General features: G+C 35.5%; 1 protein-coding gene, 1 non-coding gene and 3 pseudogenes across 2 annotated transcripts; 4 read left to right on the top strand and 1 right to left on the bottom strand.

The window, feature by feature from the left end:
* Positions 1-3,381: 3,381 nt before the first annotated feature.
* LOC120144749 lies at positions 3,382-6,550 on the top strand (annotated as a pseudogene).
* Positions 6,551-9,153: 2,603 nt separating this feature from the next.
* LOC120144748 lies at positions 9,154-26,415 on the top strand (annotated as a pseudogene).
* On the bottom strand, positions 16,563-17,581 carry LOC120144896 (annotated as a pseudogene).
* On the top strand, positions 23,729-23,809 carry LOC120144939. The gene has a single exon (XR_005518088.1). It is a non-coding gene; the product is annotated as a small nucleolar RNA J33 (small nucleolar RNA).
* Positions 26,416-58,847: 32,432 nt separating the features above from the next.
* Positions 58,848-59,891, top strand: LOC120144645. The gene is made up of 2 exons (XM_039158674.1): positions 58,848-59,114; positions 59,191-59,891. The coding sequence occupies exons 1-2, from the start codon at positions 58,890-58,892 to the stop codon at positions 59,824-59,826; spliced, it is 861 nt and encodes a 286-aa protein (XP_039014605.1). The 5' UTR covers positions 58,848-58,889; the 3' UTR covers positions 59,827-59,891.
* Positions 59,892-62,935: the final 3,044 nt, after the last annotated feature.

The raw sequence follows: 62,935 nt of genomic DNA, 5'->3' as shown, positions 1-62,935 counted from the left end.
AAGCGGTTGCATCAACAATGCTAGGAGATGTCATAAATGTCAGATTTATGGAGACAAGATAAATGTTCCACCCCATCCGCTTCATGTAATGACGTCACCATGGCCTTTCTCTGTGTGGGGCATGGACGTTATCGGGCAAATCCATCTGAAGGCTTCGAATGGTCACCATTTTATTCTCGTAGTAATTGACTATTTCACGAAATGGGTAGAGGCTGCGTCATATGCCAGTGTCACTCAATCCACTATTTGCAAGTTTCTGAAGAAAGAAATTATATGTCGGTATGGTCTACCTGAAAGGATTATCACCGATAACGCAACAAACTTGAACAACAAGATGATGAGTGCTGCTTGCGAACAGTTCAACATAAAACATCACAATTCCACTGCTTACAGACCAAAGATGAACGGAGCAGTAGAAGCAGCAAACAAAAACATTAAGAAGATAGTGGAGAAAATGACTGAAACTTACAAAGATTGGCATGAGAAGTTACCTTTTGCTTTGTTCGCTTATAGAACCTCGGTACGAACCTCAACTGGGGTAACTCCGTTTTCACTAGCCTATGGAATGGAAGCAGTCCTACCCATTGAAGTCGAGATTCCGTCTCTTCGGGTCTTGACAGAAGTCAAACTAGACAATGTAGAGTGGGTACAATCTAGATATGATCAGCTTAATCTGATAGAGGAAAAAAGACTGAAAGCCATTCATTATGGTCAAATCTATCAGAAACGAATGATTCCGGCACATGACAAAAAGGTGCGCCCGAGAATATTCCGCGAAGGGGATCTAGTGCTAAAAAGAATTTGGCCAGTCCAGAAAGATTTCCGAGGAAAATGGACGCCAAATTGGGAAGGACCTTATGTCGTGAAAAAGGCTTTCTCTGGAAGAGCCCTCATCCTGGCTGAAATGGACGGACCTGAACTGCCACATCCCATTAACTCGGATGCAGTCAAGAAATACTTCGCTTAGGATGAAAACACGAAAGGGCGCCCGAAAAAAAAAATGTTTAGGGTGAAAACCCGAAAGGGCGCCCTAAATTAAAAAAAAATATAGAAAGACAAACAAAAGAAGAGAAAATAAGGTGGGTTCAAGATGAAAACCCGCAAAGGGAGTCTTGCAACCAAGGATGGGTCCAAGTTGAAAACCCGGAAAGGGCGATTTGGATATTAACGGTGGAAACATCCCGGCACATGAATCTTCTACGAACTCAACAAATCGGAGAAATGTTGTACCCTCCCAAACGTTGTCGCATTTTCAAAGATCCTTTGGCAAAGGCTGCATTCAAGGTCACCAAACGCCTTTTCAACTCAGAAATGCCCACATTATCGAGATTTAAGACATTTATTTACACATCATCGTGTATTCGTTTTCTAGAATGTTTGCCATGTATTATTTGTTCTTCTCCTCCCTCATGAATAAAGGCAATCTTTCCTCTAATTCCTTCTGAGTATCTTGAATTAGATTTAAACCTAATGATTTATTTATTTTTTGTGAAAGATAATCGCATATTACTGTACAAAGATTCATTGAAAAGTACAGGTACCCAGAAGCCGATCAAGGCTCATGCACATGCTTGAGAGGGTTGAGGAGCATCTCCCAAATCAAAAAAAAAATGTGCACATCAGATTTAAACATTTGAAGAATTCAAGATCCGAGATCGGAACTTCAAGCTTCGAGATTTCTCTCCAGAACCCAGAATAACATATGTTGTATATACATTGTAGGCATACCTAAGAGCATGACATCCATAACATCGCATATACGCATATCTTCAACAAACATTTCTCAAATTCAGGGCCAATTTCAACTTCACAACGAAGGATATTGGACTCCAGACAACGCAAGTTCAACTTCACGACGAAGGGACCGCTGGTTGTCAACAAACATTTCTCAAATTCAGAGCCAATTTCAACTTCACAACGAAGGATATTGGACTCCAGACAACGCAAGTTCAACTTCACGACGAAGGGACCGCTGGTTGTCAACAAACATTTCTCAAATTCAGAGCCATTTTCAACTTCACAACGAAGGATATTGGACTCCAGACAACGCAAGTTCAACTTCACGACGAAGGGACCGCTGGTTGTCAACAAATATTTCTCAATTTCAGAGCCAATTTCAACTTCACAACGAAGGATATTGGACTCGGAACAATACTTGGATTTCAACTTCACGACGAAGGATATCCAATTCTCAGGCTCAACTTCACGACGAATGAGCCATATATAAATTCCAACTTCACAAACAGATTGACTTAACTTCGCGACGAAAGTGTCATCTGTAACACCACAACGCCACAGTCTTCAGATCAAGGGTCACCTTCACGACGAAGTACCTTGAACCAGAAGATGATTCAGAGGCCACTTGTCAAAAGCTTTGAGCTCATCTTCAACTTCGCAACGAAGGATTTCGTGCTCAGAATTTTCCAAATTTGACTCAACCTCACAACGATGGAGTCATTTTGTGATTGATAAACCAGTCTCAACATCGGATCTCAACTCTACAACAGAGGACATTCGATATGATCGAAATTTGTGTCTTTTAATCTTTCCTCTATTTTCGTTACACGATAATGAGCAAAGAGGGGCAGCTGAAGACACTAAATTTCGTTATTTAAACGTTATCATATTATATAATATATTATATAATATATTCATACATATATAATATTTACATATTTATCCTTTTTATCTCAGGCCCAATTGGTGCTCAAACCCAAACAGGACTGGTCCAGTTAGGGTTTTGGGAACCCTAGCTTCAAACACTCCATCAATGCCGTTCTCCCCCTTTGAAAACTCAGCGCCGCGCAGCAGTCCCAACTCCCGAGTTTCACGGCCGCACGCCTCCTTTCATAGTCATTTCTCGCATGTTCAACAAGCACAACGACGTGAGTTACAAGGATACATCCATAACCAACCAAGCAGTGATTTAGTCCAAATAAAATGCTAGAAAATCGGGACTAAGACTAGTATTCTTAGACTATAAATACATGTAAATTGAATATGATTGGGGAGGGATAGGAGAAATATCAGAGAGCTTTAGGCACAAATACCAGAAAGCATACGAAACAAATAGATAGCTATTTCAAAGTACTCTTGTACGAATTTCAAAAGAAATAAAGGTATTTTTTTTTCTTCTTTTCTTTCTTTTACCTTCGATTCGTTATGTACTCGGCTTGCATGTGGTTCTCGTTGCTTGGTTTCGTTGTTTGCTCCGAAGACACCAAATAGAACCATTTTCGGGCCGATGAACGGGAAGTTCTTTTAGATCTGTCTTGTTAGATCTAGTAATCCCGAGGCCCGATCTAAAAAAACTATCCGGATTTTTGGAAAACCAGAGGAAAAGAGCTTTGAAAAACAAAAAAAAAAAGGGTTTTGCCACCGATGAACGACGGCCGTCGCCGTTCAGCGGCGGCGGCGAGGCGGCGTAAGGTGGCCATCGGCCGTTTTCTGGATTTCATGGTGATCGTGTTCTTCAATTGAAGAACACGGTTGAATGTGGAGAGGAAATGAGAGAGAGATGAGTGATTCGGCTAAGGAGAAGAAAACAAATGAATATTTTAAAACAATTTTAAGTTATATACTAAACCCAAATCCGCGTGTTTTTCTTAACAAAAGGAGAAACTACACGTTTGGTCCTCTCGTTTTGTTTAAGAGCTCGATTTGGTCCCTGATTTCAATTTTGAACTCAATTTTCATTAAGATTCAGTCTCTGTTTCTGATTTTCTTTTAATTCGGCCACCCAAGTTTGTTTTATTTTATTATGATCCTTTATATATATACATTTATATACATTGTTATAGTATACTATATTTTTTAGTTTTTTTATTTATGCTATGGTATATTATATTTTATGTATAGATATTATTTATATTTCTTTTTCGTTCTTTATATATTTTATTCTATTGCATATATTTTTCTTACATAAATTTTTATATATGTTTGTATTATTTTTCCTATTTTTATCTATTTATTTGTTCATATTCTTATTCCATTTTTTTCTCTCTTTATTTTTTTCTTTATATTTATTCATACTGCTGTGTGTACCTTGTTATTTTCTTTATTCTGTCTGGTTGCCTCATATTTTTCCTAGTACTTTTATCCTCCATGTCTTCATTTTTATTTATATATGTATATTAACCGTTTTTTTCTACTTTCCTCATTTTATTTTACCACCTTTTTTTTACGTTCTTTGACTTTTAAAGGGTTCGTTTTCAATTAATCAGAGGTAAGCAATTAGGATCGTTATTTTACCTTTTTAATTTAAACTTTCTATTTTCTTAATCTAAGACAACTGGAAATTATGTAGTACCGAAAGGGCGGTTCAAGGGTGCTAATCATTCCTTGACCGTAACCGACCCCCGAACCCGACATATCACTGGTAAGATACAGATCAGGTAAGACCTAGGGTATCCGATCAACCCTTTATTTTAAAATAAATGATCGGTGGCGACTCCAGTCCATATTTTTCAAGTCGAAGCCCAATTCCGGGGCCCAACCGAAAGACGGTTGCGACACATATAATCACATAATTGAAGAGAATATATTCTTTAGAATCACTGCATGCTTCATAGAAGCTTTAAAGAAGATAAAAACAAGTTCATTATGATCACAAGAAATACAAAATATTATCAGTAAACTTATTATTACTCCTCAAATTGTTAACTCCACTCTACTAAACTGCCCTTCTAATTTAATTACTTTGAGCTTTTTCTTATGGTGTGCTAAGCAACCCAATTATTTCCATGATACTCAAGCATTTGATTGTATGGTTAATGTTCTCTCTTAGTTAAAAGTATGCAACTGTGAGAAGAATTGTTGGGGAATTGGAAAATGTTGGTTGTGTGATAAAACCACAAACTTTCTTGCTTTTGTTGAGGATTTATTGGTGTGGTGGATTATATGAAATGGTTTTTGAGACTTTTTTCGAAATGGACGCTTTCGGGTTTACTCCTAGTACATTTGCACGTAATGTTATCATGGATGTTTTGTATAGAATTGGGCATGTTGATGGAGCTATCAAGGTTTTGAAAGAAACCCAATTCCCGAATTTCTTGACTTTCAATATTACTTTGTGTAATTTATGCAAGTTGGGTGATTTGTCTAACATGAAGCATATTAGTAGAAGAATGCTCCAGCAGGGATATTATCCTAATGTTAACACATTTAAGATGCTCTTGAATTGTTTGTGTAAAATGGGTAGGCTAGCAGAGGCATATCAAGTGCTGGGTTTGATGATTACTCTTGGAGTTTCTGTATCAATAAAGGTTTGGAGTATATTGATTGATGTGTTTTGTCAGTTGCATCAACCTTATTTAGCCTATGCTTTGTTTAATAAGATGCTCAGGACTGGTTGCTCTCCTAATCTGGTGATATACACTAATTTGATCAAGGGATTTTTGGATTCCAAAATGGTTAATACTGCTTCTAGCATTCTAAATAGAATGGAATCTGACGGATATGTTGCCGACTTGGTTCTCTGTAACATATTAATAGATTGTTTATCCAAAGGTGAGAGGTATGATGATGCATTTGGTATTTTCCTGAGTTTGCCAGACAGAAAATTGGTACCTGATTCTTATACATTTTGCTCCTTGTTATCTAACATATGTTTGTTCCGGAGGTTTTCTCTATTACCTAATATAGCTAGTGGACTTGCAATAGAAGGGGACCTAATGGTTTGCAATTCCCTACTAAACTACTTTTGTAAGGCTGGCTATCCACTGCACGCTGTAGAATTATATGATTACATGCTGGATAGAGGTTTAACACCTGATAAGTATAGCTTTGTTGGATTACTTAGTGGGCTTTGTGGAGCAGGAAAAATTAATAAAGCTGTTGGTGTTTATCAAGGATTAATAATGTCTTACTGTGGTCTCGATGCTCATGTCCATACTGCTATCATGGATAGGCTCATAAGAGTTGGTAAATATCACAGCCATCAAATTGTTTAGGAGGGCACTTGTAGAGAAATACCCACTAGATGTTGTATCATACAATGTTGCTATCCATGGACTTCTCAAGAGTGGAAGGATAGGAGAAGTTTCTACTTTGTACAGCATGATGAAGGAAATTGGAATTTTACCTAATGCACATACATATAATTTGGTCATTTCTGGTTTCTGCAAGGAAAGAGACGTCGAAATGGTCAAGCAGTTGATGCAAGAAATCAGTGTGACTAAGTTCAGTTGGACCATCACACTGTGAACAACGTAATTAAACTGTTGTTCAGATCATATCCATATCCTTCAGCCTTCAATCAATTAGTCGAAATGTGGAAGTCTGGATTGATACCTGATGAGGCAATGTATGCACACTTCTTCAAGGGGCCTGCATCTGGAATATATATCGCTCATGCTCAGCGCTTGCTTGTGAGGGATAAAGTATGGGTAGATTCATCTAGCTTTGATGACCTTCCTGATGTGGCTGCTTCTGTGGGCTGAGCTGTTGTCTGCAAATAAGGCATCTCATATATCAGTAGATGGAGCGGCTGCTTGGATTCTATGTAGCTGTGCTCTCCAATGGAATGTAGTCCCAACTATAAAGGTAAAGGTAGTAGCCCTTTCCATTTGATAAAATAGTTATCATCGTACATTACTAGTTCTTTCAACCAATTAGTCACTAACTTGATCAAGAATACATTACGAACCTTCTATAATGAGTTACTTGTTTTTTAATATTTCGCATGCAACAAGTTTGAACTTCTATTGGTTTTGGGAAAATTGCTGCAAGGTTCTGTCAGAAGAATAGAGTCTCGAATAGGTTGAGCAGAATATGGTGTGAATGGTTGGGGAAAGAAGCTACAAGAAAAGATGATACGGTAAAGGTTCCAAAGCATGAATTTGCTCCTGTTAGTTTTGCTTATAATTGTGATCTAGGCAGAAAGAAGTTACTCGACGACGGCAAGTTACTTTTAACATATGGTTCTCCCACAGAATTGGGCAATGTTGAAGCTCTGCAAGCAGGAAAAGGAAAAAGTGATTTTCTGACCCAGAGGATATAAGTGAATCTTTGAGTAATCAATGCAATTCACTTGGGGAAAACTCGTCAACTTCAAATAGTGCTTCTTCAAAACTGGCATTAGATCAATAAGATGATCAGCTTCTGTTCACAAGATTTATATCAAGTGAGGCTATAAGGCGATAGTTAAGACGGCAACAACGTATAGCTGTTGAAAGAATGTGTGATGTTTGTCAGCAAAAGATGCTTCCTGGGGAAGACGTAGCAACGCTCTTGAACTAAAATACTGGAAAACTTGTTTGTAGTCGTAGAACAGGGTATGATTCTCTACTTAGCCTGGCTCTGATCAACTTTTAAGTTATTCAGGAGGCCCTTAAATAAATTTTCATCTTGTTGGTAAATATTGCCCATTTTACTGTCTCAGCTTGAAGCATAACATGTGTATTTAAGTCTTATTTATTCTAGTAACGATGTGTTATATGTCACATGTACATAAGTGTTGACATAACATATGTCATATGTACATAATGTGATGACATGATACACGCCTTGTGTACTTAAGTAATGTTGTGTTACATATTGATGTGTATATAAGTAATGATGTGATACATGTCAAGTCATTATTTTATATTATTTTAGATATATGATTTATCATGTGAATAATTTGTATTGATGGTAGTCAATTGATCGTTTCTATTTTATCAATAATATTTTTCCTTAAAATTAAAATTAGAAATAAAAGTATTTGAAAGAAGAATAATAAGAATAAAAATAATTAGTGTAAATGTTAAAAGTGAAATAACATAAGGATAAAATATATAAATAATCTCTAAACTTTTAGAGTATTTATATTTTGGTCTTTTAAAATTTATAATACAATTATCAAACTTTTTGCTATTTTAATTTTTGTCTATGTCGTTATCTGTTAGGTTTTTTTTTTGACGTGGCACTTAAACACCTTTAAATCTTCTTTTTCATTGGGTGTTGGTTTCATCATGAATACAATAGAAATGAGCAAAGCCAAACTTGTTTCACTAACCCTGGATGCGGATAAATCATGGAATGATGAGTTCCAACAACTGGTGGAAACCATCCCTAGAGCAACAGATGAACATCCATTGCTCTCCTCTAATCCTCAACCACTTATTTGTTCCTTTGAGAGTTATTTCTTCATAAACAACCCTTGTCCCATTCTGGAAAACATCAGTGTTTACAAGCCAAGGGCTTTTGCCACGCACGTCCCTTATGCTTCTTTGCCCGCTTCCATCAACGATTCCAACTGTAAGATTGTTTACTTGTGCAAAAACCCCATGGATGTTCAACAAACGAAAATTTTCTCTTAAAACTCAAACTTTAAGAGATTATTTGTGTACTTTACCCTAAAAAATGGTATGGATTAATCGACTATCAGCTAACGGCCAATGATAATGGCTTCCCTCCATTTTCAGTTTGGATATCCGTTTGAAAGAGAATAATGAGGTGGGTGGCCAGTTAAAAGGCAAGTACCTACAACTAGGGTTGTAAATGAGACGAGACAGATCGCGAGTTACTCGAGATCGACTCGATTAAGGCTCGATAAATACTCAGATTGAATGGACTCGACTCGAGCTCGAGTTCTTAACGAGCCGAAACGAGCTACTCGAGCTCAAGTTCTTAACGAGCCGAAACGAGCTACTCGATATTTGACTCGAAAAGCTTGTGAACAGCTCGAAAATATAATATATTAAGATTTTATTTTAAAAAAAAAAATTATTAATAATATTAATATTTATGTATTGATTTTTTTTTAAAATACAATAAGATTTCATGTATTTAAGGTTCATGTTCGAGTTTGATGCTTTAATCGAGTTAAGTTTATGATTTTTTTTCTTCATTTCGAGCCTTTTCGAGGTGCTCACGAGTTTCAGTTCAGAATTTCGAATTCGAGTCGAGCTTGAAGATTTTAAGCTCACGAGTTTTCGAGTCGAGTCGAACTTTATTTCAGAGTTTTCGAGTCGAGTCGAATTCAACAATACTCGAGCTCAACTCGGTTCGTTTACACCCCTATCTACGACTTAGGAGTAGGACCCGAGAGTGTTGGCCTCAGCTCACCTAAGAAGATGACACACTCGCCTTTTCCCACTTACTATTTTTGGCATTCTTCTTGTCTAAAAACAGAAACCAACACCACCAGCTCTTTTCTTACCGTTTGTGCAAATGTCCCTCACTGACCGTCCCGATCCACTCCAAGATGAACCATTCAACATAATCCTCGTCCACAGCCTCCTTGTCGACCACCTTTCCCTCCGTTTCCCCGAAGTACGCATCTCCCAACGTACAATGGCACACTACTATGGACCACCTGGACTTGCTGGCTTTCTTATTTGGTTTCCAACGCGATCACGTCAAAAACCAGAGGTAATGTTGGAAATAAAACGCTCACACAAACAACTTTTATTGAAACTCAAACAAATATTACAAGAGTACTCTCACTCAAAAACAAGAACTACAACTCACTCTTATAAGACTTTGCTTCTTCACTCACTTAGAAGCTCTTAATTTTTCTTGATGCTTAAAACTAAAATGGGAAGGGGTATTTATACTACTCAAGAACAATCCTACACCACACAAATAAACTAATTTAAACCATTACAAATTCAACAAATATCTAACTCTCACCTAACTAAATTGATGTAAGCAATGACATCATTAATTAAATGATGTAAGCAATGACATCTTTAATTAAATGATGTAAGTAATGACATCAATTTAGTTTGGGTTTGGGTTTAGGCTCCCATAATGGATCAAGTTTATGATCCAACACCCTCCCTTAAACTTGATCTCGTGACCCCTAGTAGGTTCCTTAATCTTAAGAAGTCTTCGCTGGTCAGTGGCTTGGTAAAAATATCAGCAACTTGATCTTGTGACTTCACATATTCAACTTCCACATCTTTTCTTGCAACACACTCCCTTATATAGTGGTAGCGAATATCAATGTGCTTGCTTCGATCATGGAATACTGGATTCTTCGCTAAGGCAATGGCTGACTTGTTGTCGACACAAACCTTGGTAGGCTCTTCTTGTATCAAACCAATCTCCTTCAATAGATTTCTAAGCCAAATTGCATGACAAACACATGAGGTAGCAGCAACATATTCCGCTTCACAAGTGGATAATGTGACAATCGGTTGTTTCTTTGACATCCATGTGAATGCAATATCTCCCATGAAAAATACGAATCCAGTAGTGCTCCTTCGATTATCTATGTCTCCACCCCAATCACTGTCGCTATATCCAACAAGCTTGTAATCATTAGAAACTGAATAGAACAAGCCAAAGTCAATTGTACCTTTCAGATAGCGAAGAATTCTCTTTGCGACTTTAAAATGGGTGGTTGTTGGGGATTCCATGTAGCGACTAACCAATCCAACTGCGTGAAGAATATCGGGTCTCGTGCAAGTTAGATAGCGTAGACTTCCTACCAAACTTTTGAAGAATGTTGGATCTACACTTTCGCCTTCTTCATGTTTGGTCATCTTGATCCCGTATTCTGCCGGTGTGCTTATTGGCTTACAGTTCTCCATCTTGAACTTCTTCAGTATCTCCTTTGCATAGTTTTCCTGTGAAATGAAAATTCCATCATTTTGTTGCTTAACTTCAATGCCAAGGTAGTACGCCATGAGCCCCATGTCTGTCATCTCGAATTCTTTCATCATCACATCCTTGAATTCATTAAACATGCTTGGGTTGCTTCCAGTGAAGATCAAATCGTCCACGTAGAGGCACACGATCAAAATATCTTCATCTTTGATCTTGATATATAGAGCATGCTCGTAGGGACATTTGTTGAAGCCATTCTCTTGGAAGTACTTGTCGATTCGGCTATTCCATGCCCTTGGTGCTTGTTTTAGCCCGTAAAGAGCCTTCTTCAACTTCAACACCTTGTCTTCATGCCCTTTGACTTCATAGCCTGATGGTTGCTGAATGTAAAGTTCCTCTTCAAGAACTCCATTTAGGAAGGCAGACTTTACATCCATCTGTTGTATCTTCCACTTGTTTTGAGCTGCCAAAGAAATGATTAGTCTGATAGTCTCCAATCGAGCAACAGGAGCAAATACCTCATCATAGTCAATTCCAGCCTTTTGACTATAGCCTTTAGCAACTAGCCTCGCCTTGTGCCTTTCAATCTCTCCTTTGGCGTTTTGCTTTGTTTTGTACACCCATTTGACACCTATCACCTTATGTCCCTTGGGAAGTGAGGTAAGTTCCCATGTGTCATTCTTCTCGATGGCCTTGATTTCTTCGTCCATCGCATCTCTCCATTTCTTTTCTTGTATCGCTTCTTGAAAGCTCACTGGTTCACAATCGGCAAACAGACAAAATAATGTAAGATTATCTTGTCGTTCAATTACCTCATAGAGATCTCTAAGGCTTCTTGTGCGTTGCACAACTCTTTCACTTTGACTCCCACTTGACGATGATGAAGGTGATGAGTCTCCTTGAGTGGTTGATGTTGGTGAAGTGGGTGGAGTTGCAAGCTCTTGTTGAGATTCATCTAGTTGCTCCCTCATTGTCTGCTCATCTTCTTCAAACTGAGGAAAGAAATTGAAGTCATCTGTATGGGAGTTAAAATCCCATTCTCCTTCTTCGTTGAAGACCACATCTCGACTAATCACAAACTTCTTATTGTCTGGATTGTACAACTTGTAGCCCTTCGAATTAGCATCATAGCCGATGAAGATAAAACTCTCGCTTTTATCATCAAGCTTCGTTCTTCTCTCGTCTGGTACGTGAACATGGGCTATACTTCCAAAGGTTCTCAAGTGGGAAATGCCAGGCTTTCTTCCACTCCATGCCTCTTGCGGTGTCTTTCCCCATACACTTCTTGTTGGAGATCGATTTGACAAGTAGACTGCACACGATACTGCTTCCGCCCAAAATTCTTTGGGTAGTTTCTTGCTTTTGAGCATGCTTCGTGCCATGTCGAGGATTGTTCTATTCTTTCTTTCTGCCACACCATTTTGCTGGGGGGATCTAGGAACTGTCATTGGTCGACGAATTCCATTTGCTTCACAGAACTCTTGAAACTCCCTGGAAGTAAATTCTCCACCTCGATCGGATCTCATGGCTTTGATCTTTCTACCGCTTTCTCTCTCCACTGCTGCTTTGAACTTCTTGAATACTTCAAAAACTTCTGACTTCTGTTTCAAGAAATATACCCAGGTTTTTCTTGAAAAATCATCAATGAAGAGAAGAAATAGTTATTGTTACCGAGAGAACTTGGCTTGATCGGTCCACACACATCGGTATGGATGAGCTCAAGTGGCTTCTTAGCTCTTGTCTCTGACTCCTTTGGAAAGCTTTTCCTGAATTGTTTCCCGACTAGACACCCTTCACAGAGTTGGTCAGGATGGTTGATGTGAGGTAGTCCTTTCACCATCTCCTTCTTAGATAATAGCTCTAGACCTCCAAAATTGAGATGCCCAAATCGAAGATGCCAAAGCCATGATGCATCTTTGTAGCAAGCTTTCAGGCACTTTGCAACATCATTTTGTATGTTGATCAAGAACATTCTATTCTTTGACATCGGCACTTTAGCAATGAAGTTATTCTTATCATCTTTTATAGAAAGATTATAATTATCATATGAATATCATAACCTTTCTCTACCAGTTGCCCTAAACTTAAATGTTACTTTTCATATTGGGCACATAGTAGACATTTGAAATAAATTGATGTCTCCCATCTTTCAAACGGATAAGAATGTTACCTCTCCCTTTCACTGCTATTGTGGAATCATCTCCAAACGAAACATTTCCACTTACTGACTCGTCTAGCTCCACAAACATGTCTTTCCTTCCACACATGTGATTGCTTGCACCACTGTCAAGATACCAGGAATTTGCTTGGCCACCATCAGTTTCCTTTCGTGCTAGAAGAAGAGTTTCTTTGCCATCTGTCTTTTCCTCCACGTAATTGGCCTTCTCCTCAATTTTGTTGTTGGGAGCTCTACATTCTGAAGCATAATGCCCAAATTTTTGACAATTATAACATCGAATTTGAGATTTGTCATACTTTGAGTTTGGATTAATTCTTCCACGGCCTCGTGTTGAGCTTTCTCCTTTCTCATAGTTGTTGTTGGAATTGTTATTGTTGTAATTCCAGCCTCGTCCACGACCTCGACTTCCACCTCGTCCATGGCCTCTACCTCTGCCTTGGCCACGTTGGTTTCTATCATTGCGTTGGCTCTCATGCATATCCTTGAGTTGCAGCTTGAGGAGTTGCTCAGTAAACTCATGCTTCTTTTTATGCTTCTCTTCGTATGCTTGCAATGATCCTTGGAGCTGTTCGATCTTCATTTCTTCCAAGTCTTTAGTTTCTTCAATCGTCACGACGATGTGCTCAAATTGGGATCCAACGAACGGAGTATCTTCTCTATTATCCTCACATCGTCTAACTTTTCACCATTTCTTTTAATTGATTAGAAACAGCTACTACTCTTGAGAAATAATCTGAAATAGACTCAGATGCTTTCATGTTTAAGGATTCGAATTCACCTCTTAATGTTTGGAGACGAACCTTCTTCACTTGCTCGGATCCTTTGTAAGAGGTTTGCAGCTTCTCCCACGCTTCCTTGCTAGAGCTTGCACTTGAAATCTTTTCAAACCATCATCATCTAATGCTTGATAGATGAGGTAGAGAGCCTTCTTGTCTCTCTTTCTTGAATCCTTCAAAGTTGTCTTTTGATCTGGTGTAAGAGTAGCAAAAACATCATCATCCGCAGGCTCATTATAGCCTTTCTCTATGATATCCCACACATCTTGTGATCCAAGAAGTGCCTTCATTTGATACTCCAATTGTCGTAGTTGTTGTTGTTGAGTGTCGGAACTTGGAATGGTGCCATACCATTTGCCATATCTCTCAATATAATGAGATTTTGTAAAATCCGATTGCACGGATGAATCCGGAACGATGAAAAAAAAAACTTTGGAGGGACTTGGACACCTCGGTCAAGGGCTCCAACTCGGCTGAATCGGCTCAACTCGGTGAGTCAACTCGATTTTCTGGCAGCAGTCTTCCGGCGGTGCGTGGCGGTGCGTCAGAACTCAGATTGAGAAAATTCTGGCGGCGGCGTATTCCTCTCGTCGAGACCTTCGATCTTTCCAACTCTCTCTGATGCCACTTTGTTGGAAATAAAACGCTCACACAAACAACTTTTATTGAAACTCAAACAAATATTACAAGAGTACTCTCACTCAAAAACAAGAACTACAACTCACTCTTATAAGACTTTGCTTCTTCACTCACTTAGAAGCTCTTAATTTTTCTTGATGCTTAAAACTAAAATGGGAAGGGGTATTTATACTACTCAAGAACAATCCTACACCACACAAATAAACTAATTTAAACCATTACAAATTCAACAAATATCTAACTCTCACCTAACTAAATTGATGTAAGCAATGACATCATTAATTAAATGATGTAAGCAATGACATCTTTAATTAAATGATGTAAGTAATGACATCAATTTAGTTTGGGTTTGGGTTTAGGCTCCCATAATGGATCAAGTTTATGATCCAACAGGTAACACCTCGTCCTCCACCTGGCCAACAAGCAGATGCGCCTCTCCTCTCCACCCAACAACATCGACGTTCTCGACCCCGGTTTCCTCCGTTCTTTCATCCGAAAACTCCTTAAAAACTACACAAACTGGTGCTCTTATTTACTCAAGGAATCCAACATATGGTCCAGCAGCCAGTCTACCTCTGATCAGCGACTTGACTTACTTTACGTCGGGCTTTATTTGTTGATCTAGGGTGAAGCTGCGAATCTACGTTTTATGCCTGAATGCATCTGCTACATATTCCATAATATGGACATGGAACTAAACAAGATTCTCGAAGATTATACCGACCGGAACACAGGTCAGCCTGCTATGCCGTCGACATTAAACGGTTTCATAAATTCTGTTGTGAAGCCGATATACAAGACGGTAAAGGCGGAAGTTGAGTGTAGCAATAACAGAACGGCGCCGCATTCTGCTTGGAAAAATTACGATGATTTAAACGAGTATTTTTGGAGCCCGAGATGCTTTAACGAACTCAAGTGGGCAATAGATGTTGGGTGCAAATTTTTTGTTGATTCCAGTAAGAGAAAGCGTGCTCAAAAAATAGGGTTTGTTGAGAGAAGGTCATTTTGGAATCCTTACAGGAGTTTTGATCATCTTTGGTTGATGCATTTTTTGTTCCTTCAAGCCACGATTCTTGTGGCTTGGGAAGGGGAAGTGAATCCATGGCAAGCATTGAAAAAAAGGGATGTTCTGGTTTGGATTTTGACAGTGTTTATCACTTGGAGAATTGGAGTGGATTAAGGTTTCTTCAGGCTTTATTAGATGTATGGATGCAGCATAGTCTCGTCTCTTTTGCGAAACCAGGGCTCGTCATTAGGATGTTGTTAAAGGCGGTTGTCGCCGTGGCCTGGATCATAATTTTCATAGTTCTACATATAAATATTTGGGAGCACAGGAAGAATGATCAAACATGGAGCGCTGAGGCTAATAGGTAGGTATTCCTTTATCTACAAGTTGTGTTTGTTTTCGTGTTACCGGAGTTATTAGCCTTGGCACTGTTTGAGCTTCCATGGATTAGTAACATTTTCGAGGAGACGAACTGGAAAATATTTTATGTCATGTCTTGGTGGTTTCAGAGAAAGAGTTTTGTTGGTCGAGGACTGAGGGAAGGGCTTGTTGATAATGTTAGGTATACATTGTTCTGGGCAGTAGTGTTAGCTACAAAGTTTGCATTTAGTTATTTCCTGCAGATTCAACCGATGATTAGACCCTAAACAATTGTTGGCCCTTAAAGAGGACGAGTACGATTAGGATGAGGTATTTCGTGGCTGTAACAAAATCGCGGTCGGATTGTTGTGGTTGCCTGTGGTGCTTATTTACTTGATGGATATTCAGATATGGTATTCAATTTATTCCTCCTTTGTGGGAGTAGGAGTGGAGTTATTCCAGCACATTGGTTTGGTTAGATATGGAATGAGATAATTACCGCTTTCAGGGAAGAAGACATTATCTCTGATCTAGAAGTTGAGCTGCTCGAGTTACCTCCAAATGCTTGGAATATTAGGGTTATTCGCTGACCATGTTTCTTGCTATGTAATGAGTTGTTGCTTGCTCTCAGCCAGGCAAAAGCATTGGTGCAGGCTCCTGATAAGTGGATCTAGAATAGAATATGCAAGAATGAATACATACATTGTGCCGTGGTCGAAGCTTATGACAGTATCAAGCACATGATGCTTGTAATCCTCATTGTGAGAAAGGAGCCATCAATGCTATGTTGTGCCTGAAGAAGAGATAAGCAACAAGTATCAGTAAAGAAAGTATAACATTTGTATATTGATTGTGTAAAGAACTGTGTAGAATACAAGGTTGCTGCTACTGTTTATATACAACTTCTAATGACTAATGTAAACAGATTTCACAACTAACCATGCTAACAACCTGACAACCTTAACTGCTATTAACAATATCAAGAAGCTTCTAACTATTCAACTAATAATCCCATGCAGTCTAAGCTCATACAAACTACAGTGCTAACAACATTGTTGTTGACTCATCATGTTAACATCACGCTAACATTCCCTTTACTTCTTCTTCTGCTCTTCTGACCTTGAACATCCTTGAACTCCAATCTTCTATCGAAAAACTTCAAATGCTGCTTTAGCCAATGGTTTAGTAAAACTATCAGCCACTTGATGCGCTTCTTGATGAAAAGACGAACACTTAAAATGAAAGCTCGATACATCCTTCTGTTCAACTTGAATCGGAAGTGTCGATACTTACTTCCATTCAACTTGAATCGGAAGTGCCAATGTTTCCTTCCGTTCGACTTGAATTGGAAGTGCCGATGCCTCATTCCGTTCGACTTGAATCGGAAGTGCCGATGCTTCCTTCCGTTCGACTTGAATCGGAAGTGCCGATGCTTTCTTTCGTTCGACTTGAATCGGAAGTACTGATGCTTCCTTCTGTTCGACTTGAATCGGAAGTGCCGATGCTTCCTTCCGTTCGACTTGAATCGGAAGTGTCGATGCTTCATTCCATGGTCCAGGATGACAATTTTTTGTTGGTGTACTGAGGTATATTTTGTCCACTTCTGATTCAAATGTTAATGCATCCACTTGTTCAGTGAACCACTCCCTGTTCTGCAGGTTATCCAAATATTCCAGTGTCTCTAGTCCTTCCAATCGCACTTCACTGATATCAGAGACGGAAAAATAGGTATGATAGGCAAATGTAAATGTAAATGACTTTCCATCGGTGTTTGCATTTCGAATGCGGGAAGTCAACATCAAATCACCAGAAGGACTCAGATCAACCCTCAACCGAAACTCAAACCTGTGAGGCCAGATCTTCAACTCCTCTTCTGAGTGAGTGAGAATTAAGTCAACGAATGCCCTAGCAGAAACATGTGATGAACATGGTGGTGGATCAGGATCAACACTCCATAATCGGTTTCTTGCAAATCCATGTTGCTCAAGAGAATCCATATTCCCAAATCGAGGAAAACAGATTTGTTATACCTCCACGGATAGCCTTAGGTGGCTGAAAAATAGCCTTACTACTAAGGAACAACATGTTGGTCAAAATGCAAAGCAGCCGGCGGCTTAATTAAACAAGTGGGGGGCTGCTAAATTGTTTAATTAAAATGTAATAGGATTAATTACATTTTTTAGTCATTGAACTTTAGGGTATTTACAAAGATTAGTCCCTAAGTTTCAACTATAAATACCCTGGCTCATTTAGCTTCAAAATCATCCCAAAATCTTCTAGTTCTCTCTCAAGTGTGTTGTGTAAACACCAGTAAATTTTCTCTTAGTAAAAGATCTGCAGCAGTCCGGAGACGTAAGCAAAATTGGCTGAACTCCGTTATCAATTTTTCGGGTATTATTTTTCCGTTTTTATTTCGCGTTCTCACTAATCTGGTTATAGGGAAATTACTTGTACTGTGTTTTTTTCCTAACAACTGGTAATCAGAGCTTTTGGTTGTGAATTTTGTCAAATTTTCTGCGAGGTTACTATTCATTACTATTCACGTGAATAGTGAATTTCGTGAATAGTGAAATTCGGTCGGCGATACGAGTTTGTCGACGGAGGTGTTCTAATACACGGCGGTTCGCAGAAATTGTCAGAAACGATCCAAACGAAGCCAGATTCGAGTGGGAGCGATGGCTGCAGACGAAGGGAAGGTGAAAATTGAAAAGTTCGATGGTGCGGACTTTGGCTTTTGGAAGATGCAGATCGAAGATTTTCTGTACCAGAAAAATCTATATCAACCCCTCTCAGGAAAGCAACCAGAGGGCATGAAGGATGAAGATTGGGCTCTTCTCGACAGACAAGCCCTCGGAGTTATCCGACTGACGTTATCCCGAAATGTTGCTTTCAACATAGCAAAGGAAAAGACCACGGCAGGTCTTATGGCAGCTCTCTCCAGTATGTATGAGAAGCCATCGGCCTCAAACAAAGTTCACTTGATGAGGCGATTATTCAATTTGCGGATGACGGAAGGGGCATCAGTGGCTCAACACCTGAATGAACTCAACACAATCACAACCCAGTTGAGTTCTGTAGAAATTGAATTCGATGATGAAGTTCGAGCTTTAATTCTCTTATCATCTCTACCAGACAGTTGGAATGCTACTGTTACAGCAGTTAGCAGCTCGTCGGGAAATAGTAAATTGAAATTCGACGATGTTCGGGATCTGGTACTGAGCGAAGAAATTCGACGGAGAGAATCGGGTGAAGCATCAACCTCCTCAGCCTTGCACACGGAGTCCAGAGGGAGAACTTCAGAAAGAAATTCAAATCGTGGCAGATCCAAATCCAGACGGGAAAAATCCAGAACGGGAAAGAAAGATTTTACCTGTTATAATTGTGGCAAGAAAGGTCACTTTAAAAGAGATTGCCGAGCACTGAAGAAAGATACCGGTGCACAGGAATCTGCCAACGTGACAGAGGAGACAGGTGATGCCATGATTCTAAGCGTCAACAGTCCGATTGAATCATGGATCTTGGATTCAGGGGCATCTTTCCACTCCACCCCATGCCAAGAAATCATGGAGAACTATATCAGTGGTGATTTTGGGAAGGTTCATCTTGCTGATGATGAAACCTTGAAGATCGTCGGAAAAGGAGATATCCGACTAAAGCTGCCAAACCAGACCACCTGGAAGCTGACAGGAGTGAGACATATTCCTGGCCTCAAAAGAAATCTGATTTCTGTTGGACAGCTTGATGGAGAAGGATATAGTACAACCTTTTCAGGTTGTGAATGGAAGATTACCAAAGGAGCACTCGTCATTGCTCGTGGTAAAAGACTGGTACTCTCTATGTAACCTCAAATTTAGAGAATATCATTGCAGTAGCAGATGCTGATGGAAAATCAAACCTATGGCACCAAAGGCTTGGCCATATGAGCGAGAAAGGAATGAAGATACTTCTGTCAAAAGGGAAGCTGCCGGATCTAAAGAATGTGGATGTCGGACTATGCGAGGATTGCATCTTTGGCAAACAAAAGAAAGTCAGTTTTGCAAAGATTGGCAAGGCACCCAAGGCAGAAAGGTTAGAATTGATTCATACTGATGTATGGGGACCATCCCCAGTTCCATCTCTTGCAGGCTCACTATATTATGTCACCTTCATCGATGATTCAACAAGGAAGGTGTGGGTTTATTTTCTGAAGAAGAAATCAGAAGTCTTTGATACCTTCAGAAATTGGAAGGCCATGGTGGAAAATGAGACTGGTTTGAAAGTCAAGAGGTTGAGGTCTGACAATGGAGGAGAGTACAGAGACAGTAGATTCAGAGATTTCTGCGCAAACAATGGGATTAAGATGGAGAAAACAGTTCCCATAACACCGTAGCAGAATGGCGTAGCAGAGCGCATGAACAGAACTCTGAATGAACGTGCTAGAAGCATGAGGATACATGCCGGATTGCCCAAATTTCTATGGGCTGAAGCTATCAACACTGCAGCTTACCTGATCAACCGTGGGCCCTCTGTTCCTTTGGATGGCGGAATACCAGAGGAAGCTTGGAGCAAGAAAGAAATAAACCTTTCATACTTAAGAGTGTTTGGTTGTATTTCTTATGTACACATAGACTCTGCTGAAAGAAGTAAACTTGATGCTAAGTCCAACAAATGTGTCTTTGTTGGTTATGGCGGTGATGAGTTCGGTTACCGGTTTTGGGACTACGAAAATCGAAAGATCATCAGAAGCAGAGACGTCATTTTCAATGAAAATGTGATGTACAAAGACAGGTCAACCGCAGAATCAAGTAATACCGAGGCTGAAACAAAGGAATTTGCTGAGTTCGAGGAGATTTCTGAAAATGATGTTCAAATCAGTCCTGAAGCAGTTCAAGAGGAAGAACCAGGCACACCAGAACTGAGACGCTCCTCCAGAATTCCTAAACCAACCCAACGGTATTCACCTTCTTTGCACTACTTGTTGCTAACTGACAATGGTGAACCAGAGTGCTATGATGAAGCAATGCAAGTGGAGGATTCAGTCAAGTGGGAGTCTTCCATGAAAGATGAGATGGACTCGCTTATGTCAAATCAGACATGGGAATTAGCTGAATTACCACAAGGCAAGAAAGCGCTCCATAACAAGTGGATTTACAGGATCAAAGAAGAGCACGATGGGAGCAAACGTTACAAAGCAAGATTGGTTGTCAAAGGCTTTCAGCAAAAAGAAGGTATTGACTACAATGAAATTTTCTCTCCAGTCGTAAAACTGTCTACAATCAGACTGGTGTTGAAAATTGTAGCTGCAGAAAATTTACATCTTGAGCAGTTAGATGTAAAGACAGCTTTCCTTCATGGTGATTTGGAGGAAGAAATCTATATGAGGCAGCCAGAAGGCTTCATAGAGGCAGGCAAGAAAAACCTGGTATGCAGGTTGAAGAAGAGCTTGTATGGTTTAAAACAAGCTCCTAGACAGTGGTACAAGAAGTTCGATAGTTTCATGGGTAGTAGTGGTTTTACCAGATGCCAAGCAGATCATTGTTGTTACATCAAGAGGTTCGACAACAGCTTCATTATTTTATTATTGTACGTTGATGACATGCTCGTTGCAGGCTCAAACATGCAAGAGATTATACACTTAAAGCAAAAATTGTCGAAGCAGTTTGCTATGAAGGATCTGGGCGCTGCAAAGCAGATTCTTGGGATGAGGATCAAGAGAGACACAAAGTCGGGGACTTTGATGTTATCACAGACTGAGTACATCAACAAAGTACTCTCCAGGTTCAACATGCAAGATGCTAAACCAGTAAATACACCTTTAGGTGTTCATTTCAGACTCTCCAAAGAACAGTCACCAAAGACGGAGGAAGAACGTACACATGGTGAAGGTGCCGTATGCCTCAGCAATTGGAAGTCTGATGTATGCCATGGTTTGTACCAGACCAGATATTGCTCAAGCAGTGGGAGCTGTTAGCAGGTACATGAATAATCCAGGCAAAATACACTGGGAAGCAGTCAAATGGATCCTCAGATATCTGCGAGGTACCACAAACAAAGCACTTTGTTTCAAAGGTGGAGATACGATACTGACAGGCTATGTAGATGCTGACTTAGCCGGAAATGTTGACATCAGAAGAAGCACTACAGGGTATGTCTATACTCTAGGAGGAACCGCAGTGAGTTGGGTTTCTCAACTACAGAAGATAGTTGCTCTTTCCACAACCGAAGCAGAATATGTCGCTGTTACGGAAGCCAGCAAAGAGATGGTCTGGCTCCAAAGTTTCTTGAATGAGTTAGGCAAGAAACAAGAAAACAATGTCTTGTATTGCGACAGTCAAAGTGCTATCCATCTAGCGAAGAATCCGTCTTTTCATTCCAGGACGAAGCACATACAATTGCGATATCATTTTATCCGGTCTCTTCTGGAAGATGGGATTTTGAAACTTGAAAAGATCAGTGGAGCTCAAAATCCAGCAGACATGTTGACAAAGACGGTGACAACGGACAAACTGAAGTTGTGTTCAGCTTCAGTTGGCATGCTAGAATAAAAGACCAGAAATACTGCTGCATCGATCGAGGTGTGAAGACAAATTAAAATCCGTCTTCAAGTGGGAGATTGTTGGTCAAAATGCAAAGCAGCCGGCGGCTTAATTAAACAAGTGGGGGGCTGCTAAATTGTTTAATTAAAATGTAATAGGATTAATTACATTTTTTAGTCATTGAACTTTAGGGTATTTACAAAGATTAGTCCCTAAGTTTCAACTATAAATACCCTGGCTCATTTAGCTTCAAAATCATCCCAAAATCTTCTAGTTCTCTCTCAAGTGTGTTGTGTAAACACCAGTAAATTTTCTCTTAGTAAAAGATCTGCAGCAGTCCGGAGACGTAAGCAAAATTGGCTGAACTCCGTTATCAATTTTTCGGGTATTATTTTTCCGTTTTTATTTCGCGTTCTCACTAATCTGGTTATAGGGAAATTACTTGTACTGTGTTTTTTTCCTAACACAACAACCGTTCCCTCGGTTCATTCTTCCAAGACATGACTTGGCCTCTATTGAGATACACCTCAGCAGAGAAACCGCGATTCTCCCTCAAGATGATCTTGTCGAGGCCATCGATGCCTTTACAATGCTCGACATACATGCTCTCGGATGCCATTGATGCCTTCGAGATATTGAATCGTTCTTCCAAAGAAAAACAAAAAGAAAAATTGAGAGGAATTTTTTTGGTGGATTTTCGGAATGTGATGATACTCGTGGCAAAAACCACGGCATCAAGATCATCAAAATAAACTCTACAGTAGCTACAGCTTGAGAGAAAAGGAACTCAATCGACGGCGCAACAGCGAAAGAGTAAACGATGTCAGGATCTTTTAGTGAATGATACCATGTGAGAAAGGAGCCATCAATGCTATGTTGTGCATGAATAAGAGATGAGCAACAAGTATTCAGTAAAGAAAGTATAACACTTGTATATTGATTGTGAAAAGAACTGTGTAGAATACAAGGTTGCTGCTGCTGTTTATATACAGCTTCTAATGACTAATGTAAACATATTTCACAACTAACCATGGTAACAACCTTAACTGCTATAAACAACATCAAGAAGCTTCTAACTATTCAACTAATAATCCCATGCAATTTAAGCTCATACACGCTGCAGTACTAACAGCATTGTTGCTGACTCATCATGTTAATATCACGCTAACACTCGATGTCCAGTCCGAGGAGCACTCCATCCTCACTGCCCTATTTCTGGAAATCAATCATTCTATCAAAATCGAGCAAGACATTTAATATGAATGTAATACCTCAGATTCATATAAAGCTGATGAACTTCTTCAGATACTGAATAAACCCAAGAAAGATGCGAACCAGGTGGTCAATTCCTTGCAGACCCTTTACGAGGTTGCCATCCGTGATTTTATCAAAGGCGAGAGGACAGTTGAACAGCTGAGGGAGGATGGATTATCACCTCGTGACCCTGCTGCGATGGCAGGACTGCTGTTTGGAAATGCGGTTAAGTTGCCGGAGCCAGGTGACGAGAAGTTCTACCGGCAGGCTAGGCGTTTGCTTACAATTCTTACCTCCAGGGATTCCATCCTGTATTATTTGCAAACCATATATGATGACGAGTGGAAAAGCTTCATCGAAAGAATGCGTCGAGAGGGAATGGTAAAGGATGAAGAGATATGGACAACCAAGAAGGAAGAACTAAGGCTATGGGCATCTTATCGAGGCCAGACACTTTCACGCACTGTTAGAGGAATGATGTATTATTCTAGAGCTCTGAAGCTGCTGGCGTTCCTTGATTCTGCATCAGAGATGGACATCAAAGGGGCACAAGAACTTGGTTCTACTACGAGAGATGATTCAGATAGTTTCGACCTCGAGAAGCCTCCTTCTCCAGGTATCTTATTCCAAGGCCATGAGCAGGTAACGTCTTCAATGAAATTCACATATGTGATTGCCTGCCAGATTTATGGGGCTCAGAACGCCAAAAAGGATCCACATGCCGAGGAAATCTTATATTTGATGAAACACAATGAACCCCTTCGAGTTGCTTACGTCGATGAAGTTTCCACTGGAAAGGATGGGAAAGAGTATTACTCTGTTCTTTTGAAGTATGATCAGCAATTACAGCAGGAGGTGGAGATCTATCGTGTCAAATTGCCCGGTCCATTGAATATTGGAGAGGGCAAACCAGAGAATCAAAACCATGCCCTGATCTTTACCCTTGGTGATGCAGTTCAAACTATTGATATGAACCAAGTCAGCTATTTTGAGGAGGCATTGAAATACGCAATCTCTTAGAGGAATATGGTGTAAACTATGGAATACGAAAGCCGACTATCTTGGGTGTCAGGGAACAGATTTTTACAGGTTCTGTTTCATCACTTGCTTGGTTTATGTCAGCTCAAGAAACAAGTTTTGTCACTTTGGGACAACGTGTCTTGGCGAATCCTCTGAAAATCCGACTGCATTATGGCCATCCAGATATCTTCGACAGGTTTTGGTTTTTAACTCGGGGTGGACTCAGTAAAGCTTCCAGAGTGATTAACATTAGTGAGGACATTTTTGCTGGCTTCAATTGTACTTTGCGAGGAGGTATTGTCACACATCACGAATACATCCAGGTCGGAAAAGGAAGGGTTGTTGGATTGAATCAAATATCGATGTTTGAAGCCAAGGTTACTAGTGGGAATGGTGAGCAAGTTCTCAGCAGAGATGTCTATCGGCTGGGTCACAGACTTGACTTTTTCCGGATGTTATCATTCTTTTATACTACTGTAGGTTTCTTTTTCAATACGATGATGGTCATTCTAACCGTATATGCTTTTCTTTGGGGCCGACTTTATCTCGCTCTTATTGACATTGAGGATGCTGCCTTGGCTGACAGAAACACCAATAAAGCTCTGGGTGCCATCTTGAATCAACAGTTCATCATCCAACTCGGACTTTTCACTGCCCTTCCAATGATAGTGGAGAATTCCCTTGAACATGGATTCCTTGAAGCTATCTGGGATTACTTGACAATTGCAGCTTCAACCTTCATCTGTTTTCTACACTTTTTCCATGGGAACCCGCACTCACTTCTTTGACCGGACTGTCCTTCACGGTGGTGCCAAGTATCGGGCAACTGGCCGTGGTTTTGTCGTGCAGCATAAGAGTTCTTCAGAAAATTACATATTGTATGCTTGCAGCCATTTTATAAAGGCTATTGAGCTTGGTTTAGTCCTTACAATTTATGCATCTTATAGTCCTTTAGCCAAGGACACATTTGTTTACATAGATACGACTGTCTCAAGTTGGTTTCTGGTCCTATCATGGATTATGGCACCCTTTGTATTCAATCCTTGTGGTTTTGATTGGTTAAAGATGGTTTACGACTTTGACGAATTTATGAACTGGATATGGTACTGCGGTAGCGTGTTTGCAAAGGCTGAACAGAGTTGGGAGAGATGGTGGTATGAGGAGCAGGAACATCTGAGGACAACCAGCCCCTGGGGAAGGCGAGTGGAGATACTCTTAGAGCTTCGATTTTTCTTTTTCCAGTATGGGATGGTAAACCATCTGGGTATTGCTGATAACAGTACTAGTCTTGTTGCTTACTTCCCGTCTTGGATCTACATTTTCGTGGCATTCGGAATTTATCTGGTTATCTCATATGCTCGGGACAAATATGCAGCTAAGAAACACATATATTTCAGGCTTTTTCAGTTCTTTTTCATCATTTTCGGAATACTTCTTATAGTTATGTTGCTTGAATTTACAACCTTTAAATTTTCCAATATCTTCTCCAGTTTATTGGCTTTCCTTCCTACTGGCTGGAGACTTTTATTGATTGCTCAAGTACTTACTGCAGCCTACCTGGCTTTAGGGTTCAGTGGTGTATGCAGCTCGGGTATATGATATAATGTTTGGTGTTATTGTTATGACCCCAGTGGCAATTTTGTCGTGGATGCCCGGATTTCAATCATTGCAGACAAGGATCTTATTCAATGAAGCATTTAGCAGGGGTCTAAGGATCTTCCAGATTGTTACCGGGGTGAAATCCAGACACTCCTAGTTTGTGGTAATTTATCAGCACTTAATAATCCGGTTCATGCTTTGCTTCTTCCCTGAGATATATTGTAACCATTACGGTGCTCTATACTTCGTTTTCAAGTTGATTTACATGTTGCAGGTTTGAACTTGTGGACAAGTTGATCGGTTCAGTCAAGATTTCGAGCAATGAATTGATGTGGTCGCCATTAGTTCCATTTTGAACGAGAGATTAAGCCTTATTAATCAGCAACTTCAGCTCGAAAAGCAGTTCGTTCTGCAGTTTTGAATAGCTTTAGTGTTATGAGATGGTAGAATTTTTTTGTCAGAATAGAATTGTAGCTATTTTTTCATTCAGTTTATTCTCCAAATTTATATATCAAAAAGAAAATGAATGAGTTTCATGCCACCCACTCTTTAGTCTGTCTTGGAACTCACCTGTTTGTTGAATAAATCCTTCTATTCTGGTGTTGTGCCGTGAGAAATTACATTGATGGGGTTTTGGCACATTAATAGGTTCTATCTACGTAAAAAAGTTGGGGAGAGATTAATTATATATTAGTCTTTAATAAAGGCAGGGGTTATTATAAAAGGCTTATATCTTTACCTGAAAATTTAGTGTGTAATCCGGTTTAGTGGATTAGATAAAATCATTAGTTTGATAAGAGCTACGATAATAAACTATTTTCGATTTTAATGATCAAAATGAAAACATTGTAAAAGTTCAATGACTACCCATATAATTTACCCTTGTTATTATAACCTATAACCTTTTTTAAAAGGGAAAAAACCTTTGAAAAAGAATGTTAAGAAAGCTCTCTTCCATCATAACAAAAACTACAAAAGTGTGAATATATATAAAGCATTTTACTTTCATCAAACCAGTTGCCCAAACCACTTCTGCCCATTGTTTTGTTTGGAGCTAAATAGGTGTCCCCATTCAAATGACAATAAAGCCCTCATCAATTTTAGAATTTATTTTGTGCCCACTCTGTTCTCAAAAGTATCCAATAACATATTGGCTCTACATTGGGTAGGATTTCAATTGCATCAGATTTTATCCTCTCTCTCGTCTTCAAAATGTGCAATTTCTAGCATATTTTACAAATTAAAAGCAGAAAAACCATCCAAGTAAAAAAAAAAAAACAGAATTAGTTTGGGGGTATTTTCGTCCCAAATCATAACTTAAAAATCAGAATATTTTAAGGAATAATACCAAAATTAACCTCAATCATTTATCAAAATAGACATTTTAATATTTATTATTTTAAGCATTTCGACCACAAGTATTTATTTTAGGATAAAAGATCATTAATATTTGACTGAATAGTCACTTTGACATTTATTCGTTTTTTTCTAAAGTATTTTGATTTTAAAGTTTAATTTTAGAGTAAAAAAGATTTTATTATAAAGCATTAATCGTTTATTAACAAATATTTTTAATCCATATAAAAATTTTATGTTCTAAAATAAAATATCATAGGGTAAAATAATCTAAAGAAATCGAAATGACTATTTAATTAGTATTAAAGATATTTTTATAGATTTATATCATAAATAAATACTTAAAATATATTATTTTTTATCTTTTAGATACTTAAAATATTTTTTTAGTCAAAACAGGTATCTAAAATTTTAATCTATAAATATTTTAAATGTAAAAATAACTTCAGTTAAAAAACACATAAGCCAATAAGAAAGTGACAAATGACATGTTATATACTTATTTACATGCGCCTGGCACTTGCAATCCTTCAGGCACTCTTCTCTGCAAGTTGTTTCATCATTAACAGTAATTGATGGGTACGAATCATCCACTTTCATTCTTTTCAAGCTCACAAAGTCATTGTTTTTGGATTAAAATTTATAATTATAGGCACACATTTATTATGTATATTGTTGTTATAAAATATAATATAAATTAAATGATTAATTATGTTATAAAGTCATAAGATATTAAAAATATCATAGAAATTAAAGTGTAAATGCTATTAAAGTTATATTTATAATTTGATGAGAAACGGAGTTATACGAACAGATAATGAATGATTCTTAAATCAACTATATAAAGGGGTTATGGTCCTCAAGAAATAGATAATCTCGTATTTTGTGACAACTAAGTTGCAGTCTTTTATTCTATATATAACAGAAACACCTTAAGTCTAAGCACATAGACATTATGTTTATGGTTGATAAAGAAAATTCAAAGTGATTATATATTTATAGAGCATATTGGTACAAACTTATATTTGTGTGCTTACTAAGGAACTATCACCCAAGGTCTTTCATGAGCATACTACTCATATGGGTGTAATATCATTTAAGAATATTCAGTTTTAGTGGGAGTTTGTAATTTTAATGCTCGTTTATCATAAACACATTTTTTATTATTTCAATTTAAGGATGTTTATTTTAAAGTTTGTTTTGGTTTATCCACACTTTGATTTTGTTAAAATTTGATCTAACTAATGTTTAAAGAGGACCAGTTGAAAAAATACATTTGCGGTTCACATTGTATGTAATTTCCTTGCTACGCTCCATGATTGATCTATGTCATTTGACTATGTTTGTATACGTGACCATTGATGGGTCTAGTCATGATTGATATGACAAAGGCCACTTTGATTATATATGAATGTAGGTGATGGACGAGATTGTTATAGAATACATATTCCATGATAACAAGTTTTGAGCATAAGGTTATACATTTAACATATGATGCTCAAGTGAGAGATTATTGGATTAAAATCCATAATTATGGGCACATATTTATAATGTATACTGTTATCATAATATGACATAAATTAAGTGATCAAATATGTTATAAAGTCTTAAGGTATTACAAGTATCATGAAAATAAAAGTGTAGATACTATTAAAGTTGCATTTATAATTTGATGAGGTATAGAGTTATAAGTACAAACAATAATTGATTCTTAAATCAGATATATAAAGGGGTTATGATCCTCAAGATATAGACAATCTCATATTTTATCTTATCCTCGTTAGAGAGTTTATACTCAAAAAAATTATATATTCTTGGAAGATCAAAACCACAGAAAGATTCAAGGATTTCAACATATCCATTAATTTAGGTACACTTCCGTATATAATATTTTATTCTTAATAATTTAATATGATTAGTTCCGATTAATTTTTATATTTATTATGATTTAGTTCTAACAATTACCACATAAAGATGAAGAGTTTCTGATGCAAACATCTAAAAAATCATTGGCGTTCCATTTTTCCGAGAAATTAGGTACGAAATTGGGTAAACATTTGCATAACAACCAACTACTGACATTACAGGTGCCAAATTTGCCACAAAAATTGAACACACTACAATTATTGTTTGGCTCCCACCATATCAAGTTCCAACTTTTCATGTCTGCACCAAACTCTCAATACTCTAGATGTCTAGTAGAAGTTAACACCATTCTTTTATCGTAGTTGTCTTATGTTCCACTATTGCTGAAATTCCAGAATTGGAATATTATAGAAGGCCCTTCATCTTTTCTACTTGATCTCTAGTAAATGGTGTTATTTTCCATGGTGATAGGCGACGATTAAGGATCTAGTTTGAATGTGAAGTTCCCCAATGATGGATTTGTTGGGAAAATGGGATAAATCAGAAACTTTAAGGTATTTTTTAAGTGTAAAGATAGAGAATCGAATAATAAATTTACTGATTCATATTATATTCTGAGATCTTTACAAAGATATCTCATATGCTAAAAACAGTTAAGTGATAAATGAGAAATTGATACTTAAAGTATGATACATGCAAATTGTGTTGTGTAAGAAAAATGAGAAAAACTATATCCCACATTGGTGGGATATCAAGCAAGGAAATGGTTTATATACACAAACCAACTTGCTAGTTATTGAATGACTTGGGTTGAAGTTGTGCCTTGCGCTTAGGTGCAAATGGTGTAAATCAAAACTCGCCAAACCCATCACTGTTGGGGGTGTACTTGCATGATGTGGGCGACATGAATTTTTGGAATGGTTGAGCCCTTTTGGGGGCCTGATGATATTTTACCCACTACAAATTAAATATTTTCCTTAAATGTTTCATATATTTTTGAATTAAAAGGATATTATATGATTTTCTTTTAATTTAAATATTAGTATGATATGACTTGTCGTTCACGAATATATTGTAATAAAAGCGATATTAATATATTATTTTTGATTTTATTCGGATACTAATTAATAGCCCTACTTTTCAGAATATATTATTTCCAATTATTCTCCTATGTGAAACATTTTAAATACTGTGTAAACCTATTAGGTTTTATACAACTCGAAAATTCTTTTATTATTCTCTTGTTTTCGGTGATAACTTCTAGCAAGATTTCGTTCGTGATCTCGCAAATTGTGCTATGGTTCTTTGATCATGTCATTTTTATATCCTGGGAGACAGATGACCGAAACATCTCAAGCACCAAGGAGTGGCCAAAAATTTGTCTTAAGAAAATTGTGTAGTTGCATGCCTCAACTCGTTTCAAGTTTATTATTCGGGTTCTTTATTATAAACTGTATATCTTCCATTATTAATAAAATTTTTATTTTAGTTTTATTTTTGTCTCTGATTGTTATACTATAACAATCTTAAGATAAATTCTTCTTTTACCTTTCTGAAAACAAATATGAGGCTGTTTGGAAAATTTTGTGGAAATCAAAGAAAATTAATTCGTTTTCAGGATTTATTCTTTCGTTTCAACGGGTTTGCTTAGAGTTGACAAATCTATTTTAACACAAATAATCAGTGTAGAAACATTGGTTACTAATTCTGGTTTCATTTTAATATGATCTCGATTATTTGTTTCGTGTCATATATGAGAATGCCTGATCGTGATTCTAGTAAGAACTTCGCAGTGCTTTGATTGAAGACTGAAAATGTACAAACAACGTTATAAGAAGGGAAATATGTATATATATAAATATGTGTATGAAAGTAATGGAAATGATAGAATGAAGTTGAAGTGGATTGTAAATGAAAGAAGAGTGGTGGTGATAGTGGTTGAATGAATGTAACGAAAATGGTTAAGGATGTTTGTGGTTGGCGTGGAGAATGATAGTAATTCAAAGGATGGATTGTGACCCTCTAACTATATATGAATTAGGAACCAACAATATAATAAAGATGGAATCGAAGTGATAGAGGGTGGAACGCGACCCACTAGCTATAGTAGAGTTAGGAACCAACGCTATAACAAGATGAAATGGATGAAGGCTTCAAGACCGACAAGAAACCGATAGAGTTCTAATCCAAGAACTAAAATGAAAGCAACCTTTCAAAGAGTTTATTATGCAAAAAGTTCTATGTACAAATGCAATGGAGTTGCCTATTTATAGTGTTGATAGGCACCATATGAAGAGTTTTTACAATTAAAAGAAAATAATCACCTAAATGCAATTGAATTCAATTAAATGACTTGTCATTCTTCTTATCCTTTGATGAATGGCCATGTAGATTGAAAATGGATGAATTAAGCTTTAATTTGAGATAATTTCAGCCTTAAATTCGTCCAAAAAGGAGGGTGACTCTTGGACTGCCATGCTTTGCTTGCAAATGGAAGAAAAGAGGATAAATGAAGTCATAGGATGAATGTGGACATCCTACATGTCCAAATCACCTTGTCTCTTCAAATTCCTTGCTGATTTTATCACTTAATTTGATGATTAAATGAAATAAAATCAGCCTTCATTGCTTGTTCCTTGGTAGCATGTGAATAGCCTTCAAAGAATGATAAGTAAGACTTGAATAGGTGAATTATGAAGGATTGAATGCATTGTCTCTCCAAGAATATGAACAACCTTGAAAAGATGAAAAGAATTCATCCTTGAATTGCTTTGAATAGAAGCATTAAGATAGTCTTCAATTGCTTGTCTCTTGGTAGAAGATGAAAGGACTCTTCCTTGGCACAAACTCATCCAAATAATCCATGCATGAAATTCCCGTAATGAAAATTCCAGCCTGCACTATCTTCAGTAAATCGATCATATCTCAAGCTCCCGATATTGGATTGAGGTGATTCAAAAGGCATTGGAAAGCTAAGAGGAATAATGTAAAATTGATTGTTGGATCCAAACACGTCTGTATCGAATCCAGAATTGGAAGACATTCTAACTGATAATCTTGCATCTGTTGAGACTGTTCAGCTTCCCTTTTGCACCTAAACATAAAGATAAACTTTATTCAATCATAACATGTAAATATGCACGGGATAGTTAAGAGTTAGTTTGATTAATGAAATAACATTATTCAATGAACTAACTTTATTCAATGAACTAAATGCATGAATGAATTAGTTTATTAAATAACTAGATGCATAAATGAACTACTTCCCTAAATGAAATACATGCTTAAATGCAATGCATGCTTTAATGAACAACATACTTATTAAATGCAATTAATGTCATGAAACTAATAAAACTCATGCAAATTCATGCAATGAATGATATCATATGATAAACATATCCTAAGAGGTAAATACAAACATATGATAAAATATAGTGCATAAATGAGCAGGTATATGGTGAAGTCCCTTTGAATCATCCTTGGTGAACTTTAATGGTTTAATCAGATCAAGACAAAAGTTAGGGCTGATTGGGATCACATCACGTTTCTTTTATAGAACAATGAAAACAACAGATTTTAACAGGTTGCACAACTTGGATACTAAAATGATGATTCATATTCAGAATCAAAATCTGAATACGAATCAATCGATAGTGGCAATTAACTACAGTGAGAGACCATCAAAATTTTGTGGGGAAAATTTCAAGATATGGCAATAGAAGATGTAGTTCTATCTGACCATGGTGAACTATGTGAAATTCTTGAAGGAAGATCCTCTTGCTTTTAAAGAATGAGAAGGACAATGAGAGATGAATAATATCACTGCCTTTAATATGGTTGAAGGTTAGAAGCATTCTGACTTTATATGCCAGAATTATATTCTGAATTGTTTACATGATTCACTGTATCTAGTGTATTCTATGTATCAAACAACAAAGAAATTGTGGGAGGCATTGGACCACAATTATCAATTCGAAGATGATGGAGGTAAAAGGTTTTTAGTTACCAAATTCTTAAAGTATGATATGGTTGATTCCAAACCAATAGTAAAGTGGAGGATTTCCAACTGATTATTAACAGAATTCTTGTTGAGAATATGGTCATAAGTGAATCATTCTAAATGGTAGCTGTTACTGAGAAGCTACCTCCAGTTGGAATGACTTCAAGAATTACTTGAAGCATAAGAGGAAGGAAATGACCGTGGAGGAACTTATTGTTAGACTTTACATTGAAGAGGACAATAGGGTTAATGCCAAAAATCTCCACAAAGAATCCTTAAAAGAGGCTAAGGCAAACATGGTTTAAGTCAAGGACGTCAATAAAGGAAAACATCCCAATAATAGGTCAAAGTTGGGACCTAAAGGTGGAATTCCCAATAGAGGAAAGTTTAAGGGAAAGTGCTACAACTGTGGAAAATGGGGTACAAGTCTACTGAATGTAGACAACCAAAGAAAGTCAAGGCTCACGAGGCAAATATTGTGGAAGGAATTACCAATAACGGATGACATGGATTTGTGTTATAATCTCTTAAATCAACATGGTTGATTATAACCCAAGAGGATGGCGGCTTGATATGGGAGCAACGCGTCATATTATTTACAACAAAGATCATTTTCTGAGTTGATATCCTGTAAGAATGGGGAGAAGCTCTATATGGGCAATGCTGCGACTTTCGAGATCAAGGGGAAGGGTATTTGGTCTTGAAGATGACTTATGAAAAAGAACTCAAGCAGCAGAATGTATTGTATGTTCCTAACATAGGAAAAAATCTTGTATCTGGGACACTCTTAAGTGTTCATAACTTTAGGATGGTGTTTGAATCCCAAAAACCGATTCTGTCAAATGAGGGAATGTTTGTGGGTAGAGGGTTTGTATCCAATGATATGTGGAAACTAAATGCAATCTCTATAAAATCCAAAAGAATGAATAAGAGCATTGTTTCTTCTTCCTTATATATGCTTGAATCATTTAATTTATGGTATAGTAGGCTTGGACATGTTAAATATGATACCATGCATATGCTAATTAATTTGGAACACATTACTTCCTTTCACATCAATTATAAACTTAAATGTGAAACATTTGTTGAGGCCAAATTAACAAGATCATCGTTTCAAACAGTTGAACAAAATAATGAACCTCTTAATCTAATACATAGTGACGTTTGTGACTTAAAATTTGTACAAACAATGGGAGGGATAAATTCTTTAGTACCTTCATTGAAGATAGTACAAAGTATTGCTATATTTATTTGCTTAAGAGCAAAAATTAAACTATAGAGAAATTAAACTCTATAAGCATAAAGTCGAAAACCAACTTAATAAAATGGTTACGATGGTGAGAAGTGATAGTGGTGGTGAATATCTTAAACCATTTGGTGAATTTTGTTCACAACATGGTATTGTTCACGTAGTAACTCTACCATATTCTCTTCAATCTAATTGAGTAGTCGAACAGAAAAATCAAACTCTAAAAGAAATTATAAGCGCTTTGTTAGGAAGCTCTGGGTTATCACAGAACATGTGGGGGGAAACTCTTCTTTCAACAAATTACCTTTTAAATAAGGTATCCTGGAAGAAAAATGACAATACACCATATGAGTTATGAAAAGGCCAAAAACCTTAATACAAAAACTTGAAAATGTGGGGGTGTCTTGCCAAGGTAATGGACCCATTTCCAAAGTAAATGAAAATAGGTTCCTAAAACTATGGATTGCATTTTCATTGACTATGAAAAACATAACAACACATATCATTTCTTGTGTATAAATCAAAGAATTTTGAGATTTATAAAAACATGATAACAGAATCAAAGAATACATCATTCTTTGAAGATATATTCCCTTACAAGTCTAGGGTAGTCGATTATAGTTCAAAAAAACTGAACTTTAGAGATTAACAATGAAGATAGTTCAAATGATCAATAAGAGGCTGAAACTGAAATAGAGCCAAGAATGAGTAAACGAGCTAGAGTGGAAAGATCATTTGGATCAAATTTTCTAACTTTTATGCTAGAGGCTGAACCTCAAACATATAGTGATGCTATAAGATATTTGGAAGGCATCTTATGGAAGAAAGACCTTAAAGGTGAGATCGATTCCATCATGCAAAATCATACGTGAGAATTAGTGGATCTTTATCTAGGAATGAAACCACTAAGTTTGAAATAGATTTTCAAATTGAAAATGAATGAAAATGGAACAATTGATAAATATAAGGCTAGATTGGTAATAAAAGGTTACCGACAAAAGGAATGCCTCGATTATTTTGATACATACTCTCTTGTATCAAGAATAACATCCATAAGGATGATACTTGTAACTATTTGTTGAGTTAATCGATCGATGGAATTGGCCAAAAGGGGGTGAATTGGTAATTAAAATTTTGGTGGAAGCTTTTGCAGAAAATTGAAAAGATTTGCACATCAATTTAGAGTGGTTCGACTTTCTCAACCAAAGTCTACGTCCACTAGCTTAGCTATCCACACTAAGGACTTTCCATCAAATTCACTAATTTGTTCTTTCTTTTGAGGCCAAAGAGATAACCTTACAACACCCTCAAGAATATACCCCAATTCTTGAGAACACTCTTTCTCAAAGAGAAGATTACAAATTTGCAAACTCACAAAGAAATCCTCACAAGGTAGATTGTTTGCACAATTCTAGAACAGAGAAAAGAACACTAAAAAATGAATACAATTGAGTACAAGTAGTGTTCTTGAAAGCAAAATGAATATTGAATGAAAAATAGGCTTGCAATGCTCAAACTTGAGGTTTGATGCTTTCTCTTTGATTCTCTCTTAATTCTTGTTTCTTGTGTTTTCTTGTTATTGATCAATGGCTTCTAAGCTTGTTTAAATACACCTTCAAATTATTCTGAACGTTGGAGATGATTAGTGGAGTCAATAGAGCCGTTTAAGTGTGAAAATCTTAAAATTCATTTATACTTAGTTTGTTATATCGAAACATCAAATGTTTTCAAAAATCTCCCCCTTTTTGATATAACAAAACATGTGTGTAATTTTAAGATTTTCTTTAAAAATTAATTTTTTTTAAAAATTAAGTTTGAAATTACCCCCCTTACTTTAACATTTCTCCCCTTTAAAATTACCCCCCTTTACTTTAACACTTCTCCCCTTTAAAACATTTTAACACTTTAACATTTCTTCCCCTTTTTGTTAAATCAAAAAGACTTAAAAATCGATTTAAACAAGGTTTTGAAAAATATAGCCAATTGATATATATATATATATATATATAGCTTAAGCTGCTAAGATCAAAGATCAAAAGAGAGATTAGCCATTAGTTTCAAAATCAATATTCATAATCAAATGTGAAATGGCATAATTGGTCATAATGAACTAATATGATGCAAAAAGTAAGAAACATTAAGCTCAAAATAATAAAGTTAAAATCAAACCAAATATATATAAATATTATGTTCAAAAATCCATAAAACAACAAATAAGTTCAAAACATCCAACAACCATCAAATTTAAACATCTAGAAACATCAAAATCAATCCAAGTTTGAAAATCCAAGAAAACATAACAAGGAAACAAATTCACTCCATCGGAGGATCGGGAGGAGGAGGATAATGAGCTCGAACTTCAAGAGTGAGAGTGTCCATACGTTCACGCATCTTCCGCTGAAACTCAGTAATCTGAGACTCCATGGAGGCAAACCTCAGATCAAATGACTCCAAGAAAGATCAAAAATAGGGTGGCGTTTGATCTTCTTGTAGTACTGGTTCCGGTGCAGGCTCATAGTCTGATACATGATCGTCGATATCTTGCATAATTTTTTGAAACTCGGGATCATCGTCAGCAGTCGATGCCGGAGGAGGAGGAGCACAAGAAGAGCTAGGAGCAGCTCGTGAAGAATTAGCTCCCGGGGTTTGCTTACCGGGTCGAAAAACCCAAAGACCGGTTTGCTCGTCTTGTTTCCAATCCACTTTCTTTAATGAGGTGAGATTGATTTGATTTTGGAGAGGGATAGGATTGTCGAGAGAGTTGTTTAGACCGAGTTTGATAAAAAGGTTACTAAGAAGACATCCATAAATCAATGTTTCGACATGTTTTGAAGGAACAATGTTTATGATGTCCACTAGTTGACTAAATATAATGTGGGGAGATTTATTTTGATCTTATTCTTAATATAGTGCATCCACCATAAATCCCTAGTACGAAGAGTGGAGTACCTACCTCTGGATGGTCTAAACCACCAAGAGATCATCAAATGAAGAAAATGATCGTGATGAGATCGTAGAGTACTAACACTAGAGTTTGGAACATAGGGATATTCCACATTTTCATTCTTATTATATAATCCATCATCATCTAACCCAAAACGAAAAGCTATAGTCTCGGGGTCAATATTAATATATTGGCCTAAAATATAGGACCTAATGGCTATAGTCCCACATTGAGTTTGGTTTTGAATGCATACCACATTGGAGTAGAAGATGCAGACTAACTGTTGATAGACGATAGGTTTGAGGTGAAACAATTTATCAAACTTCCAAGTTTTAAGAATCAGAAGGTATTCGAAGTCAATATCAATCATGGCTTGAAGAGAAGGAATACGCTCTTCCCGGATTCTATAGGATTGGAAAGAATTTCTGTACCTAGAGTACAATTCGTATCTACGACGTTCAGGCATATCAAAATAGGATCCTATTAGACTATTAGGTGGAGGAGGAATGGGATTTGGAGGTTGGTTTGAACGAGAACGAATCGATAATGTTCTAGGGCGTTTGGGATTAGACATGGTTTAGGAATCGAAAAAAATAATATAACCTGCAAATTAAAACACATGTATGCAATTTAATCAATCCCAAAAACTCAATTGAGTCCTTAATAATTCAAGGTTCTCTAAATCAAATCCTAATGGGCAAGGTTTTGAAAACTATTTGAAAATAATTTTTGAAAAATCATAATATATAATATATATATATATATATATATATATATATGAAAACAACATAATTAAATCAAAAACATCAAATTTAAAAATTAAATTCAGATTTTCGAATAATTTTTTTATTTCAAAAATTTATTGAAAATTTGTGAGTTTTTGATGAAATTAGTTGTAAAATCTAGTTTGTAATCATCAAACAATCAATGCCCGATATAATGTTCATCCTAGAACTAATTAAAACTAGTCCTAAGATCAAGATTCAATAAAATAGGGGTTTTTAGAAATATACCTTGAAAATTTTGGATTTTGTGAGAATGAGAAGTTGTGTTGCACGATTTGATGATAAGAGCAGGATAAGGAGTTCAAAAGCTCGAAGATTTCGATAAAAAACCAAGGATTTGGAGCAATTTTGATAGTAAGGAGAGAGAGAGGAGCGACGACCAAGAGAGAGTTTTCAGAGTGTTTTGAGAAAATGAGGAAGAAATAGGGTTTTTATCCAAAAACCCGATGGATGCATCGATGCATGGCCTTATGCATCGATGCACATTCAAGGCGTGCATCGGTGCACCTTCATGGTGTATCGATGCACATTCAAAGGGATGCATCGATGCACTGTTAAGTGTATCGATGCATGAAGCACAAAAATGAAAAAAATCCATTTTAATCACTCAAAAATGCTAAATTAATTAGCTCTAGTGGTATTGGCAACTCATATATTGAAAATTAATCATGTTCAATCAATCAAATTAATCCTTAAACAACATTTGAACATAAAATTAATTTTCACCAAAGAACATAAACTCCCCCTAACTAATAGCAATAAATGCAATCAAAAATTACTATTATAAGCATTTTTCATTTATTCTTAAAAATGTTAAAATTATTTTAAACACTAAGTGATGATAGGTCAGTTAAACCTAATTCTCTCATAAGTGTCCAAAATCTTTCTTTGTCTAAAGGTTTTGTAACAAATTATAGAACTACATCTTCCTTAGCGACATGGTCTCTAATGAAGTGATGTCTAATTTCAATATGCTTAGTTCTAGAGTGTTGGATGGGATTTTTAGTGAGACAAATAGCACTAGTATTGTCACACTTGATAGGAATGGTACTTACTTCAATTCCATAATCAAAAAGTTGTTGTTTCATCCATAAAACTTGTGCACAACAACTACTGGCTGAAATGTGTTCTACTTCAGTGGTAGATAATGCAACACAATTTTGTTTCTTTGAAAACCAAGAAATCAGCATATTTTCAAGGAATTGGCAAGTACCGGAGGTGCTTTTCCTATCTAATTTACATCCTCCATAATCTGCATTAGAGAAGGCATGCAAGCTAAAGCTAGAGTCTCTAGGATACCAAAGTCCTAAACTAGGAGTGTCCTTAAGGTATCTAAAGATCCTCTTAACAGCTAGTAAATGTGATTCCTTAGGGCATGATTGAAATCTAGCACATAAGCAAACACTAAACATAATGTCCGGTCTACTTGCAGTTAGATAAAGCAAAGAACCAATCATTGACCTATATAATTTAACATCCACACATTTACCTCATTCATCTATGTCAAGCTTTGTTGATGAGCTCATTGGAGTGTCATGCGATTTCCCATTTTCCAGTCCAAACTTCTTGAGCATGTATTTGATGTACTTAGCTTGATTGATGAAGATGCCATCTTTTCTTTGCTTGATTTGGAGTCCCAAGAAAAATGAGAGCTCCCCCATCATGCTCATCTCGAATTCACTTTGCATTAGTATTGAAAATTCTTGGCAAAGAACCTCATTAGTAGAACCAAATATTATATCATCAATATAAATTTGAACTACAAATAAATCTTTACCTTTATGCTTTAAAAACGATGTAGTGTCAACCTTCCCTTTTGAAAAACCTTTTTCAATTAAAAATTTTGACAATCTTTCATACCAAGCTCTAGGAGCTTGTTTTAAACAATAAAGCGTTTTTGTCAATTTAAGAACATGATTTGGAAATTTTAAATCTTCAAAACCTGGAGGTTGTTCCACATACACTTCTTCTTTTATAAAACTATTTAAAAATGCACTTTTAACATCCATTTGGTATAATTTAAATTCATGAAAACATGCAAATGCTAATAACATTCTAATTGCTTCCATCCTAGCTATGGGAGCGTATGTTTCATCATAGTCTATGCCCTCTTATTGAGTATACCCTTGAGCAACAAGTCTAGCCTTGTTTCTCACTATATTACCACTTTCATCAAGCTTATTCCTAAATACCATCTAGTACCCACAATAGATTTATTACTAGGCCTTTCAACTAATGTCCATACTTTACTTCTCTCAAATTGATTTAATTCTTCTTGCATAGCCATAATCCAATGTTCATCGTTGAATGCTTCTTTAATATTCTTAGGCTCTATGCATGAGATAAATGCAACATAATTACAAATATTTCTAAGAGAAGATCGAGTTGTTACCCCTTTGGATGGATCACCTATAATCTCACCATCCTTGACATAGTTGTATTCCCTTGGGAAATATACTTCCCTTTCTTCAATGGTTGGATTCTCGAGAGGATCTTGAGTTTCCTCATCTTTTGTTTCTTCCTTTGATGATGGTTCTCCAACGTCATGTCTAACGTCATTTGTATTTATAACACCTACATCATCATTCAAACAAGAATCCTTCATCTGAAGGAGATTATCATCGAAAACAACATGTATATACTCTTCTACAACCAAAGATCTTTTATTAAATACTCGATAAGCTTTAGAATTTAAGGAATAACCCAGAAAAATTCCTTCATCACTTTTAGCATCAAATTTGCCAATATTGTCTTTACCATTGTTTAAAACAAAACATTTACATCCAAAAGGATGAAAATATCTAATGTTAGGCTTTTTATTTTTAAAAAGTTCATATGGAGTTTTCTTTAAAACAGGCTTAATCATTACTCAATTAATAACATAACAAGCGGTATTTGTGGCCTCTGCCCAAAAATATTTTGGCAAATTGTTTTCACAAAGCATGGTTCTAGTAATTTCTTCTAAAGTTTGATTTTTCCTCTCAACAACTCCATTTTGTTGAGGGGTTCTAGGTGCTGAAAAATTATGGCTAATGCCATTTGAATTACAAAATTCAGTAAATCCAAGATTTTCAAATTCAGTTCCATGATCACTCCTAACACTAGTTATAGAGTAACCTTTTTCGTTTTGGATTTTTTGAAAACATGATGAATTTTTCTAATGCTTCATCTTTAGTACTTAAGAATAGAACCCAAGTATATCTAGAATAGTCATTTACCAGGACAAATGCATATTGTTTTCCACCCAAGCTAGTAGTTCTAGATAGCCCAAAAAGATCTAAGTGGATCAATTGTAATACTCTACTAGTTGATACATCGTTAATGGATTTAAAAGAAACTCGCTTCTATTTTCCTTTAGCACAAGCATCACAGATTTTATTATTATCAAATTTTAGTTTAGGTAACCCTCGAACTAAATCACCTTGAATTAGCCATTGCAAAACGTTCTGTTGAAAACTTTTTTTGTATTTCGATATAACAAATTAGTTTAAATAAATTTTAAGATTTTACAAACGATTTTCTAAATATATTCGATTCAATTAATCGAATATCAAATTATTACTCCAAGTCTTTTAAGATCAATTTCAAACCTTACTAAATGTGTAAAATTGTTTTGAACCAAAAATCAAGCATAAAGTCAATTTTTTAGAGTGATGCACCGATGTACCAATCCATGCATCGATGCACCATGAATTAAATTGAACATCGAATGCATTTCATGCATTGATGCAACATACCATGCACCGATGCACTGAGGATTTTATGAAAACATCGAATGCATTTGATGCATCGATGCAACATCCATGCATCGATGCACTCTGGCTATTTTGAAATATCGAATGCACTTGATGCACTCTTAGTACACCGATGCACTAAGGGTCCAACGGTCAAAATATTTGAATTTTACACTGATGCACCATGGGTATGCATCGAGGCACTGACGCTCCCAATTATTTTTAATTAATTATTTTCACACTTAAACAACTATATTGACTCCACTAATCATCCCCAATGTTCAGAAGTGATTCAAGGTGTATTTAAGCAAGCTTAGAAGCCATTGATCAATAACAAGAAACATCAAGCAACTAGAATCAAGAGAGAATCAAAGAGAAAGCATCAAACCTCAAGTTTGAGCATTTCAAGCCTATTTTTCATTCAATATTCATTTTGCTTTCAAGAACACTTATTGTGCTCAATTGTATTCATTCTTGAGTGTTCTTTTCTTTGTTCTAGAATTGTGCAAACAATCTACCTTGTGAGGATTTCCTTGTAAGTTTGCAAATTTGTATTGTTCTCTTTATGAGAGAGTGTTCTCAAGAATTTGGGGTATAATTCTTGAGGGATTGTAAGGTTACTCTTTGTCCTCAAAAGAAAGATAAATTAGTGAATTTGTGGAAAATCCTTAGTGTGGATATCTAAGGTAGTGGACGTAGACTTTGGTTGAGAAAGTCTAACCACTCTAAATCGCTGTGCAATTTCTTTCAATTTTCTACAAAAGCTTCCACAAAAATTTTTATTGCCAATTCACCCCCTCTCTTGGTCGATTCCGTCAATCAATTAACTCAACAATTGGTATTAGAGCCTAACTCATTTGAAGGTTTAATCGCCTCTTGAGTCGATTCGGGAAGAGTTATATCGATAATCAAAGTCATCAATGGCCTCTACTTCAAACTTCGACTCTAGTCTCGATTTGATGCCCGTCAACAAGCCTCCTTTCTTCAATGGGACTAATTATGCCTATTGGAAAAATAGGATGATGTACTTCATTCAAGCAAGTGACATGGGAGAATGGAATGTCGTAGAAGAATGATACTTCAAGCCTCTCACTCATCCAAGATTATATAGTGAAGGAGAGACAAAAATGTTCCAGCTCAACTCCAAAGCCATCCATATCATATTTTGTGCTCTTGGACCAGATGAATACGGAAGAGTTTCATCTTGTACAACCGCCAAAGAAATATGGGACAAACTTCAAGTCACTCATGAAGGTACCGATGAGGTAAAGAAATCTAAAATTAGTATTCTAACACATAGCTATGAAAATTTCAGGATGAAACCAAAAGAAGATATCAAAGCTATGACGGATAGATTCTTAACGATTGTCAATGGTCTCAAATCATATGGAGAGATCATTTCAAATGAAAAGCTTGTGAGGAAGTTAGTCTACTCCCTCCTAAAATCGTGGTAATCAAAGAAGACGACAATCATCGAGTCTAAGGATCTAACATCCTTAACTCTTGAAGAGCTAATCGGTTCACTCCTCACTCATGAAATGATGCTTGAAGATGAGGTGGACCTTGATAAGATTGAAGAGACACCAAAGGAGAAGGAGAAGAAGAAAAACATTGGAGTTGCTCTCAAATCCACAAAAAATAAGAGTGATTCGGATGAAGATGACGATGACGATGACAAGGAAATGGCATTGTTTGCCAAACGGTTCAGAAAAATGATGAGACCTTACCGAGGAAGAAAATTCAAACGAAATGAAGGCCTCAAAAATGAACCAAAAGAGAAGGACCTGATCATTTGCTATGAATGCAAAAAGCCGGGGCATGTCAAATATGATTGCCCACAACTGAAGAGAAAGGGTCAATCAAAGAATAAGCACAATGCTCATGTGGCTACATGGAGCGATGAAGAAGGTTTCGATGAAGAGGAACAAGAAGTAGCAAACTTGTGCTTGATGGCATTCGGGGAAGATTCTAAAGTAACCTCTAACTCATCTGATTTTGATGATTTATCCTATGATGAATTATTAGAGGAATATAATGGGTTGGCTACGGATTATGAGAAATTGTTTGTAAAATATAAAAATGATGTTTCAAAATTGAAAAATGAAAATAAACTCATATCCAAAACCAACAACGATCTTGAAAGTAAAATCAAAGATTTGCAAATCAAACTAGAAGAGTTTGAAAAGAAAAATTTGGATTTGCAAAATTTAATTTCAAAGGTCAATGATGATCATTAAAAGAAAATTGATGATCTTAAAACTTCTTTTGATAAAGTTGGAAAAAAAGTTTTGAAAATGGAGAAAATTCAAAATCCAACTTTGTTAGAAAAAGTTTTAAAAACTACAATCATAGAGGTCCCCAAAGAACCTCTAATGGAAAAAATTGTTAGAAGTATATGGGTTCCTAAAGAGCTCATTACTACTAAAGATAAGGATATCCTACACAAATGGATACCTAAGGGGACTAGGATTTTGGAAACTAATGAATATGGACCCAAAAGATTTTGGGTACCAAAAATTAGAAATTAATCTATGTTTGTAGGAAAATGAGCATTGCTACAAGGCACGAGAAACAAATCCAAACTCATGGTACCTTGATAGTGGATGCTCAAGACACATGACCGGAGACAAAAACCGATTCAGTGAGTTTAACGCCAAAAATAGAGGAGAGGTGACTTTTGGTGATGATTCAAAAGGTCACATTGAAGGTATTGGTACTATTGGTAATACCTCTTCCATGCAAATTAAGAATGTTTTATATGTGAATGGATTAAAGCATAATCTATTGAGTATTAGTCAATTTTGTGATAAGGGATTCAATGTCATGTTTGATATTAATGGTTGTAAAGTCATTGACATTGCATCTAATCAGATTATGCTTGTTGGTCATAGAATAGGAAACATATACATGGTCCATTTAGATTCTATTGATATGACTAATTTGTGCCTAGTTGCTAAGGATGAACATGATAGTTGGTTATGGCATAGGAGACTAGGACATGCTAGTATGAGTGTTTTGCAACGACTAATTCAAGGTGATTTAGTTCGAGGGTTGCGTAAGCTTAAATTTGATAATGATAAAATATGTGATGCTTGTGCTAAAGGAAAACAAAAGTGAGTTTCTTTTAAATCCATTAATGACGTATCAACGAGTAGAGTATTACAATTGATCCATATAGATCTTTTTGGGCCAACTAGGACTACTAGCTTGGGTGGAAAACAATATGCATTTGTCTTGGTAGATGACTATTCTAGATATACTTGGGTTCTATTCTTAAGTACTAAAGATGAAGCATTAGAAAATTTCATCACATTTTCAAAACTAATCTAAAGCGAAAAAGGTTACTCTATCACTAGTGTTAGAAGTGATCATGGCACTGAATTTGAAAATCTTGGATTTAATGAGTTTTGTAATTCTAATGGTATTAGCCATAATTTTTCAGCACCTAGAACCCCTCAACAAAATGGAGTTGTTGAGAGGAAAAATTGAACTTTAGAAGAAATGGCTAGAACCATGCTTTGAGAAAATAATTTGCCAAAATATTTTTGGGCGGAAGCCACAAATACCGCTTGTTATGTTGTAAATCGAGTAATGATTAGGCCAATTTTAAAGAAAACTCCATATGAAATTTTCAAAAATAAAAAGCCTAACATTAGCTATTTTCATCTTTTTGGATGTAAATGTTTTGTTTTAAATAACGGTAAAGAAAACCTTGGAAATTTGATGCTAAAAGTGATGAAGGAATTTTTCTGGGTTATTCCTTAAATTCTAAAGCTTATCGAGTATTTAATAAAAGAACTTTAGTTGTAGAAGAGTCTATACATGTTGTTTTCGATGATAATCCCCTTCCGAGGAAGGATTCTTGTGTGAATGATGATGTAGATATTATAAATACAAATGAAGTTAGACATGACGTTGAAGAACCATCATCAAAGGAAGAAACAAAAGATGAGGTAACTCATGATCCTCTTGAGAATCCAACCATTGAAGAAAGGGAAGTAACTTATCCAAGAGAGTACAACTATGTCAAGGATGGTGAGAGCATAGGTGATCCATCCAAAGGGGTAACAACTCGATCTTCTCTTAGAAATATTTGTAATTATGTTGCATTTATTTCATGCATAGAGCCTAAGAATATTAAAGAAGCATTAAAAGATGAACATTGGATTATGTCTATGCAAGAATAATTAAATCAATTTGAGAGAAGTAAAGTATGGACATTAGTTGAAAGTCCTAGTAATAAATCTACTGTAGGTACTAGATGGGTATTTAGGAATAAGCTTGATGAGAGTGGTAATATAGTGAGAAACAAGGCTAGACTTGTTGCTCAAGGGTATACTCAAGAAGAGGGCATAGACTATGATGAAACATATGCTCCCGTAGCTAGGATGGAAGCAATTAGAATGTTATTAGCATTTGCATGTTTTCATGAATTTAAATTATATCAAATGGATTTTAAAAGTGCATTTTTAAATGGTTTTATAAAAGAAGAAGTGTATGTGGAACAACCTCCAGGTTTTGAAGATTCAAAATTTCCGGATCATGTTCTTAAATTGGCAAAAGCACTTTATGGTTTAAAACAAGCTCCAAGAGCTTGGTATGAAAGATTGTCAAACTTTTTAATTGAAAAAGGTTTTTCAAAAGGGAAGGTTGACAGAACATTGTTTTTAAAGCATAAAGGTAAAGATTTATTAGTAGTTCAAATTTATGTTGATGATATAATATTTGGTTCTACTAATGATGCTCTTTGCCAAGAATTTTCTAAGCTAATGCAAAGTGAGTTTGAGATGAGCATGATGGGGGAGCTCTCATTTTTCTTGGGACTCCAAATCAAACAAAGAAAAGATGACATCTTCATCAATCAAGCTAAGTAAGTCAAAGATATGCTTAAGAAGTTTGGACTGGAAAATGGCAAACCTCATGACACTCCAATGAGCTCTTCAACAAAGCTTGACTTAGATGAAGGAGGTAAATGTGTAGATGTTAAATTATATAGGTCAATGATTGGATCTCTACTTTATCTAACCACAAGTAGACCGGACATTATGTTTAGTGTTTGCTTATGAACTAGATTTCAATCATGCCCTAAGGAATCACATTTACTAGCTGTTAAGAGAATCTTTAGATACCTTAAGGACACTCCTAGTTTAGGACTTTGGTATCCTAGAGACTCTAGCTTTAGATTGCATGCTTTTTCTGATGCGGATTATGGAGGATGCAAATTAGATAGGAAAAACACCTCTGGTACTTGCCAATTCCTTGGAAATATGCTGATTTCTTGGTTCTCAAAGAAACAAAATTGTGTTGCATTATCTACCACTGAAGCTGAATACATTTCAGCTGGTAGTTGTTGTGCACAGGTTTTTTGGATGAAACAACAACTTTTTGATTATGGAATTGAAGTAGGTACCATTCCTATCAAGTGTGACAATACTAGTGCTATTTGTCTCACTAAAAATCCCATCCAACACTCTAGAACTAAGCACATTGAAATAAGACATCACTTCATTAGAGACCATGTCACTAAGGAAGATGTAGTTCTAGAATTTGTTGATACTTTGCACCAATTAGCGGATATCTTTACAAAACCTTTAGACAAGGAAAGATTTTGGACACTTAGGAGAGAATTAGGTTTGACCAACCTATCTTCACTTAGTGTTTAAAATAATTGTAGCACTTTTAAGACTAAATGAAAAATGCTTAATTTTTGATTGCATTCATTACTATTAGTTAGGGGGAGTTTATGATTCTTGATGAAAATTTATTTTATATTCAAAAGTTGTTTAAGGATTAATTTGATTGATTGAACATGATTAATTTTCAATATATGAGTTACCAATACCACTAGAGCTAATTAATTTAGCATTTTGAGTATTTTAAAACGGATTTTTTTTATTTTTGTGCTTAGTGCATCGATGCACTATACACTTAATAGTGCATCGATGCATCCGTTTGAATGTGCATCGATTCATCATGTTGATGCATCGATGCACGCCTTGAATGTGCATCGATGCACATGGTCATGCATCGATGCATCCGTCGGGTTTTGGGTTAAAATGACTCATTTTCTTCATTTTCTCAAAACCTAAAATCTATTCTCTCCAAGCCGTTCGTCCCTCTCACTCTAAAATCTCCATTCTTACTCAAAATCAACGAATTTTCGTCGGAATCTTCAAGCTTTTCAACTTTCAAACCTTCTTCAATCATTAAATCGTGCAAAATAACTCCCCATCCCTCTTAATCCGAATTTTCAAGGTATTTTTCTAAAAACCTCTATTTTACTAATTTTTGATTTTAGAACTAGTTTTGATTAGTTCTAGGATGAACATTATATCAGTCATTGATTGTTTGTTGGTTCTAAACTAGATTTTACTACCAATTTCGTCAAAAAACAAATAATTTTTCAAGATTTTTCTTTGAATTTCAAAATTTTAAAAAAAAATCGAAAATTAGTAATATTTTTTGATTTAATTGTATTGTTTTCATGAAAACTATATTATGATATTATTAAAAAGTTTTCGAAACATGCCCATTAGGATATGGTTTAAAGAACCTTGAATTATTGAAGACTCATTTGAGTTTTGAGATTGATTATGCATACATGTGTTTCAAATTATAGGTGACATTCCTTATTCCGATTTCCTTTAATCATGTCAAATCCTAAACGACCTAGGTCATCTTCGAGTCGATCAAACCAAAACTGTCCTCCCGTTCCTCAACCTCCTAATCATGTTCCTCCTTCACCTTCATCTCTATTAGGGTCTTGTTTTAACATGCCTGAGCGTCGTAGAGACGAATTGTACTCTAGGTACAGAAACTCTTTCCAAACTTATAGAATCCGTGAAGAGCGTATTCCTTCGCTTCAAGCTATGGTTGGCATTGAGTTCGAATACCTTCTGACTCTTAAAGCTTGGAAGTTTGATAAATTGTTTAAACTTAAACCTATCGTCTATCAACAATTGGTCCGCATTTTCTATTCCAATACGGTGTGTATTCAAAATGAAACTCAATGTGGAACTATAGCCATTAGATCCTATCTTTTAGGCCAATATATTAATATTGACCCCGAGACTATAGCTTTCCTATTTGGGTTAGATGATAATGGTGTATATAATGAAATTGAAAATGTGGAATATCCCTATGTTCCAAACTCAAGTGTTAGTACTCTACGATCTCATCACGATCGTTTTCTCCATTTGATGATCTCTTGGTGGTTTAGATCATCCGGAGGTAGGTACTCCACACTTCGTGCTAGGGATTTATGGTGGACATCATAAATCTGCCCCACATTATATTTAGTCAACTAGTGGACATCATAAACATTGTTCCTTCAAAACATGTTGAAACATTGATTTATGGATGTCTTCTTAGTAACCTCTTTATCAAACTTGGTCTAGACGTTTCTCTTGACAATCCTATCCTACTTCAAAATCAAATCAATCTCACATCCTTGAAGAAAGTGGATTGGAAACAAGATGAGGTTACCGGTCAATGGGTTTTTAGACCCAGAAAGCAAACTCCTGGAGCTAGTTCCTCACGAGCTGCTCCTAGCTCCTCTCGTGCGCCTCCTCCTCCAGCTCCGGCTGATGATGATGATCCTGAATTTCAACAACTTATGCAAGATATCGATGATCATGTACCTGATGACGAGCCTGCACCGGAACCAACTCCACAAGAAGAACAAATGCCTCCATATTTTCGTTCGTTTTTGGAGACATTTGATTTACGGTATGCGTCCATGGATTCGCGCTTCACATTCATTGAGTCCCAGCTCTCTACCTTGGGAGCTCGACAACAAGATATGAATGATCGTTTGGATGCACTCTCGCTTGAGATGAGAGCTCGTTATCCTCCTCCTCCTCCTCCCGATCCTTCAATGAATAAATAGACTTATCTTTCATTGTTTTTGGGTTGAACTTGCATTGTTAAAACATTTTGGATTAACTTTCTTTGATCGTTGGATGAGTGTTTGATATTTTATATATATTTTGGTTTATTACAACATATGCATCATTTATTTTTTAGTTGCAATATGACCAATTTACCATTTCACATTTTTATTATGAATATTGATTATGAAACTAATGGCTAACTCTCTTTTGATTGTGATCTTAGTAGCTTAAGCTATATATATATATATATATATATATATATATATATATATATATATAGATATTTAATCAATTGGCTATGTTTTACAAAACCTTGTTCAAATTGTTTTTAGGTCTTTTTGATTTAACAAAAAGGGGGAGATATGTTAAGTGTGTCAAAGTGTGTCAAAATTTCTTTCAAAGGGGAAGTGTTATAGTAAGGGGGAGTAATTTTTCTAAATTGAAATTGATTTCAAATTTTTAAATCTTAAAATAACACAAATGTTTTGTTATATCAAAAAGGGGGAGATTGTTGAAAACTTTTTTGTATTTCGATATAACAAATTAGTTTAAATAAATTTTAAGATTTTACAAACGATTTTCTAAATATATTCGATTCAATTAATCGAATATCAAATTATTACTCCAAGTCTTTTAAGATCAATTTCAAACCTTACTAAATGTGTAAAATTGTTTTGAACCAAAAATCAAGACTAAAGTCAATTTTTCAGAGTGATGCACCGATGCACCAATCCATGCATCGATGCACCATGAATTAAATTGAACATCGAATGCATTTCATGCATCGATGCACATACCATGCACCGATGCACTGAGGATTTTATGAAAACATCGAATGCATTTGATGCATCGATGCACTCTGGCTATTTTGAAACATCGAATGCACTTGATGCATCAATGCACTCTTAGTGCACCGATGCACTAAGGGTCCAACGATCAAAATATTTGAATTTTACACTGATGCACCGATGCACCATGGGTATGCATCGATGCACTGATGCTCCCAATTGTTTTTAATTAATTGTTTTCACACTTAAACGGCTATATTGACTACACTAATCATCCCCAGCGGTCAGAAGTGATTCAAGGTGTATTTAAGCAAGCTTAGAAGCCATTGATCAATAACAAGAAACATCAAGCAAATAGAATCAAGAGAGAATCAAAGAGAAAGCATCAAACCTCAAGTTTGAGCATTTCAAGCCTATTTTTCATTCAATATTCATTTTGCTTTCAAGAACACTTATTGTACTCAATTGTATTCATTCTTGAGTGTTCTTTTCTTTGTTATAGAATTGTGCAAACAATCTACCTTGTGAGGATTTCCTTGTAAGTTTGCAAATTTGTATTGTTCTCTTTAGGAGAGAGTGTTCTCAAGAATTTGGGGTATAATTCTTGAGGGATTGTAAGGTTACTCTTTATCCTCAAAAGAAAGACAAATTAGTGAATTTATGGAAAATCCTTAGTGTGGATAGCTAAGGTAGTGGACGTAGACTTTGGTTGAGAAAGTCGAACCACTCTAAATCGCTGTGCAATTTCTTTCAATTTTCTGCAAAAGCTTCCACCAAAATTTTTATTGCCAATTCACCCCCCTCTTGGCTGATTCCGTCAATCGATTAACTCAACACATTCATACTAGCATGTCCTAGTCTCATATGCCATAACCAAACTATCATGCTCATCCTTAGCAACTATGCATAAATTAGTCATATCAATAGAGTCTAAATGCACCATGTAAATGTTTCCTATTCTATGACCAACAAGCATTCTGATTAGATGCAATGTCAATGACTTTACAACCATTATTTTCAAACATGACATTGAATCCCTTATCACATAATTGACTAATACTCAAAAGATTATGCTTTAACCCATTCACATATAAAACATTTTTAATTTGTATGGAAGAGGTATTACCGATTGTACCTATACCTTTAATGTGACCTTTTGAATTATCACCAAAAGTCACTTCTCCTCCATTTTTGGCTCTATGAACCAGCTTTTGTCCCCGGTCATGTGTCTTGAGCATCCACTATCAAGGTACCATGAGTTTGAATTTGTTTCACGTGCCTTGTAGCAATGCTCCTTTTCCTACAAACATAGATTAATTTCTAATTTTTGGTACCCAAATTCTTTTGGGTCCATATTCATTAGTTTCCAAAATCCTAGTCCCCTTAGGTATCCATTTGTGTAGGATATCCTTATCTTTAGTAGCAATGAGTCCTTTAGGAACCCATATACTTCTGACGATTTTTCCATTAGAGGTTCTTTGGGGACCTCTATGATTGTTGTTTTTAAAACTTTTTCTAACAAAGTTGGATTTTGAATTTTCTCCATTTTCAAAACGTTTTGTTCCAACTTTATCAAAAAAAGCTTTAAGATCATCAATTTTCTTTTGATGACCATCATTGACCTTTGAAAGTAAATTTTGCAAATCCGAATTTTTCTTTTCAAACTCTTCTAGTTTGATTTGCAAATCTTTGATTTTACTTTCAAAATCATTGTTGGTCTTGGATATGAGCTTATTTTCATTTTTCAATTTTGAGACATCATTTTTATATTTTAAATACAATTTCTCATAATCCGAAGCCAACCCATTATATTCCTCTAATAGCTCATCATAATAAATAAATCTAATTCAGATGCTTATTTGTGGGCAATCATATTTGACATGCGCAATCATATTTGACATGCCCTGGCTTTTTGCATTCATAGCAAATGACAGGGTTCTTCTCTTTTGATTCATTTTTGAGGCCTTCATTTCGTTTGAATTTTCTTCCTCGGTAAGGTCTCATCATTTTTCTGAACCGTTTGGCAAACAATGCCATTTCCTCGTCATCGTCGTCTTCATCCGAATCACTCTCATCTTTTGTGGATTTGAGAGCAACTCCAATGTTTTTCTTATTCTCTTTCTCCTTTGGTGTCTCATCAATCTTATCGAGGTCCACCTCATCTCCAAGCATCATTTCATGAGTGAGTAGGGAATCAATTAGCTCTTCAAGAGTAAAGAATTTTAGGTTCTTAGCCTCGATGATTGATGTCTTCTTGGATTGCCATGATTTTGGAAGTGAGTAAACTAACTTCCTCACAAGCTTTTCGTTTGGAATAATTTCTCCATATGATTTGAGACCATTGAAAATCGTTGAGAATCTATCCGTCATAGCTTTGATATCTTCATTTGGTTTCATCCTGAAATTTTCATAGCTATGTGTTAGAAGACTAATTTTAGATTCTTTTACCTCGTCGGTGCCTTCATGAGTGACTTGTAGTTTATCCCATATTTCTTTGGCGGTTGTACAAGATGAAACTCTTCCATATTCATCTGGTCCAAGAGCACAAAATATGATAACCATTGAAATCGTTGAGAATCTATCCGTCATAGCTTTGATATCTTCATTTGGTTTCATCCTGAAATTTTCATAGCTATGTGTTAGAAGACTAATTTTAGATTCTTTTACCTCGTCGGTGCCTTCATGAGTGACTTGTAGTTTATCCCATATTTCTTTGGCGGTTGTACAAGATGAAACTCTTCCATATTCATCTGGTCCAAGAGCACAAAATATGATATGGATGGCTTTGGAGTTGAGCTGGAACATTATTGACTCTCATTCACTCCACAATCTTGGATGGGTGAGAGGCTTGATATATCCGTCTTCTACAATATTCCATGCTCCCATGTCACTTGCTTGAATGAAATACAACATCCTATTATTCCAATAGGCATAGTTAGCTCTATTGAAGAAAGGAGGCTTGTTGACGGGCATCGAATCGAGACCGGAGTCGACATTTGAAGTAGAGGCCATTGATGACTTGATAATCGTTGTAACTCTTCCCGAATTGACTCAAGAGGTGATTAAACCTTCAAATGAGTGAGGCTCTGATACCAATTGTTGAGTTAATCGATCGATGTAATTGGCCAAAAGGGGGGGTGAATTGGCAATTAAAATTTTGGTGGAAGCTTTTGCAAAAAATTGAAAAGATTTGTACAACGATTTAGAGTGGTTCGACTTTCTCAACCAAATTCTACATCCACTACCTTAGCTATCCACACTAAGGATTTTCCAACAAATTCACTAATTTGTTATTTCTTTTGAGGCCAAAGAGATAACCTTACAACACCCTCAAGAATATACCCCAATTCTTGAGAACACTCTTTCTCAAAGAGAAGATTACAAATTTACAAACTTAAAAAGAAATCCTCACAAGTTAGATTGTTTGCACAATTCTAGAACAGAGAGAAGAACACTAAAAAATAAATACAATTGAGAACAAGTAGTGTTCTTGAAAGCAAAATAAATATTGAATGAAGAATAAGCTTGAAATGCTCAAACTTGAGGTTTGATGCTTTCTCTTCCATTCTCTCTTGATTCTTGTTTCTTGTGTTTTCTTGTTATTGATCAATGGCTTCTGATCTTGTTTAAATACACCTTTAAATGATTCTGAACGTTCGGGATGATTAACGGAGCAATAGAGCCGTTTAAGTGTGAAAACAATTAATAAAATCAGTTGGGAGCGTCAGTGCATCGATGCATACCCAAGGTGCATCGGTGCATCAAGTGTAAAATTCAAATATTTTGACCGTTGGACCCTTAGTGCATCGGTGCACTAAGAGTGCAGCGATGCATGAAATGCATTCGATGTTTCAAAAATAGCCAGAGTGCATCGATGCATGGCTGGTGCATCGATGCATCAAATGCATTCGATGTTTTCATAAAACTCTGAGTGCATCAATGCATAGTATGTGTATCAATGCATAATATGTGCATCGATGCATGAAATACATTCGATGTTCAATTTATTCCATGGTGCATCGATGCATGGATTGGTGCATCGGTGCATCACTTTGAAAAATTGATTTTAGGCTTGATTTTGGTTCAAAATACTTTGTGAAAATTGTTTCAATAAGTATAAAACACAATTTTACACATTTAGTAAGGTTTGAAATTGATCTTGAAGACTTGGAGTAATAATTTGATATGAGGGTCATGTAGTTTCAGGGCAAGAAAGGAAAACATGTAGATTGGTAAAGTCTTTATATGGACTTAAACAATCACCAAAATAATGGCATGAGAAGTTCGATAATGTCATGATGACACATGAATTCAAGATAAATGAGTGTGACAACTGTGCATATGTTAAAAATACAAACATAAGATATGTGATTCTATATTTATATGTTGATGATATACTCATTGTTGGAAGTAACAATAAAATGGTAAAACGTACCAAAGATATGTTAAATTCGCGGCTATAAGGACATACCCATGAGAACTAATATACTTGTTAGAAAGACAGTTGTGTGAAGTATATCATCATTTTCACAAATGAAATAATAGTTCGAGGACATCACGTTTACTAATTAGCTAGTAAAATAAATATACTGTTACAATGGAAGGTTCAAATGAGGTCACCTACATATCCTATACAACTATCGTTTCGTAGGGTCTATCACCGCATCAAGTCAAAATGTTTTGATAAAATCATCATTTCATTCATGTGAGGGTTTGTTGAAAAAATGTGATAAATTGGGAACTTTGAGGCATATTTTCTAAGTGTAAAGATGAATAATCGAATAATGAATTTACTGATTCATATTTTACTCCATGAGATCTTTACAACAGTATCTCATATACTCAAAACGGTTGTGTGATGAATGAGAAATTGATGCTCAAAGTAAGGTACATGTGCATTGTATTGTGTAAGGAAAATGAGAAAACCCATATCCCACATTTGTGGGATATCAAGGAAGGAAATGATTTATATACACAAACCAATTTGCTAGTCACTGAATGACTTGGGTTGAAATTATGCCTCATGCATAGGTTTAGGCGTGCAAATTGAAGCCCATCGAATCCATTGGGGTTGGGGTCGTACCCGCATGATGTGGGATCGGATGACCCTTTAGGGGCCTACGGATATTTTACTACTACGAATTAAATATTTTCCTTAAATGCGGTATATCTTTTTGAATATTTTGAATTAAAAATGATATTATATGATTTCTTTTTAATTTAAATATCAATATGGTATGACTTGTAATTCACGAATATATTCTAATTAAAGCATTATTAATTTATTATTTCTGATTTTATTTGGATACTAATTAATAGCCCTACTTTTCGAAATATATTACTTCCAATTCTTCTCCTATGTGAAACACTATAAATACCATGTAAACCTATTAGGTTCTACACAGCTCAAAAATTCTTTTCCTCTTCTCTTGTTTTTGGTGATAGAGTCTAGCAAGATTTGGTTCGTGATCTCACAATTCGTGCTTATGTGCGCTGATCATATCGTTGTTGCATCCTGGGAGACAGATGACCAAAACATCTCATGCACCAAGGAGTGGCTGAAAATTTGTTTTAAGGAAACTGTGTAGTTGCAGATCTCAACTCGTTTCAAGTTTTTTATTTGGCATCTTTATTCTAAATTGTATCTCTTCCATTATTAATAAAATTTATATTTTATTTTAATTTTTGTCTCGGATTGTTATATTGTAACAAGATCATCTTCATTGCTCTATGAAGTTAATAAGAATTCAATTTCCATCTTCATACCATAAAGACATGTATTCGTCGAATGTTTTTTTTTTCTTGTTTTAATCGAGCGTGGGTTGTGTTTTTTTACATTTAATTTATTTTTTAATTTTTATGTAAATAAGTATATAACATGTCATTTGTCACTTTCTTATTGGCTCATATATATATTTTAAGCTGAAGTTACTTTTACATTTAAAATATTCACAGATTAAAACTTTAAATGCCCGTTTTGATTAAAAAATACTTTAAATATTTAAAAGAAAAAATTGATATACTTTATGTATTTATTTGTGATACAAATTTATATATATTTGGTCATATTCAAACATAGTTTAGGATTTAGGAACCTAAAGCAGGTGTTATTCTAGGAACGAGGTGTCGGAAAAGAATAGGGTAGATGAGGTCCATAAGACAGACCCCTACTGCATCGATTCTTGATTTCCGCCCTAATCATTATAAAGAACATCCATCAGACATTCTTTAAATTAGAAAACAAAAAAGCTAATAATACTATATACACCCTGCTCTCCTTTAATTCGTTATTCCGACGTGGATCTTAGCTGTCTACCCATAGATAATAATAAACAATGAGCTTCATGCCTTTTATAAACATTTCCCAAACTCTATCCAAAATCTTTAGGTTTGTTACATGTTTCTCCCTATATCATTATATAATGATCAGCTTAATATGTATCATTTTCATCTTCACGTTATTATTTAATTTTTATATTTTTATTGAAAATTACTACTCGATCCAACAGAATTTTTTGTGTAATAAAAATAAATAAAATTTTAAAAAATCCAAAAATATTAAAAATCAATTTACGAAAATCAATTTTTTAGAAATTATTTTAAATAAGGTTCATTAAATAACTAGAATTAAAAATGAAAATTTTCAAAAAAAATCTTAAAAGTTTGAGTTTTAAAAATAGCTTGATACATTGGGGTGAGCGTTCGATCGAGTCGAATAAAAAAATTTCGAGTTATTCGAGCTGACGAGTCTTATTTTACAACTCGGACTTGATTTGAAATTTTTTCGAGTCAAGTCAAGACAATTTTTTTGAGTTTTTATTTAAATTTAATTGTAAATATTTATAATATTATAGTATTATTTGTTTCCAATTTAAGATGACTTTCTATAACCATATATACAATACAAATATATTTCTTCATCTTTTTCATATGTAATATACATATATCATATAAAGTCCAAGTACTCGAGTAAAACTTGAAAATAAATCCACAAATTACCAAAAATTTTTAATTGCATTTTACAACTAGATTTGAATTTGAAATTTTTTCGAGTCAAGTCGAGTTTATGAAATTGTAACTCGAACTCAATTCGAGTCGAATTGAGTTAAAAAATTCGATTTTTCGAACCGAGTCGAGTTTTTCTCACTTTCATACATAGAGAAATGAGGGTATTTCCGTCCCAAGCATAACTTAGAAACTGGATTATTCTGTCCAACGCAAAGTAGATAAGCTTTCCAGGCCGCGTCTGCGTCGATTCTTGATTTCACCCCTAATCATTGATTTAGTTAAACCCTAATCATTAAGGGAACAGCAATATCATTCTTTTAATTAGAAATTAAAAAAAAACTAAAAATACTATATCCACACTGCTCTCCGTTTATTGGATAATCTGACGTGGATCGTAGCTGTCTATACCGAAATAATCATTCTCCTAGCTTCATGCTTTTTGTAAGCTTCTCTCAAACTCTATTCTATTTTTTTATGCTTCCTACATGTTTCGCTCTATATTATTATTAATTATCAATTTAATATGTATATATTCTTTATCAGTTTCATCTTTATATTATTATTATTATTTAATTGTTATATTTTTATTAAAAATTACTGCATGACATAACATAAATCGTCATGAAAATTTTAAAAAACATCAATTTTCAATAAAATAATAATAATAATAATAATAATAATAATAATAATAATATGGTAAGATATGACATTATAAGAGTTAAACTAATGAAAAAAATTATACATATATTAAAACAATATTTTTAAAATAATCCGAGAAAAATATAAAATAATATATATTCAGAATTTTTAATCACATACTAAATTCGGATGCTCTAAAAAATATAACATTCTTTTTTACTCTGATATCATTCAATAGGTTCACTAAAAATAATAATTTAAGTGTAATGCATATGTCAAAAAATTATCGAATAATATTTAAGTTCAATTGTTTATAAACATTAATTAAATTATTATTTTTATTTAATTATCATATAAAAGTACATTATAATGGATTGAATTTTTGATCGACCACTCTACTAAAAATAACTTTATTTTAATTAACATTAAATTTTATATCCAATCTTGAATAATATTTTTCTATTATCTTTATAAAAATAAATTTTAATTAAATTAATATTGTTATATCAATTGAAAAACTATAAATTTAAACGTATTTACGTGTAATCTCCGAGTTGGAAGGCTTTAATATATTTACTCATCATCCGATAATCAGTTGCCACGTTGTCTGACTAGGGCGGTTTGTTCATCCACCTATGACGTTTGGGTCCCACGTAGGACACAACACGCCGTGCTAGTTGCTATAAATTTCGTAACAATTTTGATATTCCTATCTAGGAAAGGAAACCCCTGGTGGCCGGAGAAATGGAAAAGATGGCCGTGAGTGTGACACGACAAAATTCGGAGGAAATCGACAAGTTTCTTGACGGAGCAGCTAGTTTCGCCGACATGATGTTTGGGATCTTGGACGGAAGCAACGAGTCAGAAGAAAATTCAGGGGACTTGGTTTACCGTGATGAAAACGCTGATGACCAGGAAGCCGTCGAACAGAACAAGATTTTCTGGGAAGCCCAACGACAGCTTCTTCAGGTAAACATAAAAAACATTTAGTTGGAATGGTGAATTTAAATATCCGGTGATTGATGTTCATGCATTGCGATTGCAGGCAACATTGCGCCGAACTACTTGTCTGGAATCAAGAATCCGACAAGCTACAAAACAAGCATTGAGTGAGATAGACCAGTGCTGTTGTCGGGTCGGAGGTTGCCGGAACTGTCTGCAAAGGGAACTCTCGGTTCGTCTCCAAAATGCGGGTTTCAATTGTTACATATGCAAGTCCAAATGGAGGAGCTCCCCTGAAATTCCCTCCGGGGAGCACACGTATCTGGAAGTGTTGGATAAATCATCGAATCCCATAAAGGGCGAGGTAAGGGTGGTGATGGAGTTAAATTTCCGAGCTGAATTCGAAATGGCGAGGGCCAACGACGATTACAACACGTTGATCGCACGGCTACCGGAACTCTTGGTCGGCAAAACGGAGAGGGTAAACGCCTTGATCAAGATCTTATGCGCCGCTGCCAAAAAATGCATGAAGGAGAAGAAGATGCACCTGGCTCCCTGGAGAAAGCAGAAGTACATGGAAGCCAAGTGGCTTGGAACATACCAGAGAACGACGGCGGCGCCTTTACCGGTGGAACACTTGGAGGCGCGGCCACAAAAACCCAAGGCGTCCATGCTGACCTTTGATCTGCTGGACAGATTGCCAGGGTTGCATTACACTCCCGTTGAACTTGTGTGGTGAATGGTGAGAAGCTTAATTTTGATGGCGAATATAAATAAAATATTAATCATAATTTTTAGTTTGCATCGAAGCTTTTAATTAATATAAAATAAATGCAAAATAATATTTATTTAGAATATTTTAGTTAATTAACAACAAATACACGCATTATATAAATACAGTAGTATAACCCTAGAGCTCTTTATAAATAAAATGGTTTTATTCTGTGGGGTTTCTTTGTTCGGAATTAGCCAAGGCCAGGTACAAGTTATTTTGTTTTAAAAGAAGTGAGTTCTCTGCTGGGTTTAAACAAACTTTTAGTACTAGAATTTCAAAATACTTCTATTCGATCCTTTTAATTTATTTATGATGCAATATTTTAAGAATGTGTCATGGACAAAAAAAAAACTAGTTGTTTTATCCCTAATATTAACTAAGACTGTGACCTACACAGATGGTTATACTTTAAAACTATTATCGTTCTAGCAACACTAAGTGTTACTAGTATTCAAAGATGAATATAAAACGTCTCCTAAAAATTTAAAATTATTAAAGATTTTTAATGTATTTTTTATTAAAATCTTATTTTCATCTTTATAAGTTTTTTATTTCTAAAATTTTAGAAGTTAATACCCTATTATAAATATTGTGTCCATCCCTACTAGTATTATTGTTATTTTTAACTAATGATCCACCTGAGCAAGCTAATTGACACCTCAAGGACCAATAATTGAACTGACATCAAATGAATGTCTCTTTCGCATGCGAACAACAAACTAGAAGGCCCTTCATCTAAAAAAAAATAGGCCAATGATGTATTTTTTTTATTAATCTCAAATAATTATAATATAATATTTGTTTAAAAAGTTAATCGATAATAAATATTCATATATTTTGTAGACATTACTTGAAATAGAACTTTTAGCGAGAATGATATTTTTTAATTATTAAAAGTGTTTGATGAGTTCATATCAATGATATTTTTTTTTTGAAATATCATATCAATGATGATTAGATTAATTGAATGAGATATTAATTTGTTTAAAATTAAATATTATAAACTTAAATTTAAGGTTTGATAAATTTTTAAGTGTCTAAATTATACTTTAAATTAACTTTCGGTGCCTAAAATTTTTTTTGTTAAAAATAGATGCCTAAAATTTTCTCCGTTACACTTTTAGATTCTTATTGTTATTTTTTTATTTTTTTATTTTGTAATAATAGAAATATTATTTTTTAAAAATAAAGAATAAAAAAAATCAAACCTTCAACCCTCGCATCGTGACCTCCCTCCCCAGCGTCGTTCGTCGACCACCCTTCACCAGTGTTCGTGGCGTGCACCCCCATCACCCCCGAGTTCACCATCATCTCGCGACCAAACCCTGACCATCGTCTTTCACCCACGTCATTCATTGTTCGCCAGAACGCTTTTAGAAGTCGCGTTGTCATCTCTATCTCTGATCATTGCAATCATCCATTTTATGTGGTAATCGTCGATTGAATCATGGGATTGAAATTAGGGTTTTCCAGAATTTTGGATTTCTTATAATTTCAAAAAATATTGTTGATTTTATAAAATTAATAATTTTAAGTTTTTTTAAAATATTTTTTTGAAAATTTATGTGTCTAACATGTGTCAGATAACGATCAAATTTATTTGCCGTTATGGTACATGCACCTAAAAGTGTAACGTTGAAAACTTTAGGAAGTTGTTTTTAGCGAAAAATTACTTAGACACCAAAAGTCAATTTAGAGTATAGTGTAGGCACTTAAAAGTGTATTAAACCTACAACTAATTAGAATAATTGTTTTAATAATGAAATTTTATAATATTTAATTTTTAATTAGCTAATTAATTAATGCTTAATTATAAAATAAGTGCCCAAACTATAGAATTTTTCACGAATAGGTGCCTAAACTATTTTTGAATGATCCTGATGCCAAACGTCATCACTTTAGGTTCCTGGAAGGTAACGAACATTAAAAAATTTCATTTATAGACATGTGTCACACTCAAGTAATTTTGAAATAATTTTAAAAATAAAAAATAAAAAGTTATTATATTTATAAAAGCCTTATTTTTCCTGAAATTACGAAAAAGCTCCAAAATTCCTGAAATCCCTAAATCCTAACCCTAACTCCTCCTCCATTTCCAGCCACGACAATGACCACCATCTCCGACACCTTCCTTGTCATCTACGTAGTCAGACGATGCTGTGGAGTCACGATGGTCATCGTTTCGTCACGTTCGTCACCATTTCGTCGAGGTAGAGGAGTAGAGTTTGTCACGATTTTAGGGGTCTTCGGTTGCTGTTATGGCAGTTGTTCGCCGCATAGTTGGTCTTTGGTGGAGGCGCACCAGGTGGAAGTCCAATTGACGGCAACGGCGGTGGCGTGCGATGAAGGGCGTGGGTATAAGGACTAGATTTAGGGTTTTCAAAGTTTAGGGAAGATTTTTAAGATTTTTTTTTAAACTTTGGGCTTTTAAAAATATTTTTAAAGTTTTTTAAAGAATAAAATTTTCAAAAATTACCTGAGGGTGACACGTGTCACTTAATAAAAAAAATTAACGTCATTTACGACCTGGGCACCTAAAGTGGTAACGTTTGTAACGTTAGGCACCAAGATCATTCAAAAAATAATTTAGATACATATTCATGAAGAACACTATAGTTTAGGCACTTATTTTATAATTAAGTCATTAATTAATTATTAATAATCAAATAAAAAAGGACAAAAAGACTGAAAGAGTCGCAATAGCATTACATTCCTATAAATTTCAACTGGGTCGATTAATAATACATATTGTCGCGTCCTTATAATCCTAAACTAGAAACCACGCGGCCTTGGACGTTTTTCTGAGTGAAAATGACTAAGTTAACCTAAACAATCTAAGTAAAATCACTTAGACAAAAGAGTGAAAGCTAACAGAACTTCGAAAGAAAAAATGTCTCACAAAAGAACTAGAGAAAGTGAACTTAGTTTTTATTCTCAACTCTGAGTGAAAAATAAGGTGGGAGTAAGCCTCTATTTATAGTGAAAATTCCCTACATCCAACGGGTGAAGTTGAATCTAATCAATGGCTAGGTTAAAAAGAATTCATATCTAAATCTTTACATTGTCTTTATTT

The sequence above is a fragment of the Hibiscus syriacus genome, unplaced genomic scaffold (assembly GCF_006381635.1).
Source record: "Hibiscus syriacus cultivar Baekdansim isolate YM2019G1 unplaced genomic scaffold, ASM638163v2 tig00110890_pilon, whole genome shotgun sequence".
NCBI lineage: Eukaryota > Viridiplantae > Streptophyta > Magnoliopsida > Malvales > Malvaceae > Hibiscus > Hibiscus syriacus.
This window is presented reverse-complemented; position numbering and strand designations above follow the sequence as displayed.

Bases quoted from the DNA above. Each gene is read 5' to 3' on its own strand.
- LOC120144645 (XM_039158674.1), top strand. From the start codon at position 58,890: ATGGAAAAGATGGCCGTGAGTGTGACACGACAAAATTCGGAGGAAATC. The intron at 59,115-59,190 runs GTAAACATAAAA...TTGCGATTGCAG, and splicing joins CCCAACGACAGCTTCTTCAG to GCAACATTGCGCCGAACTAC.